A 72,089-nucleotide genomic window follows, 5' to 3' on the forward strand; every position below is an offset into this window, starting at 1 on the left:
CCAATTGTTAAAATAGGAAATATTTTTATCTTTAAAATGACACCAAAATAACAAAAATCAAATTTAGAGAAATTGAGATCTGAATTTTTAAAGATTAAACACTTTCTAGCACTTAGAAACCTATAGCACCACTCTGGGACATCTGGTTGCACTTGACTGGGACAAAGTCAAACTTTCAGGCCTACCGCAATGGAGCCCTGCTCGGATACACTCAACAGGAGACATTTCTGGAGCTTTTTCTTCTGAGGTCCCTCGCTGTTCTTCACCTGTCCGGATTCGGTGAGGGTTCGTCAGCTTGGCTTTCAGGAAGCTCCTGGTGAAACTCCGGAAGTTGGACCTCTGGAGCTCTTCAGCGGCACAAACCTGGACTCCGGTTTGCAGTTGAATGTGGCTGTCTTGGTTCTCGCAGTCGAGTCGGTCACCTCATGGAGCTTTTTTCCAAAGTTGCTCCAAACTTCAAGAACTTCTTCCTGAAGTTCCTTTTGAGGGTCCAATAGGTTCAACACACTGTCCAAGGGTCTAGAAGCTCCAAGATGGTCCTTGAAAGTTTGGGACCACAATTCCCACAATACACCTGGACCAAACCCTTAAAAGTCCTCTGGACACACTCCAGGGAATGGACTCTTGGTGGTGCTGTTGCTTGCAGGAAGTCCACTCTTTAATCCTTTAGAAGCAAGGTACATCCACAGGGCTGTAGTTCCAGATAGTGCAGCAGGCGCAGTCAGTCAGAATGCAGGGCCTGGTGTGCAAATCAAGTTTCCAGCATGGCAATCCTTCTTCTTCTCTTAAAGTTCAAGCAGCAGGTCTGAGAGGCTTTGCACCTCTCACATATTTATTCAGTGTTCTTTGGGGTCAAGAAAGAGAGCACCCCTGTCCAATGAGGTGCAAGGCAACACACCAGAGTATGACCACTTACTCCAAAGTGTGACAAAATCTTCTCCAAGAAAGCACTATTCCTCAAAACTTCATCATGGCAGAAATCTCAGCAGAGCAAAAAGAGCGAACAAAACCAACTCTCAGTACGGCTCATTTCCATAGCTTTCCACCCCCTAACATCTGTAGATTCCTTCCTTTGGCCTCCTCTCTGGTTGGGTCAAAGGGGGTAAGGGTAGGCAGACCTGGCCTTTCCTGCCTGTCCAGTTCCTCCCTTGAAGTCTCATGCTTTACAACCCTTCCCCTGTGCTCTGGCATTCCTATGTAGCAGAGCTCTCTCCAGCACATAGCCTCTCCCGGGGTAAGCCACTTATCACTTCATGAAAGCAGCCTGGCTAATGCTGTTAACTCTGACCAATCAGGGAAGACTGCAGGAAGGCTGAATGTTGCCTTACAGACAAGAAAGTCTTATAATTTATTTTCTGTACAAGTTAGGATACATTCAACTATAGCAAATTGTTGGATTTATTAATGCCCTTCACCTATGATATGGGTGCCTGCAAACATTTCCCCTGCGGGCTGCACAGTACTGTTTGTGGCATGCCCAAGGGCCGCACCAATGCCAGCAATGCGAGGATCGGGGTGATGAAAGTTGGGCATAAGGGGAAGCGAAGCAGATGTATGATGTGAATAACAAACCGAGCCTTCACATAACTTCTGTCTGCCACCGACGCTGTTTTCTCACGCACCAAGAATTAAAGTCAAAGCATTAACTTCTAATGTAAAACGTGAGAGGGTAAGAGATACTCATCTGTTGGCGGAATTGCAAAATTGCAAAATGTGAAACCAGAAAACCTGGCATCAGTCCTGACGAAATTGGGTAATCCTTGGCAGATGTTTAATTTCACTTTGCCTCCTATTTCTTCATTACCACATATGAGAGCGCCTTAAAATATACAAGTTCAGAAGGTGTGCTTTGCAAAACCGTCTCTTGTTTTTTATTAAATAAACTATAATGTTGTTTCAATTATATAACAACCGAGGCTACACACAAGGTGCACCTGACAAATGACTCGCCTCTTGGTTCACTATTGGCGTTGTTTTCAGAATGGGGGCAGCATTAATGTTTCTAAGATCATATTTGAAAATTGCTAATAAATGCTTCTCGATGTAGTAATATAATCTAATCTAAACGCTCATGCATGTTAATAAAATACACCTTTTTGAAGTTTCAAGAGAGTTTATTATGTTTTCCCATGTTTAGTGCAAGATATCTTTAAAACTAAAGGTGTTCCTAAACATAAGTTGTCTAGAACACCTTCTGTTCTTCTATACCGTTAATTTAGTTAACGTGTAAATAAATGATGCCCCGTTTATTTCACAGCTTTCTGAATGTTCCTTCTCTGTCAAGTGAGCAGCAACCCAGTGCTGCTGTTCACCAGGGGGCAGCAATTAAAGGTTAGGAGGGCTGCATGTGGCGCCCAAACTGTACTTTGAGTATATACACACTGTGGAAGCTACCCCAATGTTGTAGTCACTTATGTGACGAAACCGTCTGCCTACAAGCAGTATATAGATGGAGTGCTGGGCATCTCAAAAATTGTGAAAGACTGTCCTCACACACCGCCAGGTGTCATGCTTCAGCATAGGCAGTCCTCACTCTCTAAAAACAGGGATTGATAGAGAGGGGCCTGCACCTGAAGATAAGGAGGCACTTCTAATCATTTAAGTGGGGGCCCGTGCAAAAATGGATTTAAAAACCAATGTACTACCCCAAATCACATTTAATCATAGGGTATTATTTGGTATTAAAAGCTGGAATGTGGGGATTAGGGGAACTATTACCCCATCACCACTATTGTCGTCAACCTGTTTTTGCCATTTACTCGAATAAGACGGCGTCATTCTTCAGAATGAGAATTGGGCTCCTGTCTTGCCAATATGACTTTAGATATCGCCACTATGTTAGGGTGACATTTGCCAACCTCTAACCTAATGCTGGTGTTCTAACGTACCCCGACATAGGGTCTTTAATGTTCCATAGGAGGAGGGGGTTCAGGGACCCCTGTATTCACACTTGCCTCAAGATGCGTCCCTCTCCGTACACCTAGGAACACCCACAGGGACACCAGCGTTATGTTAGAGGTTAACATAGGTCGCCCTAACATAGTGACAATATAACATAACTTGAAGCCTAGTAACAAAGGATCTGCTTCTTAAACAAAAGTCATAAATCTACACCTGAAGAGCTAAGCATTATATGGGTACAGATTTACAACATCCTGGAGGGGTAAAAACAAACTTTTCTGAACCTTATTTTGATCTCACCAGATATACAAGTGAATATTTGCTCACATGAAAAACTATCACTTAAATGTAAATGTGTGTGCAAACTGTGTATTTTATCTTTCCTTGTAACTTATTTTTTCCTTTGGCTTAATTACTTTCCCTGTGCCATCGACATGTTGGACCCATTTCTTTAAAGCTAGCCAGCTATCCTGGTTATAAATTGGCGAAAAATGTACAAAAGTTGCAGATCAAAATTACCCAACATATTAAACAATCAAATGTAAAAGCAATGGATTTTGTGCCTCTATTCCATGACTAAAAATATTTTCAGTTTCAATCTCCTATTTGATGCTAGACATGTTCGTCTTGTCAGCCACATCATTCCAGTGGATTAAGGAAGGGAAAGCATAAAGGCTGGATTCGGATTAAAAATCGGCCCGGGCACGCAAAAAAAGTGTCCCACATAACATTATGCCAACGTTTCACCCTCGTTGTCAAACCATTAATGGGATATCTCCTAAATTCCCAATTCAGATGAATACTATGTCCTTGTCACCATGCAATCTAAGATCTGAATACCTAAACCTTACTGCTAGTCCTAAACCTCCATGCACTGCCTCACACTTTCTCTCTTTTAATCTACTTTTGTCACCATCACTGGAACCAGCTTCTAGGTTTTCTCAATTTCTTCTCTGTCTGATTTTAAATATTACACCTGTTTCATTTACTCAATGGTGCAACAAAAAGCAATTAACTTCTTGTGTCTTAACTCCCTGAACCCTTAGAAACATTTTAATTATCCACTGACGTAATTCCCAATTAGGAAGAAATGGCAAAAAACCTTGACAGTCTTGAAGTTCTTGGTTGAAGATGAACACTACTGAAGAAATTCATAGGAATTTGCCAATCTCTCTGTCATATTGGGGAATAGGAAATAGTCAAGCAAAGACATCCAGCAGGTGATCTAAAGGAAAATCCAAAAAGGAAAGGAAAAAAATCTTGGACTAAATCTGTAGCAAAGCGGTGATGAATACACTGAAAAATAAGGAAACTAATGCTTCCATCTCATCTATCACTCATAAATGCCTCCCTCTATATGATTAAAAAAATGAATTGATGCCACAGGAAAAACAACAAGTTTGTCTTAGATTCGGAATCCCAGGCACATTTTCGGAATTGACCATTGTCTCAGTAAGTGCAGCTCATAAGCCTTGTTCGAGCCCTTTCCTGTTGGCTTGCAAATTCCAATATCACCATCTGTAGCCCAGTACAGCAGTCGGCAGCACCCTTCACCACCCTTTGAGGTGGACATGTTGTACTCATTAAGGAACACTCGTAGGGATGTTGTCGACCACTGCAACACCTGTGCACCATCCCACAACAAGCTGCTGACTACGAGGCACAGATGTAACACTCTTCATTTTCTTGCCAAACAGTATTTGGATATTTTGTACAGTGTTCCCGCTTTTTGTGTATAAATGCAACTTGTTAGTAGAATAAATAAATAGACAGACTATGTAGTCCATGATGTAGAAATAACAAAATATCTTTGATAATGTCCCTGCTTATAGTTACATTGAGCCCTACCCCTGGCGCACCTAGAGAAGACCTTTGGGGTGACTTATATGGAAACCTAAGGTAGATTACTACTTTGGAAGTACCTTTGGTTCTGAAGTCGAGTTCACACATAATTGCAATCTAAAAGTAGCCTGCTAAGCAGGGCTGGCTTTTAAATTGACAGCCGGCACCACAGTAGTGCACACTCTAGTGTAGGAAATCAATTGGGCTGCTACACCTCCCGGCCCTATTTTATACTAGGGACCTATAGGTAGCTTGAATCCCCCTTGCCTTTTTATATACGAGGGACTTACAGGGGTCTCTCATTGCCAATTATAATTATACCTAACCATGTACATTTAAACAGAGCTCAGGCCCTGGGTCAGGTCAGCAGAGCCCAAGGCACAATCGAGTCAGAAAACCAGCACCTAGTAGTCAAAATGGGAGCAAAAAGTAAGGAGACACTGCAAACAGGTCCTGATTTCTCACAAGCACTACAACCCATACCGGGACTTCTCCCAGCTCTAGGCGTTCTCCGAATGTCACATTAATGCGTAGATCACTTTGACAGTTTGTGCCGCTACGAGATTACGCAGGCAATGTCCATGGTTCTTAACGTCAGAGTTGCCTTTGTGTGTTCTGTCTCTCTGTCTTCTTGCTAGACCTTGTTTTACCAGCTTGGTGAACATGTAGCTCTTGTGGTGTTGGCGAATGCATTCTGCGACACTGCACCTCTGTGGGTCAGTGATTTTAATATTGTAATTTTGTGGGGCACATTCGTTGTTATTTGCCACAAGGGTCTCTCTGGTCCACCACGGTCTTGTTCATGACCGATTGAGTGGAGAGAGGAAACCCATGGCTAGAGGGGCACTAAGCGGGCGCCATTTTGGGAGGTTAGCGCTCTAGTGATCCACCGCTGAGTCATTTAAAGTCACGTTACTCGCGGGCGCGCCACTGGCGCGCCAACGGCATGCCTAAGGCAAGCCCGTCTGCGTCCGTCCGCGCCAGAACACCGCCAGCTGACAGAAAACTCTGCTATACCTCGCGCCCACAACAATGTCGCCTCTAACCTATTCAAGGGAGGAGCTGTTGGAGCTGGGGACAAATAGGTTTTGCCTGGAATGCGAGGGTAGGTTTTGCCTGGATACTGGAGCCTTTAAAAACTTTCGCCCTTGTTGCAAATGGCCAGTTAGTCAGCCCCAGAAAGCAGCTGGTCGTTGGAATAAAAATTGGCCCCCAGGGCTGCAACAATTACTAATACGACCCCTAAGGAAGACTTAAATAAAGATAAGAGGCCAGTCGTCATTTTCCAAGCGCTACACATTAATGCCAGGTCTATATCCAAGCATGCCACGGAAATCTGGGATCTTTTAGATGATCAAAAACCTGACATATGTTTTTTTACTGAGACATGGCTACACACACATTCCTCTCCCTCTCTAGCTATCGCCTTTCCCTCCGACTACACGGTATTAAGGCTGGATAGAACTGGAAAAAGGGGTGGAGGGCTGGCCATTGCGACCTGTTCCACCCTAAATTCAAAAGTGCTGGATACAATATCATCTCCTAAGATGGAGCTGATGATTATATCTATTGAACCGGTCAATGGCCACAAAGTAATAGGAGCAGTTGTGTATCACCCTCCAGGGGAAAATAAGAAGGCCTTTTGCGCCTCCCTATTAGAAATACTCCCCCATACGTTCTGCAAATGAAGGATTTTTTTCTTTTTGGAGATTTTAATTTTCATTTTGACATGGATTCTAATACTGACACTGCGGATCTGCTAGCAGCTATGGAATCGTTAGACCTGTTGCCTAAAGTAGTTTTTCCAACTCATGTAGCAGGCTATACGCTAGATAATATTTTTACCAATATCCCCAGCTTGAGCACAGAACCACCTCAAGTAGTTAGTTGTTCGGACCATATGGCCCTCAGTTTCTCTTTTTTGGCTCCTAAAGGTCTGGAAAAACCGCAAGGGCGGAAAGTCATACGTAGACGATGGAGGAAAATAACACCTAAGACGTTTTGTAAAGTATTTTCACCTTCTATGTTCAATGAATGTCAGGACATCAACGTAGCTTTATGTAAATTGGAGTCAGAGGTCATGAGGGCTTTCGACAAGATCGCCCGAGCAAAACAGCTACAATCTATGACAGAAAAAGTCCGGCTCCCTGGTATTCTGATAGTTTAAAGACAGAGAAGGCTGCCTACAGGGTAAAGGAACGAAAATGGAGGAAAACAAAATCTGAGGTAGATAGACTGGCCTACAATATAGTACATAGGATGTATCTCATGAACTGCAATACAGCAAGACGAACATTCTTGGCCATTCGTATAGAGGTGGCAAAAGGTTCATCAAAAGAACTTTTTAGGATTCTTAAGGGATTTACTGCTCCTAGAGTAGCCAATTCTACCTGCCCCCGTACACAGGAACTCTGCGATAAGCTCGCTATGCATTTTAAAAACAAGATAGATAACATTTATGACTCTTTCGAGCAGGTATCAGATAACAGGGAAAGAATCCTAATCACAGATAACCCCTCCCTGGTGAGATTGGAGACTTTTGCAACCATCACTAGGGAGCAGGTGCTACTACTTCTGAAAGGCATCAAGTCAGGCTCCTCGTCTGATATAGCCCCCCTTATATGTTGTCGGATTTAGCAATGGAGCTAGTAAACCCCATCACGGAAATATGTAACTTATCTTTAGCAACCTCCTCTTTTCCGGCTAGATGGAAAAGGGCCTTTATTAAACCCCTGCCCAAGAAACCATCTACAGACTGTGCCAATTTACAGAACTATAGACCTATTTCTCTCCTCCCGGGCTGCTCTAAAGTAATGGAAACTCTGATCAATCACCAACTTTCAAATCATTTGGAACAGCACGGCCTTCTGGATTCCTCGCAGTCGGGCTTCCGCGCTGGTTACAGCACGGAGTCCGCTCTGGTAGAGGTAACAGACACTATCAGGCTGCTATTGGATGAAGGGAATCCGGCGGCGCTGGTCCTTCTTGATCTTTCAGCGACCTTTGACACCATCTCTCACAGAATTCTGCTGGATAGACTGCGAGAGATTGGTGTCACTGGAATGGTATTAGAGTGGCTGCAGAGTTTTTTATCGGACGGATCTCAATGTGTTCAGTTAGACACATTTGTCTCTCAGACCACAGTCATGGATAAGGGGGTTCCTCAGGGCTCCATTTTAAGCCCCATCCTGTTCAACATCTATGTGGCATCTCTGGCCACCATTGTAAAATCCTGTGGATTCCAAATCTTCTCCTATGCGGATGACACTCAGGTGATAATCCCCATAGAGAAGGACCACACGGCGACCAGAGACAGATTTAAGAGCTGTATAATGAAAATATCCACATGGATGAAAAACAACTATTTCCAACTTAATTCCAACAAGACGGAGATCTCATTGTTTGGTAAAGCGGAGGATTTGTGGACAGACGAGTGGTGGCCGGGGGAACTAGGATCACCCGCCTCCCCCAAAAAATGGGTAAAAAATCTGGGCATCTTAATGGATAACAATTTATCCATGGAAGAACATGTTAAAACCCTTATCGGGTAAATGTTTTTGACTGATACGCACTTTAAAGAAAGTCTTCCAGTGGATTCCTCTCTCCGTTAGAAGGGTTTTGATCCAGGCACTGCTAGTCAGCAGACTGGATTACGGGAATGCTCTCCTAGTGGGGTTGAGGGAGAACCTGCTCTCTAGGCTACAAGTCGTGCAAAACACGGCTGCCCGTCTAGCCTTAAATAAACCCCCGCTTACGCCAGCTTTACCGCTACTAAGAGAGCTACATTGGCTGCCGATAAGAAAGAGGGCACTTTTCAAACTTTTGTACCTAGTTTTTAAAGCACTTTTCGGACAAGGACCTATATACCTTACAAAGAAGTTGGTATGGTATACTCCGGCACGACTGTTAAGATCCGGTAGCCAAAAGCTTCTCCAAATGCCGAGAATTAAAAAAGTTAAGATGGGGGGCCGTGCCTTTTCCTATCTGGCTCCCAAATACTGGAATACGCTGCCCCTAGATCTGCATTCATGCCCCACCCTGACCATTTTTAAGAAGCACCTAAAAACCTGGTTATTCAACTGATTCGCTCTGCTCCTAGAAACCTGCCTCCCAAGGCGCCGAGAGATCCCTTCGGGGATGATTTGTGCGCCATATAAATAATAATAATAATAATAATAATAATAATAATAATAATAAAAAGATAACAAGTATAGGAGATGTTGGATGAAATTTAATTTCACAACTTAAAAATTGTTGTGATGTTCCCCATTTATCCTGCTAGATTTAACTGTGGGTATTTTAATTATTTTATATTTCATGTTTTTAAGTGTTTTGTTACTGCATGATTATACATTTTTAAGTTATTGTGTTTGATTTTATGGCAATTGCTAAAATAAAGCTTTATTATGGAAATAACGGCTTTTAGACACAGGGAGCTAACTTTACATCTGCTCCCTTGTCTAAAAGCAATGCCTGCTCCCGCAGGATGCGGGGAGCCGGCACAGACCGCGGAGGCCTTGAGGCTCCCCCTGAAGGCCTCAAAAGATGCGAGTGGGTGCCCTGGGTCGGACCAGGGTACACACAGTAGAAGCCGGGCCCCAGGGATGGGGTCCTTGGGGCCGAAATTGGCCTGGAAGAGGGGCCGCTCGTTTTCCCTCCCACATTTAAAAAAATGCCTGGCCACAGTGGATGAGGTCATGGGGTCCCCGGGGACCAAATCGGCCCAGGAAAGGGAAGCCACAAACTCCCCTCCCCTAATGAAAGAAAGAAATGGTTGCTGGCAAGTCGCAGGTGACCCACCCCTTTCACCAGCACTCTGCAAACGTGCCTCCTGGCACGCTACTAGTTGGGCGATGAAGTCTCCTTGGCTACTGAGAGCCCTTGGCCAACTACCCCTCTTGTTACCTCCAGTAAGTTCTACACAGCGGAAATGCTGAGAGGTTGTGGGAGGACAAGCCCCCTTCCTCCACCACTCTGCAAACACCCCTCCTGGTTCACAACTGGTTGGGGTTATTGGGAGCCAACAACCACCACCTCCCGGGGCTAAAATAAACATTAAAAAGGGGGGCTGTGTGGCCCCTCTGAAGGGCCATATATGGCCCAAGAGACCACCACCTCCTCGGGCCGACCCGTGCAGTAGATAGGAGGGGGCCATGCAGCCCCCATCCTGGAGCCATATACGACCCTGGGAACTGCCACCCCCAGGGCTGGCTCCAGCTTTTCTCCTGAGGTACCCACCCTAAGGAGATAACTGTTTGCTTATGCTTGGTGGGAGCTATGACATCGGTGTATATTTGACTTCCGGGGTAAGGCAGATACACACCCTAAATTAACCTATGCTTTACCTCCAGTAGCTTGGCACAGAGCAGTTACGTTTAACGTAATAGGCAAGGTGTAGAGTATTTGTGAAACACAAATACAGTAACTCAATGTAAACACCACAGAAAGACTCCACACAGGTTTAGAAATAGAGAATATTTATATGATTAAAACAAGACCAGGAAGACAAACATCAAACCAGTAGAAGTCGAGATATGCATTTTTAAATATTAAATGTGAAAAAGGTGCTTAGAAGTCACTGTCAGTCAAGAGGTTACTTAAGGTCGCAAGGAACCAGTGCAAAGTCAAAATTCAAGCCGACCGCAATCGACAGCAGACCGGCTGTAGGACCCAGGCAGGTCCTGTGAAGAAATACCTTGGATGGAGCTTTGGTCAATGTTGAAGACTCGAGGTGAGGTGTCGAGGAGGAGTTGCGTTGTCATTGATCCAAAGATAGAGGGCGACGGTTGGCGCTGATGCACGCTTTCAATGGCAGCTACAGTGTTCAACCCAATTGTGATACAGGCGCTGCGTTGATGTCGAGCCGCATGGTCCATCAGCATCAAGCCGCATCGGCTGTAGAATTACTGCCATTCAGCATCCGCTGCTTCGTTGTTGGAAGCGATGCGTAAATGTCGAGGTAGAAAAAAAAGGGGGCACCTCAGGCAGGTAAGGGTGTGACTATCAGATGGCAGAGGCCAGCAGCACTAGCAGGATTAAGTTGTTTGTGTCCCTGAGACTCCAGACTACTGGAGGCAAGCCAACAAGCCCTTGGCGTTCAAGTGTGATGGGTTCAGTCCTTGTCCTCAGCAGGTCAGAGATCAGCAGGCAGCAGAACAGCACAGGAACGCAGAGAAGCAGTTCCTCAGAAAAGTCAGCCACAGCAAAGGGGCAATCCTTACAGCATAGCAGTGTTTACTCCAGCAGAGCTTTTCCCAGGTCCAGTAGTATATTGATTTGATAGGGCCACAGCCCTGGTACTTATACTCAAAAGTGCCTTTGATGTAGGGTGTGACTTCAAAGGAACTCTCTGAAGTGCACAGGAATCCCTTTCAGCCCAACCATGGCTCCAGACTACCAATAGGGGAGAAATCACTGCTTGGTGTGAGGGCAGGACACAACCTATTTAGATGTAAGCGTGAGCCACCATTTCCCCTTCTTGCCCAGGAAGGCTATCAGTATGCAGATGAATACAGATGAATCTCCTGTCACACCCAGCCCTTCTTGTATTGTGCCTGTCTAGAGGGAATGCTGTATTGTAGACAGACTGCAAGGCACACAGAGCAGTGAGAGCAGAGAAATGTCCACTTTCTAAAAGTGGCTTTTCTCAAATGGTACTGTTAAATCCAGCTTTACCATTAAAGAGGATTTATCATCACCATTCCAAACATATTAAACATGAAGAAGATACTCCTTTCCAATCATGAATTACAGCTTAAAAGGTGTTTTAAGGAACTCCAATTCTAGCCTATGGAAGGAGTAGGCCTCACTGCAGTGAAAAACAAATTTAGCTGCGTGGTGTATGTTTAGAGTATGTGGTGTATTTCTCATGAGAATGTCACTGTTTGCAAACAGTGTGGTGTAGAGTGAACTCTCTCCATAGAGTAAACACTGTTTACCATACCTCGTTATCAGCTTCATTTCTTACTTTAGGCTTGGTGTGTGTCAGGGGTTTGATACAGATGAAAGCTGTACGTAGTAGGGCATTTGCCTTGGAATTTGCATTCACTATTTTGGCTTCCTCTGAACAGTTGTATACAGATTGAACACCGTACTCAATGAGAGTTTCCCATATGTCTGTGGTTGATTGCTAATGTGAACTATGCAACCTGTAAAGTACAGGCTATAGAGTCAATGTTGCACATAATGCTTGTTTTCAACACCTAAGGTAGTTGTTTCTGTGTTGGTAGCAATGATGCCTGATCTTCTCTTTTGTACTTACTGTCAGAACTTTAATGCCATAGTAATTTACATGTGGGAAAATGAAGCTTGCGTGATGTCATCAGTGATGTCCCAAAACGCAAAATCCCCATACAGTTTCTATTGACATCTTTTAGAAGGGCTACAGCAAAAATTGCTCAACAGAATTACACAAAATTTGGAAGGTAGTTAGATCTTGGTACGCTCCGCTCGCCCCCATCGTCAGAACTTACGGACTCAACATTGTGTCATACGCAGACGACAGTCAACTCATCCTCTCCCTATCCAACGAACCCAACACCGCCAGACACAACTTTCGAGAAGGCATGGAAGCCGTCGCCAAATGGATGAAAAACAGCTGCCTACAACTAAATACCAACAAAACGGAAGTACTCATCATGGGCCCAAACCCTGAAGCCTGGAAAGACACCTGGTGGCCCCCCACCCTCGGAAGCCCGCCCACCCCCACGGGCCACGCACTCAACCTGGCAATCCTCCTGGACTCAGAGCTCAAAATTGACCGCTAGATCAACTCTGTCTCGTCCTCCTGCTTCCACACCCTCCGCCTCCTATGTAAGACCTTCAAATGGATCCCCCTCAAACACAGAAAGACCGTCACTTATGCCCTGGTCACCAGCAGGCTCAACTACGGCAACGCACTCTATGCCTGAATAAACAAAAACCTTACCCGTAAGCTACAGAACATCCAAAACGCTGCTGCAAGACTGGTCCTCAACCTGCCAAGACACTGCCACATCTCCCAGCACCTGCGCACACTCCACTGGCTCCCCATCAAAGCTAGAGTCACCTTCAGGATGATAACCCACGCTCACAAGGCCCTCCACGACACCGGACCAGCATACCTAAATAGCCGACTCAAATTCCACGCACCCCAAAGGACCCTACGATCAGCCCAACTCTCGTACGCCATGGTCCCCCGCACAAGAAAGACCAGATCGTGAGACCGCTCCTTCTCCTTCAGCGCGGCCAGAGCCTGGAACTACCTTCCGCTCCACCTCAGACAGATAACATTGCTCCCCATCTTCGCAAAAAACCTCAAAACCTGGCTCTTCGACAGACCCCCTCCTTGATGGACTGGAACTTGCGAACCCCCCCCCCCCCACAAACCCTAGCGCCTTGAGACCCTTCCGGGTGAGTAGTCGCGCTTAACAAACACCTGATGGTACGCAGATTGCGCTTTTTGTGATTTGGTGTAAATCCGTTTGGTAGGTTTTTATTAAAAATTAAGGGTAAAAAATAATTGTATATCTGGACTGTTGGGTCTGTGAGAAGCTCGAGATACTCTTGCTGGAGCGCCAATTTAAAAACAGAGCATTCCAATTGACCCAGGGAGATTTATTTCCTTTGGGCCTATTCGCTCTCGCAGCAGTCATACTGATTGACTGCCAGCCACATCATAAAAATATTGCTTGCAACCGTCACACAACTCGGGGACTTTGTCTCATGCTCTGCAGTAGGAAATTAAATACAATATAAGGGGGCAAGGTAGGGATACTCTGCCCCCCTAGGCCTCATGGGGGGACCCAGAGTGACCTCCCCCCCAGGCCAAAATCCCCAAAACATCCGTAGTTTCTGCTGCGATCTCGTAGGACTCCCTCAGGATCAAAACACAATTGGCAGCTGGGGCCTTAATCTTTAATTAAAGGCCACAGGGAGCCCAACCCCGAGGCTTTAATGTTTATTTAAGGGGAGGGAGGGCACGCTGCTCCCCTCCCCGAGCCATTAAAGGCCCTAGGATGACCACTGCCGAGGCCGAACTTTGTGTTTGAGATATCATTAGTTATCATAAATGATGTGATCGAACATGTCATGATTGATGTAATATGTAAGGTCATAAGCAGGGCATGGCGGAGCTTTGCTAACTATAACTGGTGATTTCCTGTTCTTTTTAGTTCAAACATCAATGTTGTCACTGACATATTCACCTAACTATAACGTTACTTTAATCTTTGCACCCGCAGCTCAGTTTTATCCATGGTCCTGTATATGCATCCCTAAATATCACTTTAAGAAACGCCACTGTTTAAGAGCACTGCTGTCACATGTCCTCCTTTTCTGAGCATATGTTCTTCAAACGCTTTGTCTATCACTAAATTCAGTACCAATTTTGATTCAGTGCATTCTAACTTCCATACATTTGAGTCATATGACATTTCTCAATAGATAAAAAGCTAAATTGGGGAAATGTCAGAAAATACACCCTTTTATCTTGCATTCAGAAATAGTTTATTGAATTAAAATGTCACAGAATGAAAGATTAGCATCTTGTGGTAAAGAAAGGCAAAGAGGAAGAGATTTAAGGTCAAAGGAGGAGCCTTGATACAGTGAATAGCCACACTTCCCAGCTGGTACCCCTGCCGAGGTGTCGATTTGTGAGGTCTTCAGAAGTAGATTTACAACCAGTATGGCGTTTAAAATGCTCTCAGTTGGCCTAAGTTTTAGAATGCTGTTTACCGATGATTCATTTAGTGTCCAAACAAGAACACTCTTCCTTGGTCAATACCAAGCCACGTGGTGAACATCTTGGACGCCCTCTCATTTTCTTAGGTGTTCGCTCACTCATTTTTAGTGTCTTCTTTAGTGCCTGTATGCACGGGGACTGCTGTTGTGGCGCTCAGTGCATTCAATTGTCCAGAAGATTCTGCGGTTATGTTCGAAGAGTTGAAAACCCCCTAGGAGAAGCAGAAGAGCGGCGGGGTAGGATTGTGGAAGGGGTTCCTCCTCCCGGGTTGTGCATCCTGTTGTCGGTTTACCGGTAGATCAGCGGTTCCATAAGCAGAGACCCAGCTTCTGTCTATATTTTCTGTTCACTTTGTTTCTCCTCTTGCGAAACCACTTTGCCATCAATCACTTCCTGGACGATGGTCTTCACAACTCGGCTTCTAACTGGCTCCGGGGCTGAAACAAGAAATGAAGAGGTGAACAAAAGAATGTAGGCAGGATATATTGAGAGAACAGATGATGTGCTTAATGACAGAGAAGCTCGTGGACATGTTGGATAAAGTTTGGGATTCTGCGTTCACTTTATGAATCAGGAATTGGATGTTACCCTCTCCAATTAATTAATTATTTTGTTACCTAAATTAAACTCAGGTAGGCAAATAGCTTTCCAAATGGGGCCCATTTTGGAGCATGTATTTTGTGAATAGTTTAACAATGCACATGTACCTCATTTAAACATTCTAATGACAGAACTTCAATCTCCTTTTCCCATCTCTGTTATTTGAACCATTCATTCTAGACACACGCCCCTAACTTGAACATTCACAGATGTCTCCAATGCGAGCACTTTTAGAATAGTGCATGGTTCTTATGTGATCATGTACAAATTGGCGTTTGCTCACGTTTCAGCATTCCAATGTTGTGCTTGTTCACTATTGCTGTTATTATGCGGCTGCATTTCTCTTATTCACGGTGACGTCAGCGCCTCCGGTGAATGGTTCATTGTATGTTTTTAACCCTTGTGTAAACTTGCTAACGTTAGTGCAGTGACCTGAGGTGAACATTCTTCATAGTGTATGTACATGCCTCTCGTGAACATTCAAAGTCGTATACATCTGCCTCGTGTGAACATTGTAACTGCTGCATCTACCTCAAGTGAGCACTAGTGCATGTGCTTCATTGGAATGTTTGCTGTGCTGAGGCGGCGCCTCGTCGGATCATTCGAATATTCTAATATTCATTCTAATATTGTCACTAGCCACTCATTTGGACATGCTGATATTAGCGCATGTTCCTCATGCAAATAACATTGATGCATGCGCCTCATGAGAATAGACTAGTTAGTGCAAGTGCCTCATGTGAAGAGTCTGCGTGGTGCACGCGCCTCATCACAATAGACTAGTTAGTGCAAGTGCCTCATGTGAAGAGTCTGCGTGGTGCACACGCCTCATGAGAATAGACTAGTTAGTGCAAGTGCCTCATGTGAAGAGTCTGCGTGGTGCACGCGCCTCATCAGAATAGACTAGTTAGTGCAAGTGCCTCATGTGAAGAGTCTGCGTGGTGCATGTGTCTCATGAGAATAGACTAGTTAGTGCAAGTGCCTCATGTGAAAAGTCTGTGTGGTGCATGTGCCTCATGAGAATAGACTAGTTAGTGCAGGTGCCTCATGTGAAGAGTCTACGTGGTGCATGCGCCTCATGAGAATAGACTAGCTAGTGCAAGTGCCTCATGTGAAGAGTCTGCGTGGTGCATGCGCCTCATGAGACTAGACTAGTTAGTGCAGGTGCCTCATGTGAAGAGTCTGCGTGGTGCATGCGCCTCATGAGAATAGACTAGCTAGTGCAAGTGCCTCATGTGAAGAGTCTGCGTGGTGCATGTACCTCATGAGAATAGACTAGTTAGGGCATGGTTGCCATGTGACCATTGTCGCTGGTGCATGTGCATCACGTTAAGACTAAGGGCCTGATTTAGATATCGACGGATGGGTTACTCCGTCACAACTTCGAGGGATATCCCGTCCACTGAAATATAAATCCTAATATATCCTATGGGATATTCAGTAGGCGGATATCGGTCACCGCTGTGACGGAGTCCCTCGACCGTCAAGATCTAAATAAGGCCCTAAATTTGGTGTATGTGTCTCATGGAAGTATTCTGATTGGTGACTTATGTTAATGTTCTAGTTGGTGCAAGCACCATGTGGGAATGTTCTACTTATAATGAGAGCCCCTCATCTTAACATGTTAATAATGGTGCAGGAGAATACGTTAACAGTGGTGCAAGTGACTTGTGAGAAGGTTCTCCTGATGGGCCATCCTGACCTCTCTGGCTCTAACATGCCTAGACTTAGATGACCGTCTTTACATAACCCAGTCAACGTAGGAGTCGTAGGTAGCCTAAATGTCATCTCCACATTCATCCCACAGCGAAGCCACTCAGTGGCATAAGGAGTGAGTGTGTGCTTGAGGGAGGATGTACCTTGTATATGACAAATGAAGTTGAGATAGCGTGGGGCCCCCACCACATCAGATGTATGGAGTCCAGTGCTCCGGATAACTAGGTGTGCTTCATTCCAAACATATGGAAGTTGAGACTAATTAAATAATTTATGTCGAAAAAAGCAATTATCATTGCTAAAAGGGTTATTTTTAATCAGGCAGAAATATAATGCAAATCCTGCTTTAAGTGTCACTTATGGTTCATGTAAAAGAAATGTTCATGCTTTAAAGAAGAAATGAACCTGACATATTTATGGGGCATTGAATGGCACATAAAACAAAATCCCAGTGTAATTACAGTCATTGTATTACTTTCATCCTTCTCCATCCTTGGTGTTCACTTTCACATCTCAAGTACAGGTGAAGCACATTTAATCTGATACTTAATATGGAGCACTCACACCCACACACACACCTCGTTAGCGCCATCAGAGCAAAGGAAAGAGAGAACAAGATGGCTGCCACCAATGATAACTTTAGCTTTTAAAGTTGGAAAAAGGTGCCAGAAGTTACACTGGAAAAAATAAAACTAAAAAGATGTTTCTAGTGTTTTGTTTTGTTTTGTGGGGCATGTAATGCCCCAGAAATGTGATGGACCTGCTTGAGCAAAGTCATCTCTGTTCTTAATAATCCACACAGAGAAGTTTAGCAGTGTAGCTTAGAATCTTTCAAAGGCCAGCACTCCCCTTATCTGGTGGCATGACATGCACTACTGTTACCAACTTGAAACGATATGTCCCATAGGAACCACTTGGTGTCTAGAGTTTATTATACTAGACAGGACTTCAAACAGACACATGGGAGAAGGGCTCAAGAACCCACCACTGTGATTTCCGAGCATTATAACAAAGCTAACAGAAAGAGGGACGCTTACCTCTTGATGACTGAGTGCCATGACTCTTGGCCTTTTGGTCGACTTTGAAACTGAAAGGAAATGACATGCATATTACATACACATGACTAAGAGTGTCGTTTAATTCTATACGCAATGCTTGATGTCTGCTGACAAGATAGGTTTCAAGTGAGGGTTTACCAAAGGGTTACCAATGTTACTTCTTTGGGTAATTTAGGGCTCCTTTCTTCACTGCAGTGGTACCCCAGGTGAAGAACTTGGCTCGGAACCTAAGTATTGCTAAAGTGTAGGTGTTCAGGATTTGCCATCGTCTTACCTGCCCTGACCGTCCAGCAGGCGCCGGTAGGTCTCGATCTCCCTCTCCAGCCGGCTCTTGATGTCCAGGAGTTGCTCATACTCTGCCATGTTGTTCTCCATCTCGTCCTTGATTCCTTCAAGTTCCTCCTCTATATGGCTGATCTTCTCTTGAAGGTGTGCCAGCTGGGCGCAGTAGGTCCCTTCTGTTTCTGCCAAGTTGGCTTCAAGGGATTTTTTCTGTGTTTAATAAAGACAAGAGGTACACCTGAAACAACGTGATGGAATGTGTTCTAGCTTTTAATGGGCCAAAAGTGATGAAAAATGGCTCTAGCCTACATCCCTTCCCCCAAGTCCAGAATAATATACTGCAGTCAAGTCCATTTACGTGTGACATTTTACCAAGCCTTTCTTTGCATTTTTATCAGAAAATAGGCATTTGCCAACTAAGCACATGCAGGAGTTGTTAGCAGTGTCAGAGCATTCTCTCTCATTCATGCCAAGAGGGGTCCAGTATGCCTTTAAGGCTGCATGGGGGCATTATTAGAGGGGAGATGCTGGGACGACGCCCACATGCTTCATGCTTTCTTTTCGTTCCCATTGTGACTGCAGCCTTGGAATAGTCTTCATGCTTGTTAGAACCGGCGGTCTCTAGTTGGCAGAGGTATACACTTCTGACAAATAGGGACCCACCAACTCTAGTCAGGGCAAGGGGATTACACACTCAGATAACCCCTGCTCACCCCCTTGGTAGCTTGGCAGAGCAGTCAGGCCTATCTCAGAGGCAGTGTGTCAAGCCCCCAGCAAACAGCACTCTGGCAGAAGGGGGAGGCAAGTCCTTAGATCAGCAGGCTTCTTGTCCTTGGTAGAGGTTTCCTTGTCAGAAGTGATCTGAGTTCTTGGGTTCAGGGGTCCTTCTTTTATACCCCTTTTCTCCTTTCTTCCCTTTGTCCAAGCAGGGAAATTCCCCCATTCCAGGTTTGTTGTGGGTGTTGCCAGGCAGAGGCACCTGGCCTATTCACTGAGCAGGGCAGGGTCCTCAGCCGCCCAGCAGGAGGCGGAGCCAGTATTGTCACTGGCAGGAGCAGGGCTATCAGTCGCCTGGCAGGAGGTGGAGCCAGCATTGTGTCAGGCAGGGCAGGCTACTTGTGGTATCTTGTATTCGTTGCCATGCATCTTTCCTGCTTCTCTGCCTTGCTGCTCAGCCAGAGTGCATGTGTTCTGTGTGGATGTGTTGTAGAATGCTGGTGCATGTGATGTAATGGAATGTTGGGGATGCCTGGTGGATGAGTGTCAGTTGGAAGGATGGGCTGAGCAGCAAGGGAGCTGCTCCTGGTGGGGTTCATATATGCTGATCTTACCATCTACAATCTTAATCAATAAACCATCTTCATTTGATTTACATCTCGGCATGAATGGACTTATTTATATTATAACATTTGGCGACGATCTGGGATCACCTACATGTACCTGATGGATTACAAAAATTGAATTCTGAAGAAGTTACAAGGCAAATTCAAGAACCTTTTGAAATTTCAAGCCAACTGCAAGTATCCCTTGAAACTAAAAAAAACGATTTCCAAGACAAGGTAAAGAACATTTCAAAATTTCCTGAAACATTTATTATAGCATACTGGCACCCCTGAGAGCCCCACCAGTGACCTCTTCACCGGTCGCCCATTTCCTAAGAGTGCCAGTCCCTGCTGTAATTTCATTCTCCTGCTGCCTGCTTTTACGCTGCTGCCAACTACCTGCAATTAAGCTTGCCTCTCTTGCCGTGATTATCTACTTCTAAGTTCCGTGGCACACCGAGAGCCCACTTCCCTGGTGTGCCAGTCCCTGCTATAATTAACTTTCTTGCTGTTTAGCTGCTGCCTCCCTGTTTCAGCTATCTAACTGCAATTAATCTTGCCTCTCCTGCTGCGTTAAAAGATGCCGCTGCTGTTGACTTTGAGATCTCTGTGTTCCTCTCAGCTGCGATTTTCTATGTCAAGTGCCACAGCGCATAGAGAGTTTCTTTAATCTTATCGTCCTTGTGGTGGACTGAAGACATTTTTGTGTTATTAAGAGGAACGAGTGCGAGGCATAGTAGCCTGGGAGAAGTAGGATTTAGACGGCATGGATCTACTGTGATCTTCTTGTACGATCAGCATTTGGAGCACCGTAAAATTATCCATTTGTTTTTCGATGTTACACACCTTTTGTCAATTTTTAATGTTCTTATGTTGGTTAGCCCATTCATCGTTACGCCATTCATTTAAAACTAAACCGTCACTTACCTACATCGTTTTATGGAGCCAGCGCGAGCTTTCTACTTCTCGCGCAATCTTCTTCAGTTCGTGAGGCCTCCTGTGACGCTCCCAGTTTGCTTACGTCTAAGGCATGCTTTTCAGCTTTGGCGTGCCGAGAGCCTCTCGGCACTGCGGAAGATACGTGCCGCCATTTTGAGGTTGCTCTGCATTCATCTTCAAGCTGAGCCGGTGCCACTGATCAAGTTTTTACATCTTCGTGGAGCATGCTGACGGTTCTTGGTGTCATTCGGAACAGTGCCACTGGTCGGACAACCAATTTAAAAGGCAGTACTGTGCTTTTCCTTTTATGTGCTTTAAAGCTATCGAGCTTTTGTTATCAAGTTTTTTTTAAAGGCAGCAATGTATTTTGGGACTTTACAATTTTCAGTTCTTCTTGAGACTTTGTTGGCGTCTCACACAAGCTTTTCATTGGAACTTGTTTGTCCCGATTTACAGTACTTTGTGTTTCCTTCACCACTTCTTCCTGCCACTGTCCTGGACTTCGGGTGAGAAATCGCTCACCGGAGTGAATCATCATTTATTTTAAATGTTTTGCTAATGTTTAATTCCTTTCTCTATTGTACAATGCCTTACTGTGTTTTTACTTATCATTCTTATTGATCTTTCTACTTTATTATTTTTATAATGATTAGTCATTATGTGACTTTCCATTTTCTGCTTAAATATTTTGTGGATTAGTCACCTACTACATGTTAATTTATGTTTTACTAGCCTTTTATGGTTATGTTTGGGAATTCTTCCCTTTAAAGTGTTAATGATAGTCGTTTGACTATGTGACTATGTGACTTCATATGTCACCTACTTTCACATGAATGTTATTTGCATTAATGTACTTTGTGTTTATTAAGTGATTTCTTTGCTGTTTGAAGTGTGATTTATGATAGTCTATTCGACTATGTGACTCTCAGTGTCACCACGATACGTTATGTTACAGCATGTTTTCACAAGCTTAGTTACATGAATTTTTGCTTTTTGAGGTACGCTTTATATAGCCCTGGCTATTTGACTTTCCACCTGTTGCAATTTATTTTTGCGTGGAATTATTACTTAGGTTACCTACATGATGCTTGTATTGAATTTTAAACTTTGTTTTGCTAGCAAATTTTTCTTTAGGGGTTCCCCTTTTCTATGTGTTTTGTTTGTGATTATAGCATTTGCTATGTGACTTTGCTTTCTCTTCAAATGATTTTTGATGCATTAGTCACCTATTTCTAGTTTTCTTTGTTGGGAATTTACCTCTGGCAGAGGTATGTGATGCGATAGCTCTGTAGCTATGTGACTTTTGTCGCATTTTTCCTTGTGCGCATTTTTCCTTGTTTAGTGCATCTTATTCTTCTTTATAGTATTTGATGGATTTGTCTTAGTTTTGGGATTTTTTCCAAGGTTTGGTACATTCTCGATTATTTTAGGCACTTTTGAGGTGTGTGTATTTTTTCACTATTAATTTTTGCTGTGTGTTCAGCAGTGTCCTTTTTGGTTTCTGTTCTTGGAAGTACTTTTTTTTGCCTTGTTGGATACTGCACTTTATTTTTCATTTGTTGGCGTTCGTTCATTATTCCCTTACTTACTGGTCTGGCCAACTGGTATGTACTGGTGTATTCTGGACGTTTTGTCCTTTGTTATCTCTTTGTGTGTTTACTTTACTGTGTTGGTCAGAATTTTGCTGCATTATCAGTCTCTGTTTTTAGTGTTCTCTCCAGCTTTCAATTTTATTATTTGTATTCACTCATTGTAACCAGGGTTTACATCCTGTATTTTCTTATTGTTGTTTCCGTTAAAGGGGAAGAGATGTGTTATGTCTTTATTGATTCATTATTGATTTATTGTTTCACTCTTTTATCTTTCTTTATTGTGATCTGTTATACAACTTCATTCCATTGTTTAATTGATTCTTCCCTTTACATGCTCTTTGCTGTTCTGCTTATGATATTGTTGAACAGCATGTATTTCTTGTTGTGATTTGTAAAGAGGGAAGATGTGTGGTATCTTGTATTCGTTGCCATGCATCTTTCCTGCTTCTCTGCCTTGCTGCTCAGCCAGAGTGCATGTGTTCTGTGTGGATGTGTTGTAGAATGCTGGTGCATGTGATGTAATGGAATGTTGGGGATGCCTGGTGGATGAGTGTCAGTTGGAAGGATGGGCTGAGCAGCAAGGGAGCTGCTCCTGGTGGGGTTCATATATGCTGATCTTACCATCTACAATCTTAATCAATAAACCATCTTCATTTGATTTACATCTCGGCATGAATGGACTTATTTATATTATAACACTACTCTTCCCTTACTCTAAGTGTAAATGGCTCATTCACCCCACACTGACTCCTTCAGACCCCTGGAGCCACCCAGCCCCTGACACACACACCAAACCAGCAGAGACCGGTGGATAGTTGGACAAGAAAATAGCCACTTTCTAAAAGGGCTATTTTCAAACATAGAATTTAAAAACCATCCATCCTAAAGGATGTGTTATTAAATTCTGAGTTCAGGGATACTAAACTTGACCTGCTACCATGCTCCCTGAGTCAGATAGATTATAATGGAGTTAATAATCCGTCTGCCCATTCTGGCCTATGGGAGGCAGGTAGCCCGTCAATAGTGAAAAACGAAAATGGCTGTAATTCACTACTAGGTCATGCCACACACATCAGGGCATGACCTATCTTTTACCAACAATGCACCCAGCCCTAGGGCCTACCATAGAGGTGTCTGAAATGTGGCAAAGTGAAGGTTTGGAGACTGGCAAGTAGGTTTCCTTGCCAAGTCGACATGGCAGTCAGGGACTGCACGCAGGCTCTGCGGTGGCAGGCCTGGGACTCATTTTACAAGCTGCTTCTGTGGGTGGCACAACCAGTGCTGCAAGCCCACCAGCAGCAGTTAACTTACATGCCCTTGGCACACGCAGTGCACTGGACTAGGGTCTGAACAGTAAGTCAACCAAGCCAATCATGGTAACACCAATCAATGTAACAATTTAACATAGGGAGCACTTGCACTGTGGCACCGATCAGCAGTGGCACAGTGCCCAAAGCAATATTCCAGCAAAAACATCGTAAACAGAGGAGGCAAACAGAAAAAAATGGAGGAGAGACTCATGCCAATGATGCCAGGTCTAACAATGCTGGTTCATGGTATGTACGCAGTGCACTTACTACTACCACTCCAAGCTGCTGATGCAACTGTGTGTATGTTAAAGCCACCCCACTGAATGTGCAACCCTTCTCCAGCTCCACTCTCTCTGCCTTAGCAAGGGCCCTCAACACTGCCAACGCCTCCTGCCCACCCAGATGGTATATGTATTAATCCGTGACATTTCTGAGATTAAGTAAAAATATATGAGTATTGCCCATGGTAGTTTATAGATGAACTTGACTTCCATAAACAAGGAATGTGGCAAAGATAACTTCCAAGCAATGCATTAGAAACCAAAGTGCCTCTTGGCGCTGCTAAAGAGAAGACTCAATAGTAAGCGACTATGAGTAACATTCAGATTGAAGGGTCAACACACACTTCAAAAGTCACATTTATATTCCTTCTTTCTGAGATTACCAACATTAGAATTCAAGCCCATTCAGCTACAGAGACTGACTAATATAAATAAATGCCGCTCTTACAAGTTTCGCGAGTCCATGCCTGACCGGCTGCTCGAGTCCAGATTTAGTCTTTGCATTCCGGGGCTTTAGGTATATTTTATCCCATTGTAAAACCAATACTACGAGTTCTAGAAAACGAAGAAATAAACTGGACTGGGACAGATACCCACGCGTGGACCTAGGAATCTTGGCAGTTATATAAGTGTATTCACACTAAGGAGAGAGACCTATGTGCTGTATAAGTGGTGGTTCCAGCATGGTCGTGGGTTCTTCAAGACCTTCCCCAGGGAATGGAGGATCTAACATGCTTGGAAAGATTTCTCACCAGCGAGGTCCATGTAGAAAGAACTGGAGTCATTGAGACAACTCACCATTATGAGAGATGCCTGCAGATCAATTTCCAAGGCTTGTAGGGAGCGCTTCAAGTCATAGATCTCTCTCTTGCTCGTCTGGACCTCCTCAGCCCCGGCGGAGATCTCTTGTTTGAGGGCAGTGCTCTAAGAGACAGCATGGGAATGAGTAAAGTCACATATTTAGACACTACAAAAAGTGATGGACTTCTTGAATTTATCCCAGCCACAGGAAATTACTCGGGCATATTCCATTCCTGTCTTTTTAAATGGTCTATGTCGTTACAGTCAGGAGAAACATATATGCAAATTGCACATTTAAAACGCACTTCCTCCGAGACTGATCTGTGGGGACTCTGTGTGGGCGATAAGCCATAGTCAGTGACATATTATGTAGGGTCTGGGATGAGACTGACTTCGGAACAGCCTTATGGGTATTTCAGGGGGCAATAGTTTCTTTGAAAATATCTAGGTTTTCCATAGTTCAGTCCTTCTTATCCCACAGCCCACAGGACATTCATTCCTTCCTCACCGCTTCCAGGAACTTTGCTTCGGCATCCCGGCGATTCTTGTCTGCCATCTCCTCGTACTGGCCTCGCATGTCGCCGAGGAGCTTCAGCAGGTTGATGCCTGGCACGGCATTCATCTCTACGCTGAGGTGCCCTTCAGCTCCCAGGAGTCCCTTCATTTCCTGCAGGAAGAGTAGCAGTATGTCATGGGCATTATTAAGGGTTCACCATAGGCAAGAATCCAAGGGTGCCTTTTTCTGCTCTTTTTATCATTGCTTTTGTATAAGTCAGTTCACCAAAATGCCAGAGCAGAGGCGGCAGAAGTGACATCATGCATCATGTGATCCCAGTACCAGCTCAGGTTTCACCAGTGGCCCTGCCTTGGCCCCTCAAGCGCTTCTGATTGGCTTGTGAGGTGGGAGACAAGGATCAATGATTGTACATTACAAGCAGAAGTATGGCTCTTTGAACTATATTTACTGTATTCCTCCCAGTCTCCTGTGATCCCTGACAGTGATGCCAGGAGCAGTGCCAGAGGTACCAAAGGTTATGTTAGTGGTTGCAGCTGCTATTCCTCCTGCCACTACTAATTCACATGCTTGGTAACTTTCACTAAACAAATCATAACCTCGTTGGCTGCTGCGGATCATCACACATCAAACACCACTATCAGCAAAGCCCTGTTGATGGATTTTATAGTTGCATCTACGTCTCCAAAGGGGATATCAGTAGATACACTTGTAAATTATAACACCGCTTTTGTTATTTTAAGTGCCACCTTGGGCATTATCCTAAGTGCATATTTGTAGTTCTTTGACAGCAGCAGATGAATTGTTGTGTCTGATTTAATAGACACAATTGCAGGCAGGTTGTAGTCTAGAAATGGGAAGTGGTGTTGCTTGGCGAGAAGGTTTTGAGTTGTGCTGGTGAGGAGACCCAGGCTAGTCGCAGGCAGATGGCTTGGGTTAATTGATTGCTGCTGAGATCTGGCACAGCTTGAGAGTCACAGGTTCTAAATCCTTCACAGTCCCAACTCTGTGTTTCACTCTTTTGAAGTTACTAAATTGAGTATCATTAAATTGAGAAATGGTATCTACTAGTAATAGCACCACCGTGTTTGAAGTGCTTTAAAGACTGGTTATAATGGGAGCATATATGAATGTGTGGTCTGAGAGAAGGCTACACAGTGTAAGTGAAAAACTGATGCTGTAATAGAAAACAGTATAGTCGTGAATAAAAAGACCTGTCACAGGCCGGAAAGATGTGTGGCCTAGTATGAGGGGTTATGATCTAGCAGGAATGTATATCTATCACATAGAGATTTCATCTATCCGTAGGAAATGTGAACAAACGGAATGTAGGAGATGTGGTCTATCATTGGGAGAGAGAGCTGTGGTCTGGAAAACAGAGATATGGTATAGGAAGGAGATCTATCCTAACATGAAGAAGAATAGCTCAACGGAGATGTATCCAGACAAAATGAAGCAGATGTGGCTTAGGAGGAAAGGTTTAACAGGAAAATGTGATGTTGTCTAGCAGAAGGAAAGATCCTACTAGGAAGGCAATGTGGTCTACCAAGAAGAACACACTGTGGTATCGCAAAAATGGAAATCTAGACTAGCTAAAATAAAGAGTTGTTGTCTCGTGTGAAAGATATATGGTCCAGCAGAAAAAAGGCAATGTGGATTACTCAACACATACTTGGCAGGGGATGAGCTCAATTATAAGGATACATAGCTGACAGAAAGAAGACATCGCCTAAGAAGAAGAATGACACGTGCCCTCGCAAACAGTCGTGGTTCAGTAACCACGGCTCTGAGTTCAAATGAATGAGTTTCCACTCCATTGCTGAGCACTCCCATCTGAAGAGCCCAAATCACTCAGTCCTGAGTCCCCATGCTGTTGACACCTGAATCATATATATTAATGTTTTCCAATGTAATGCATTTACACTTCCTTGTTTGTCCGTCTGATTCTTTCCCAGGCTTCTAAAAAATATTGGAATATTCGGGTCAATGTTAGTCCACCCTCTAAAGATATCCTCTCTCCACCATCAACTAACATTAAACACCTGAAACCTGTCTAGGAATGCAACAGGTCAAGAAACAACAGTGCTGCCACGGCTAATTTTCTGGAGAGCACCACAATATATATTCTTCTTAGAGCAAGACTAGGAGAAAAGATGGGATGCTTTCCACTGCTTAGGTGTTTCTGACGTGCCATGCAAACCGTAGACGATAAGCTGCATGTCAGTGCAATGGCCGTAGGTAGATTGTCTGACACAACTCTAAGACAACTTTAATAAGTCAGAAAGCGCATTTCAAAGGCGTGTAACACGTTATAGGAGTCCATCTATGTCAATCCCAGCACCTTCATGCCACAATGCTCTTACTTCTTCGTGGTTCCTCTTGAGGCAAGACAGCTCCTCCGTCAGGTTCTCCACCTCTCCCTCAAGGTCACACTTGGCCCTGGTCAACTCATCGAGCACCTTGCGCAACCCGTTGGTGTCCGCCTCCACGCTCTGGCGCAGGGACAGCTCATTCTCATACCTGGAAAAGAAAGTAACGAGAGGTGAATAACAGCCAAGGAAAAACACATCTGAAGCAGCAAGTTCTAACATCTGAGGGTCCAAGCGCGTTAATGAAAGTTTGCGACAGCACATTGCCAGAAGCCCTGTGACACTTAAAGGTGCAACTAAGTCTGCGTGCTTTTATAAAAGATGTACAAGTACAATATTGTGGAAGACATCTATAACAAAGAAATGTCTTCATTGAAGAAATATGTAATTTCTCTTTAAATATCCTTCAGTTTGTTTTGGACTTTGAATGCGAGATTAGTGTCTTACAGACCTCCCACCACCCTAGTCAAATATGACCATTGCTGCAGCAAATACAAGAACACGGTTTAGACAGATCGTATGGTTTTTGCACTTCTGATATTTTCTGTTAGCTAAGAAAAGACCAAATAGGAAAGAAACCATTCCCATTGCATTGCTTACTAGCTAGCGCCTGCTGATATCTCCTAGAAGGATGGAGTTTGTAGTGGGCGCTATGTGGCCTGAATTCCAAATATGCAGGGAAAAGTCTGAGCATTTAGGATTCTTCCGATCGTTATTCTAAAGGGTTAAGGGTCTGAATGCTGTGCTACTCATCTGACAGTAAAAGGGACATCCTTAATGCGAAAGAATCAAGGTAACTGAGTTGTGATATTCTTCAAATCTTAACCACGAGGAAACTCTTTCCCGTTCAGAAGACCTCCCTACAGCAAAGAATTGTGCAGCACAGCATAGCTATTCACGGAAGTCGGTGCAATGCATTCCATCCATACTCTCCACATGAGTATATAATTGGGCAGCACAGCATAGCTAACCACGGCAGTCGGTGCAATGCATTCCATCCACACTCTCCACATGAGTATATAATTGTGCAGCACAGCATAGCTAACCACGGCAGTCGGTGCAATGCATTCCATCCACACTCTCCACATGAGTATATAATTGTGCAGCACAGCATAGCTAACCACGGCAGTCGGTGCAATGCATTCCATCCACACTCTCCACATGAGTATATAATTGTGCAGCACAGCATAGCTATCCACGGAAGTCGGTGCAATGCATTCCATCCACACTCTCCACATGAGTATATAATTGTGCAGCACAGCATAGCTATCCACGGAAGTCGGTGCAATGCATTCCATCCACACTCTCCACATGAGTATATAATTGTGCAGCACAGCATAGCTATCCAGTGAAGCCGGTGCAATGCATTCCATCTACACTCTCCACATGAGTATATAATTGTGCAGCACAGCATAGCTATTCACGGAAGTCGGTGCAATGCATTCCATCCCTACTCTCCACATGAGTATATAATTGGGCAGCACAGCATAGCTAACCACGGCAGTCGGTGCAATGCATTCCATCCACACTCTCCACATGAGTATATAATTGTGCAGCACAGCATAGCTATCCACGGAAGTCGGTGCAATGCATTCCATCCATACTCTCCACATGAGTATATAATTGTGCAGCACAGCATAGCTAACCACGGCAGTCGGTGCAATGCATTCCATCCACACTCTCCACATGAGTATATAATTGTGCAGCACAGCATAGCTATCCGGTGAAGTCGGTGCAATGCATTCCATCTACACTCTCCACATGAGTATATAATTGTGCAGCACAGCATAGCTATTCACGGAAGTCGGTGCAATGCATTCCATCCATACTCTCCACATGAGTATATAATTGGGCAGCACAGCATAGCTAACCACGGCAGTCGGTGCAATGCATTCCATCCACACTCTCCACATGAGTATATAATTGTGCAGCACAGCATAGCTATCCGGTGAAGTCGGTGCAATGCATTCCATCCACACTCTCCACATGAGTATATAATTGTGCAGCACTGCATAGCTATCCAGTGAAGTCGGTGCAATGCATTCCATCCACACTCTCCACATGAGTATATAATTGTGCAGCACAGCATAGCTATCCAGTGAAGCCGGTGCAATGCATTCCATCCACACTCTCCACATGAGTATATAATTGTGCAGCACAGCATAGCTATTCACGGAAGTCGGTGCAATGCATTCCATCCATACTCTCCACATGAGTATATAATTGTACAGCACAGCATAGCTAACCACGGCAGTCGGTGCAATGCATTCCATCCACACTCTCCACATGAGTATATAATTGTGCAGCACAGCATAGCTATCCGGTGAAGTCGGTGCAATGCATTCCATCCACACTCTCCACATGAGTATATAATTGTGCAGCACAGCATAGCTATTCACGGAAGTCGGTGCAATGCATTCCATCCATACTCTCCACATGAGTATATAATTGTGCAGCACAGCATTGCTAACCACGGCAGTCGGTGCAATGCATTCCATCCACACTCTCCACATGAGTATATAATTGTGCAGCACAGCATAGCTATCCGGTGAAGTCGGTGCAATGCATTCCATCCACACTCTCCACATGAGTATATAATTGTGCAGCACAGCATAGCTATCCATGGCAGTCGGTGCAATGCATTCCATCCACACTCTCCACATGAGTATATAATTGTGCAGCACAGCATAGCTATCCAGTGAAGCCGGTGCAATGCATTCCATCCACACTCTCCACATGAGTATATAATTGTGCAGCACAGCATAGCTATCCAGTGAAGTCGGTGCAATGCATTCCTTCCACACTATCCACATGAGTATATAATTGTGCAGCACAGCATAGCTATCCACGGCAGTCGGTGCAATGCATTCCATCCACACTCTCCACATGAGTATATAATTGTGCAGCACAGCATAGCTATCCACGGCAGTCGGTGCAATGCATTCCATCCACACTCTCCACATGAGTATATAATTGTGCAGCACAGCATAGCTATCCACGGTAGTCAGTGCAATGCATTCCATCCACACTCTCCACATGAGTATATAATTGTGCAGCACAGCATAGCTAACCACGGCAGTCGGTGCAATGCATTCCATCCACACTCTCCACATGAGTATATACTTGTGCAGCACAGCATAGCTAACCACGGCAGTCGGTGCAATGCATTCCATCCACACTCTCCACATGAGTATATACTTGTGCAGCACAGCATAGCTAACCACGTACATCAGTGCAATACATTCCATCCACACTCTCCACATGAGTATATAATTGTGCAGCACAGCATAGCTAACCACGGCAGTCGGTGCAATGCATTCCATCCACACTCTCCACATGAGTAGATAATTGTGCAGCACAGCATAGCTAACCACGGCAGTCGGTGCAATGCATTCCATCCACACTCTCCACATGAGTATATAATTGTGCAGCACAGCATAGCTATCCGGTGAAGTCGGTGCAATGCATTCCATCCACACTCTCCACATGAGTATATAATTGTGCAGCACAGCATAGCTAACCACGGCAGTCGGTGCAATGCATTCCATCCACACTCTCCACATGAGTATATAATTGTGCAGCACAGCATAGCTAACCACGGCAGTCGGTGCAATGCATTCCATCCACACTCTCCACATGAGTATATAATTGTGCAGCACAGCATAGCTATCCGGTGAAGTCGGTGCAATGCATTCCATCCACACTCTCCACATGAGTATATAATTGTGCAGCACAGCATAGCTAACCACGGCAGTCGGTGCAATGCATTCCATCCACACTCTGCACATGAGTATATAATTGTGCAGCACAGCATAGCTATCCGGTGAAGTCGGTGCAATGCATTCCATCCACACTCTCCACATGAGTATATAATTGTGCAGCACAGCATAGCTAACCACAGCAGTCGGTGCAATGCATTCCATCCACACTCTCCACATGAGTATATAATTGTGCAGCACAGCATAGCTAACCACGGCAGTCGGTGCAATGCATTCCATCCACACTCTCCACATGAGTATATAATTGTGCAGCACAGCATAGCTATCCGGTGAAGTCGGTGCAATGCATTCCATCCACACTCTCCACATGAGTATATAATTGTGCAGCACAGCATAGCTAACCAAGGTAGTCGGTGCAATGCATTCCATCCACACTCTCCACATGAGTATATAATTGTGCAGCACAGCATAGCTATCCAGTGAAGTCGGTGCAATGCATTCCATCCACACTCTCCACATGAGTATATAATTGTGCAGCACAGCATAGCTATTCACGGAAGTCGGTGCAATGCATTCCATCCATACTCTCCACATGAGTATATAATTGTGCAGCACAGCATTGCTAACCACGGCAGTCGGTGCAATGCATTCCATCCACACTCTCCACATGAGTATATAATTTTGCAGCACAGCATAGCTATCCGGTGAAGTCGGTGCAATGCATTCCATCCACACTCTCCACATGAGTATAAAATTGTGCAGCACAGCATAGCTATCCGGTGAAGTCGGTGCAATGCATTCCATCCACACTCTCCACATGAGTATATAATTGTGCAGCACAGCATAGCTAACCACGGCAGTCGGTGCAATGCATTCCATCCACACTCTGCACATGAGTATATAATTGTGCAGCACAGCATAGCTATCCGGTGAAGTCGGTGCAATGCATTCCATCCACACTCTCCACATGAGTATATAATTGTGCAGCACAGCATAGCTAACCACAGCAGTCGGTGCAATGCATTCCATCCACACTCTCCACATGAGTATATAATTGTGCAGCACAGCATAGCTAACCACGGCAGTCGGTGCAATGCATTCCATCCACACTCTCCACATGAGTATATAATTGTGCAGCACAGCATAGCTATCCGGTGAAGTCGGTGCAATGCATTCCATCCACACTCTCCACATGAGTATATAATTGTGCAGCACAGCATAGCTAACCAAGGCAGTCGGTGCAATGCATTCCATCCACACTCTCCACATGAGTATATAATTGTGCAGCACAGCATAGCTATCCAGTGAAGTCAGTGCAATGCATTCCATCCACACTCTCCACATGAGTATATAATTGTGCAGCACAGCATAGCTATTCACGGAAGTCGGTGCAATGCATTCCATCCATACTCTCCACATGAGTATATAATTGTGCAGCACAGCATTGCTAACCACGGCAGTCGGTGCAATGCATTCCATCCACACTCTCCACATGAGTATATAATTGTGCAGCACAGCATAGCTATCCAGTGAAGTCGGTGCAATGCATTCCATCCACACTCTCCACATGAGTATATAATTGTGCAGCACAGCATAGCTATCCATGGCAGTCGGTGCAATGCATTCCATCCACACTCTCCACATGAGTATATAATTGTGCAGCACAGCATAGCTATCCAGTGAAGCCGGTGCAATGCATTCCATCCACACTCTCCACATGAGTATATAATTGTGCAGCACAGCATAGCTATCCAGTGAAGTCGGTGCAATGCATTCCTTCCACACTATCCACATGAGTATATAATTGTGCAGCACAGCATAGCTATCCACGGCAGTCGGTGCAATGCATTCCATCCACACTCTCCACATGAGTATATAATTGTGCAGCATAGCATAGCTATCCACGGCAGTCGGTGCAATGCATTCCATCCACACTCTCCACATGAGTATATAATTGTGCAGCACAGCATAGCTATCCACGGTAGTCAGTGCAATGCATTCCATCCACACTCTCCACATGAGTATATAATTGTGCAGCACAGCATAGCTAACCACGGCAGTCGGTGCAATGCATTCCATCCACACTCTCCACATGAGTTTTTAATTGGGCAGCACAGCATAGCTAACCACGTACGTCAGTGCAATACATTCCATCCACGCTCTCCACATGAGTATATACTTGTGCAGCACAGCATAGCTAACCACGTACGTCAGTGCAATACATTCCATCCACACTCTCCACATGAGTATATAATTGTGCAGCACAGCATAGCTAACCACGGCAGTCGGTGCAATGCATTCCATCCACACTCTCCACATGAGTATATAATTGTGCAGCACAGCATAGCTAACCACGGCAGTCGGTGCAATGCATTCCATCCACACTCTCCACATGAGTATATAATTGTGCAGCACAGCATAGCTATCCGGTGAAGTCGGTGCAATGCATTCCATCCACACTCTCCACATGAGTATATAATTGTGCAGCACAGCATAGCTAACCACGGCAGTCGGTGCAATGCATTCCATCCACACTCTCCACATGAGTATATAATTGTGCAGCACAGCATAGCTAACCACGGCAGTCGGTGCAATGCATTCCATCCACATTCTCCACATGAGTATATAATTGTGCAGCACAGCATAGCTATCCGGTGAAGTCGGTGCAATGCATTCCATCCACACTCTCCACATGAGTATATAATTGTGCAGCACAGCATAGCTAACCACGGCAGTCGGTGCAATGCATTCCATCCACACTCTGCACATGAGTATATAATTGTGCAGCACAGCATAGCTATCCGGTGAAGTCGGTGCAATGCATTCCATCCACACTCTCCACATGAGTATATAATTGTGCAGCACAGCATAGCTAACCACAGCAGTCGGTGCAATGCATTCCATCCACACTCTCCACATGAGTATATAATTGTGCAGCACAGCATAGCTAACCACGGCAGTCGGTGCAATGCATTCCATCCACACTCTCCACATGAGTATATAATTGTGCAGCACAGCATAGCTATCCGGTGAAGTCGGTGCAATGCATTCCATCCACACTCTCCACATGAGTATATAATTGTGCAGCACAGCATAGCTAACCAAGGCAGTCGGTGCAATGCATTCCATCCACACTCTCCACATGAGTATATAATTGTGCAGCACAGCATAGCTATCCAGTGAAGTCGGTGCAACGCATTCGATCCACACTCTCCACATGAGTATATAATTGTGCAGCACAGCATAGCTATCCAGTGAAGCCGGTGCAATGCATTCCATCCACACTCTCCACATGAGTATATAATTGTGCAGCACAGCATAGCTATCCACAGAAGTCGGTGCAATGCATTCCATCCACACTCTCCACATGAGTATATAATTGTGCAGCACAGCATAGCTAACCACGGCAGTCGGTGCAATGCATTCCACACACACTTTCCAAATGAGTATATAATTGTGCAGCACAGCATAGCTATCCGGTGAAGTCGGTGCAATGCATTCCATCCATACTCTCCACATGAGTATATAATTGTGCAGCACAGCATAGCTAACCACGGCAGTCGGTCCAATGCATTCCATCCACACTCTCCACATGAGTATATAATTGTGCAGCACAGCATAGCTATCCGGTGAAGTCGGTGCAATGCATTCCATCCACACTCTCCACATGAGTATATAATTGTGCAGCACAGCATAGCTAACCACGGCAGTCGGTGCAATGCATTCCATCCACACTCTCCACATGAGTATATAATTGTGGAGCACAGCATAGCTATCCGGTGAAGTCGGTGCAATGCATTCCATCCACACTCTCCACATGAGTATATAATTGTGCAGCACTGCATAGCTATCCGGTGAAGTCGGTGCAATGCACTCCATCCACACTCTCCACATGAGTATATAATTGTGCAGCACAGCATAGCTATCCACGGAAGTCGGTGCAATGCATTCCATCCACACTCTCCACATGAGTATATAATTGGGCAGCACAGCATAGCTATCCATGGCAGTCGGTGCAATGCATTCCTTCCACACTCTCCACATGAGTATATAATTGGGCAGCACAGCATAGCTATCCATGGCAGTCGGTGCAATGCATTCCATCCACACTCTCCACATGAGTATATAATTGTGCAGCACAGCATAGCTATCCGGTGAAGTCGGTGCAATGCATTCCATCCACACTCTCCACATGAGTATATAATTGTGCAGCACTGCATAGCTATCCGGTGAAGTCGGTGCAATGCATTCCATCCACACTCTCCACATGAGTATATAATTGTGCAGCACAGCATAGCTATCCACGGAAGTCGGTGCAATGCATTCCATCCACACTCTCCACATGAGTATATAATTGGGCAGCACAGCATAGCTAACCACGGCAGTCGGTGCAATGCATTCCTTTCACACTCTCCACATGAGTATATAATTGGGCAGCACAGCATAGCTATCCATGGCAGTCGGTGCAATGCATTCCATCCACACTCTCCACATGAGTATATAATTGTGCAGCACAGCATAGCTATCCGGTGAAGTCGGTGCAATGCATTCCATCCACACTCTCCACATGAGTATATAATTGTGCAGCACTGCATAGCTTTCCGGTGAAGTCGGTGCAATGCATTCCATCCACACTCTCCACATGAGTATATAATTGTGCAGCACAGCATAGCTATCCACGGAAATCGGTGCAATGCATTCCATCCACACTCTCCACATGAGTATATAATTGGGCAGCACAGCATAGCTATCCATGGCAGTCGGTGCAATGCATTCCATCCACACTCTCCACATGAGTATATAATTGGGCAGCACAGCATAGCTAACCACGGCAGTCGGTGCAATGCATTCCATCCACACTCTCCACATGAGTATATAATTGGGCAGCACAGCATAGCTATCCAGTGCAGTCGGTGCAATGCATTCCATCCACACTATCCACATAGGAGTCATCGGTATATATTTTGAAGTGATCGCAGTTATTGAGAATAATTCAAGCATGTAATCCACCTGTGTGTAGTTTCAGTGAGCGAACCCTAATCTTGTACTTATCTCTTGAAGAAGGATTATTTCACAAGTGGAAAGACAAGAAAATGTAATTTAAAGACAATTCATTTTAAAGAAAATATATAGGTTCAAAGTAAACATAATTGCTCTATTTATTGTTCTGAAATGTATTTGAATGGGTATTAGGTGGGGATATAATGAAGAAGGTGGGTGAGGTGGAAAGTAGTCACTGAGATAAGAAGACATGCAGAAATTAAGTGACCTTTGTGAGGCAAAAGGGTGAGGTAAAGAGTGGAAAAAGAGAGGTACATTTGAATGTTTGAGAGACCTTGTCTGACGAGCCAAATTCTCTGTGACTCACAAGGTCATGGTCAAGGGGGTGGAGGAGATGTCCCCACCCACCCTGATGGAATGTGGTCCATCAGTGAGGGTCTAAATCAGGCCCTAAGATTTCAAGATTTAAGAGGTATTTATGAGAGGGATCAGTGCTTCTTGGATACTTGTTTATCCTTTTATTGACAAGCGGTGGTCCTGGTGTGCCCGGCAATGTTAGAAAGAGTCCATGTGGTAATGGTGATATCCTTATGAAGGGGCGAGCAAGTATTGCAACACCGAATGAAAGTGATCCAGTGATCTAGTCGACTCTAGGCAAGGCTGTGCGGATGAATTGGCGGTGAGGAAAGGAAGGTGAAGACAGTCAAGGGTATTTTAGCATTTGGATGACTCTGTCTCGTTGCTAAGTCATTGCCCCTGATGGGGGAAATGGCAGACTTACTTAAGTTTGAAGTCTTCAGCAGCCAGTCTGGCATTGTCGATTTGCAGGACGATCCTGGCATTATCAATAGATGCGGCAATGATCTGGAAGACAACAGATGGTCACAGTGGAAGGTCATGGTGCAGCGGGTGGAGCGTCATTTCCAAAAGGGGAAATATTCTGACCTTCAAAAACAAAAGTCAATAATTCTTCTAAAAAAATAATGATTGACATTTACACTTTTGATTGAGCATTTCTGGCGGTTCAGTGAGTATCTGCACAGACATCTGGTGCATGCACATAGTATCCAGTTCCCCCGTTCCCTCTTGTAATTAATATTCCAGGCACCATCTTGCACTATCCATAGAGACACCCTGTGGCTTCATAACTTAGAAAACCATCTTTCAGCTATTGTTGCAGTTTTATATTGCTCGAGGACGCAAGCTCGACCCGAATGTATGCGAGCGCTTTAAATGAGCACCAGTTACATTGCACAAGATCACATGCATCGTTTAGGCTCCGGGAGATGACATTATTGGCCCAGATATCTATCATAGGATGTTGAGCTAATGCTGGGACTCGAACCTGGTTTTCATTTCCAAAGTCGGCCGCTCTGGTCGCAATGCGACATTGTCTCCTCTGATCCCTTTACACAACCAATATCATTGAAATGACCGTATTTAATAAAACTAAGGGGCATATCAACAAGGGCTTTATCTCTGCTTTTTTGGCTTTAAAAGACAAAAAAGCAGAGATAAAACTAGCACCCTATCAACAACAGGGTGCTAACATGCAAATTCGCATGTTAGCACCCTTTTACTCTACGCTTCCCCTTGAATCTCTAATGAGATGCAAAGGGGGCGTTCCAGAGTAAAATAATAGGAGAAATGTCGATAAGCGACATTTCTCTTATTATCTAGAATATCGCTAACCCTGTTAGAGACAAAAAAAGCAGCGCTAACCTAGGTTAACGCTGCTTTTTTACGTCTGGTATTTTTCTGACTAAGCCATGATATCCTATGTAAGGTGGATATCATGGCTAAGTTTGTCTGTCCCTATCAACAAGCTAACGTGAGATTATCGTTGGGTTTCCAGCGATAATCTCACGTTAGCCACTTAGCGTGAGGATTTTTATCGCTATTGAGATAAGCGTTGCTAATAGCACGCTATCTCAGCGATAAAAATCAACGCTATCTGGCGATAATTATCCTAGCGCTAAGTGCGCTTAGCGATAATTATCGCCGGTTCCAATTTCAAGTGTGCATTAAATCAACATGTGCTAAAATAAAGCCTCAGACAGCATGGAATCACGTGGTACCCACAAAACATGGCTGAACGGCCCAATCGATGACCTAACAGCCACCTCGAGAACGGATTTGCCTGTAATTTATCTCTGATGATCACGAAAGGAACTACAGATATTTACAGCAGGGAAGCAGTCTTTCAGACAGCATGGGAACTTTTAATAATCCGGTGTTTACTAGAGATTGGTCACAGTTTCATTCAAGGACGTTGTGGGTTCATAAATAGGGCGTGTTGGCAAGTAACTGCAGTGATGAAATACGGACAAAGAGCGCCCTTCTTTACACATCAAGAGAAGAAAGAGTCCTGTTCTCTGTGTAAACCCTACCCGAGACTATGAGAGACAAACCCTCCGCTCCATACACTTAGAAAGTAACAGTCAATTTCTGCATTACACATACCAGCACTAGCAAGGAATGACATAATCATGTACATCCTGAGGCCAAGTTTATAATGGTTGATCATTTTCCTACCTTTTTTTCCAGCTCTGCGATTATGGCATAATATTTGCTGTAGTCGCGAGCCACTGGCGCGGGGTGCTTTGCATACCAGTCCTTGATTTTGTTCTCAAGCTCCAGGTTGGCACATTCCAGTTGTTTGACTTTCTCCAGGTAGCTAGCAAGACGGTCATTGAGGTTTTGCATGGTCTGCTTCTCCCCAGCAGATAGGAGGCCCTCGTTGCTGGGTTGGCTCCCGATAACTTCATTCTTAAAGACCCCTTGGAAACTTACGCCTCCTCCAACACTGCCTTGGAAGCCTCCAAAGCTGGCCCCACCACCAGCTGTTGAAGCCCGGCTGGAACCAGCACTATGATGGAGGTAAGACATGCTGCTCCAGAAGGACTGCTCACCCTGTAGAGAGGCACTGAGGAGGAGAGTGGAGGGTGGAGGGGGCTGGTGCCATGGCTGTATGTTTGAGCCTTTATACAAACCCTAGTGGGTGTTTCATTTCTAAGAGTAAACTGCTAAATATGCGGTTTTGTTTGAAGGTCAGACTCTCCCTCTAATTAATATAGGTGTGATTAATTAATATTCAGGCCTTGTTCAGCATATCCAGTTCTCATCAAATTATGAATCAAGATAAAGCGGGCAGGGAATGCTAAGCATTTACTTTAATTGTTTTATTTCTGTGATCTTATTTCATTAAAGCACTGCCCTCTCTTCTTATCGATTCATTTGCATGCAAGGAGCATTAATAGACCGTTTACTGCAACCACTTTGAAGTGCACGCGGTGCGACACATTCATTGGAAAAGATGAACACACAGAGGATACGCCTGGAACATGTGTCCTACACTGAGGTATCCCGAGGGACCGAAGGATTCTTGCAGTTTGGAAGCAATGGCAGATGACAATATAGTGCTTTAAAGTAACTGAAAGCACGATTGTGACACTTTTAAGAGCAATTTATACATAAATCGAAGAATTTACAATTAGTGTGTACCACTCTTTTCCCTTTAAGACCCTGCTAACAAAGGCCTCTCAAAAATCACAGATACTAAAGGGGGCGAAGTTTTATCTGAAGGTCTTGAGATGTCTAGTGCTCAGAAGCCAAGCCAAGTTGCTGACCTTGAAGTCAGGTGATTTTTCACACAAGTCATAGGGTGAGCACACAGGAGGCCTGAGTTTCGGGAAATCACTTTATTTCGATGCCTTTCCAGTTGTATAAAAATAGTCACGTAAAAATAAAATTACTGCCCCAATTACATGTTAACCACATCATATAGGTCCATTTTCCAAATGGTTTTGGATGGAAACAGGATTTTCTGCCCAATCGTTTGTATACAGGATGTTGTAATACCACACACCATAACAACTCACGTGGTATTCCTGCAGTTGATCCTGGGGACAATTCTATCCGGTCAAACTTAAATATTCCTCAACTCTGGAATATCATGCGGAAATCGGCGAAGTAACATCGATTTCTGAATTCAATTACCCATTTCAGATGGGACCTTTTGTAGATCATGTGTGGCCCTAGTATAATGCTGCATTCAAGAATTACTCATATCTGTTCTATGAGTATTACTGGGTATATTACCAAATAATGCAATTGTGTTGATCAGGGCCATTCTAGTTTCCTGCTATCTGGTCTCAAACAGACTCCACTTACAGATAAGAGGATTCTGTGCCTCAAATGTCAGATGTCACTGTGAGAATATGAGATCCTTTTGAAAGAGCTCTGCTACTCTTTGAAGCTAGGTCTAGTTTGACTGGAACACACACTAAGGAAAGGAGCAAATACATATGTAGGAAAGTAGGATCTGCTTCTTATGGTTACCCCTGTTTTTTCTTCATGTGACACTGTTTCTGACTATCAATAAACATAATGATCCACCCACAAATATATGTGTATGCCAGAATCTCCCAGAAAAAGGTATAAGTCCCCACAGTGGTGGAGAATACACACTAGTTGTTAAAATACCCCTCACACACCAAAAGGGCCCTTGGTGTCATGCTTCATCATAGGGGTCTTCCCGCCCCTCGACGGGACGGGGCGTGCTACGACCTACGTATGCGTGGGAGCACTGTTGTTATGAGACAACTATGTGTTATGCAGGGGTGTGAGAGGAAGGGTCTGGAGTGAATGGAAAAGGTGGGATAAAAAATACCTGGCTCGTTGGTCTAAAAAACTTTAATATACCTTTGAGCTGGTATTCGTAAAAAGTGGGGGGGGAGAGAGGTGTATATGCCTCAATGACCTGTGCCACCTATGTCTGCCGACGGATGTATGATGTTACAACGCACACTTTTACAACGCATGCACTTACAACGCATTTTTTACAACGCATAATCCATTACAACGCATGACATTACAACGCATGACACTACAACGCATTTTTAAAAAATACCTTTACAACGCATTTCCATTACAACGCATACTACCTTTCCAACGCATACCATTACAACGCATAATATTAAATTACATTTAAGGTAAGTATTAGATAGTATAGGGGTAAAAGTTACTTTTCTAACTCCAGGGGGTGCAACAGTAGGGTAAGTGTTGGATAGTATAGGGGTAAAAATTACTATTCTAACTCCAGGGGGTGCAACAGTGGGGTAAGTGTTGGATAGTATAGGGGTAAAAATTACTATTCTAACTCCAGGGGGTGCAACAGTAGGGTAAGTGTTGGATAGTGTAGGGGTAAAAATTACTATTCTAACTCCAGGGGGTGCAACAGTAGGGTAAGTGTTGGATAGTGTAGGGGTAAAAATTACTATTCTAACTCCAGGGGGTGCAACAGTAGGGGAAGTGTTGGATAGTATAGGGGTAAAAATTACTATTCTAACTCCAGGGGGTGCAACAGTAGGGTAAGTGTTGGATAGTGTAGGGGTAAAAATTACTATTCTAACTCCAGGGGGTGCAACAGTAGGGTAAGTGTTGGATAGTGTAGAGGTAAAAATTACTATTCTAACTCCAGGGGGTGCAACAGTAGGGTAAGTGTTGGATAGTATAGGGGTAAAAATTACTATTCTAACTCCAGGGGGTGCAACAGTAGGGTAAGTGTTGGATAGTATAGGGGTAAAAATTACTATTCTAACTCCAGGGGGTGCAACAGTAGGGTAAGTGTTGGATAGTATAGGGGTAAAAATTACTATTCTAACTCCAGGGGGTGCAACAGTAGGGTAAGTGTTGGATAGTATAGGGGTAAAAATTACTATTCTAACTCCAGGGGGTGCAACAGTAGGGTAAGTGTTGGATAGTATAGGGGTAAAAATTACTATTCTAACTCCAGGGGGTGCATCAGTAGGGTAAGTGTTGGATAGTATAGGGGTAAAAATTACTATTCTAACTCCAGGGGGTGCAACAGTAGGGTAAGTGTTGGATAGTATAGGGGTAAAAATTACTATTCTAACTCCAGGGGGTGCAACAGTAGGGTAAGTGTTGGATAGTATAGGGGTAAAAATTACTATTCTAACTCCAGGGGGTGCATCAGTAGGGTAAGTGTTGGATAGTATAGGGGTAAAAATTACTATTCTAACTCCAGGGGGTGCAACAGTAGGGTAAGTGTTGGATAGTGTAGTGTAATATTATGCGTTGTAATGGTATGCGTTGTAATGGTAGTATGCGTTGTAATGGAATGCGTTGTAAAGGTAGTTTTTAAAAATGCGTTGTAGTGTCATGCGTTGTAATGTCATGCGTTGTAATGGATTATGCGTTGTAAAAAATGGGTTGTAAAGGTAGTGCGTTGTAAAAGTTGCGTTGTAAAGGTTGTTCCCCTCTGCCGACATGTTTCGAAGCTCCCCAGGCTTCTTCTTCAGGACCTTAAGGATCCCTCCCTATACTCACAGTGGCGTGTGATAACGTGAAAAACTAGTTATAAGCAAAAGAAAATGTGTGTGACAGGAAAAATACCTTCATGAAAATATATGGTGCCTCAATAGGTCTTTATGGCCAATATACCTGCAAAAAAACACAAAAGGGGAGATAAAAACATGTATTCGTTGCTAGATGTTCAATTCATCGTGAGCATTCAGTGGCCTGCAAAGAAGTGAGATAATAATCTTCTTTTATCATTAATTAGATATTGTAACGTGTCTTAGCGTGACGTAAGACAAGTGAAAAGACAATGACATTCAACAAAACACACATAAAACATAAAGCACACACTCTATGCAAATGAGACACCAATCCCTAGGTCCATACTATCCAAAGTCTATATTGTGGCCATTTTTTTGTGATAGGAAATCAAAGGTAAACATACTTGAACTTCGCAAAATAAAATGCGTCATGAGCCTGTTGAACGGGTGGTTGGAGTGCCTGATAGGCTATCTAGAAAAAGGAAAAAACAAGTATTTCCAGCGGTGGTTGGTCAAAAAATTCACGAAGTCTGCCTGTTTGAAAAGAGAGCATTCCCTATTGACTATGCCGTACTTACGACTCCCGGGTACACTGCCCTGCTGAATACAACCTCCCCAATCGGCTCCGTTGGTTTAACTGAGTTGGGTGTGAGGTACGGTTTAAATACTGGATTCAATTGGAGCTTCCGTTTTCAATGACGGTGGCGCGAAGGCTGAGTGGATGCACCTGTGTGTGGCGTTAGCCGAAGTCCCTGCTAGCTCTGCCGTTAGAGACCCGGAACCGGAAGTGTCTGGATCTAGGTCAAGGGAGGGCATAAAGACCTATTGAGGCACCATATATTTTCAGGAAGGCATTTTTCCTGTCACACACATTTTCTTTTGCTTATAACTAGTTTTTCACGTTATCACACGCCACTGTGAGTATAGGGAGGGATCCTTAAGGTCCTAAAGAAGAAGCCTGGGGAGGTTCGAAATATGTCGGCAGACATAGGAGGCACAGCTCATTGAGGCATATACACCTCTTCCCCACCCACTTTTTACGAATACCAGCTCAAAGGTATATTAAAGTTTTTTAGACCAACGAGCCAGGTATTTTTTATCCCACCTTTTCCATTCACTCCAGACCCTTCCTCTCACACCCCTACATAGCACATAGTTGTCTCATAACAACAGTGCTCCCACGCATACGTAGGTCGTAGCACGCCCCGTCCCGTAGAGGGGCGGGAAGACCCCTATGATGAAGCATGACACCAAGGGCCCTTTTGGTGTGTGAGGGTTATTTTAACAACTCGTGTGTATTCTCCACCACTGTGGGGACTTATACCTTTTTCTGGGAGATTCTGGCATACACATATATTTGTGGGTGGATCATTATGTTTATTGATTAAAGCTTGGGAGGACGTATCCACCTCCACCACTCATGCTGAGTGGTACCTCTCTACTCCCCATTTTGTTCTTTTCGAATTATAGACAGCGCGCAGCAGTGGGAGTTTCTTTTCCCCCCTTTTTCCAGGATTTCTGGTCCCAGTACTTTATTCAGAGTATTGTGTATGTATTTTGATAGGGATCATTTACCCTCGACTATTCTTTTTCTAAAATACACTCCTAAAGCACACACATCATTTCAGCAAGACTACACCAACATTACAACCACGTATAATGGCAGAAAACATTGGCCTGACCTTTGCAGAGGATGAAGTGGAGAGGATCTTGGCAGCTATCAACCCCTTTGAGGGTTTAAGTAACACCGACCCTGGTCCAAACAATGCAGACTGGGATGAATTAGCCAATCTAAGAAAGACTCAAATAAAAACTGCTCTCCATGGACTACTTATGACAGAATATTTACGGGCCAATGCGGCCCCCAAGGTTTGATAGTCTGAAATGAACCTTACATTTTCCAACAGGACAAGGTTTTCAAACGTGACTGGTCACTAATGTCATGGCATTGCACTCTGGACTGGTTGGTCCTCATCATAAAAACAGCCACTAGAGTCACACAAGACCTGAAAATTAACATCCAGAACTTGGAAGTACGACTCAAAGCCTATATTTACCCCAGTGTCCTCAAAAAACGCCTGGAGGAACTGAATCAAGAAATCACGGAGTTTGAGATGACTCTCAAACAGAGTAAGTACAACAAGCTAAAAAAGGATACGGCACGCTTTAGTCATGAACGTGTATATCCTTATACGCGGGATGACTATGTTACAAAGAATCAGGATTACAACTCTGACGGGGACACCTCAGATACCGGCTCTGATAATTCCAATTCCAGTAGGGGAAGTGGCAGACGTTACAACAGGGGAAGGGACAATCAGAGTCAGCGTCCTTTCTACCCAAGAGGGAGGGGATGGAATGGCTATCAAGGACCACCATCGTACCCCCCCTACCTGTACGGCCCACCGCCCATGGGGGGACCTTTCCCACATTGGGTACCACCCCCACAAGAGTATGATTACAACTACCAGCCCCCACCGCCTTTTTTAGGGGCACGCCAGGGACCACGAAGGGGTCGGAACAGAGGGGCCTACAACGTCCATTGGTCCACACCGGAAGTCGAAATCCCTCGAGTTTCAACCAGGAACATGACCAGCAGCACGCCCTCCCTACCAACAACCAGCCGGAAGTGAATTTGGTGGTGAATCTAACCAACCAGACACTGACATCCACACAGAATAAGGTCCTTGAGAAAGGATTGGGTTTCGTACCTACGAACCGTTTTGATAAATTCAAAACATGTACAGAAATGACCGAGTTCATTCGCAAACTGAAACTGAAGGTATTTTTCAAAGACCAACCAATAGAAATGGACAATAAGGATACAGACCTACGTAATAAATCTACCTTCGTCCCTCCTGATTCCACACTCCCTGTGGAACTATTGGCCTTTGAGAAGGCAGTGATGGAAGAAATACAGGGGTTTTCAGTACAAAATGACGCGACCTTCCAGAATACATCTAGGGAAGAAAAAGAGGCAATACGCCAACTGTCTAGGAACCAAGACATCGTAATAAAACCCGCGGATAAGGGTGGAGCAATTGTACTACAAACAGCAGAGAACTATGACAGTGAGTGCAGAAAACTCCTGGAAGATCGTAGAAACTATGGTATTCTTCACGATGACCCCACAGAATCAATCAGGGTCAGAATTACCTCAATGGTGGAAGAGGCGATAGCCCACGATTGGATCTCTAAAAAAGAGGCCGAGTTCCTTTTTAATAGGTGTCCCAGGGTCCTCTATTTTTACACCATACCTAAGATCCATAAAAATCTTGATCATCCCCCTGGACGACCAATAGTTTCTGGGGTAAACTCTATCCTGGAACCATTATCCAAATTCGCGGATGCATTCCTCCGCCCGTTGGTGCAAGCTACAAGTACTTACTTACGGGACACCAAGGCAGTTTTACAACTACTAAAGGATATTGAGTTTGACCCCACCAAGAACCTCCTCATGGGACTCGATGTGGAGAGTCTGTACACCAGCCTCCCTCATGATGAAACCATGGCCATTATTGAGGAAGTACTGTTCTCCATGCGTTGGGATTACCAAACACCTCGCAATGTAGTGATGGAGTGCATTTCACTGGGACTTACCAAGAACTTTTTCATGTACGCTGATAAATTTTATGAACAAAGACACGGGACCAGCAAGGGAAGCACCTTTGCTCCTAGTCTGGCTGGCCTCTATGTGCACCATCTGGAAGAAAACAGCATTCTGAATGAGATCAACCCTTTCCTTCAACATATCAAAGTCTGGAAGAGGTACATCGATGATGTCCTGGTAATATGGGAAGGTGATACTGATTCAACAGAATCCTTCATGTCATGGCTCAACCAACAGAATGAGTTTCTCAAATTTACACACACAACATCACGTGAGAATTTGGTATTTTTGGATCTCAATCTCTACCCTGAAGAAGGTACATTGAAGACCACGACACATTTCAAGGCAACTGCAAAGAACGGTCTTCTCCTGTTTAATAGTTTTCACCCTCGCCATTTGAGAGAGAACCTACCCTACGGACAATTCCTCCGCCTCCGAAGGAACTGTACCGAGCTGCGAGAATTTAAGAAACAGGCTATTGATTTACGTACCAAACTGGTAAAACAAAACTACCCAGAGAAGATAATTGACAAGGCCTTGAAGAGGGAGAGAAATAACAATAGGGAAGCCCTATTAGAAGATAGAGTGGACACACGAATTGAAGAGAGGCCCATATGTGTTACTACATATAACACACATTCCAATCAGATCACAAAAATTGTGAACGAACACTGGCGCCTCTTGAACAGTTGCAACCTTAACATCGCGAAACCAATGTTCGCGCACAGGAGGGGTAGAAATTTGAAAGACATGCTCGTCCGGACCAGACCAAGGAAAATACCAAGAAATATACCAGAAGGTATACTACCACCGGTACAGGGACATTACCCATGCGGGAATTGTAGCACATGTCATCTTACAAGCAGAAGTACACATATCAAATTCAGGAATGGCAATGAATGGGACCAGAGAAGATTTACCAACTGTAACAGCAAGAATGTAGTGTACCTGATCACTTGCCCCTGTGGCTTGGAGTATGTAGGCATGACCACTAGACCAGTTAAAATACGTATTGGGGAACACAGAAGCAATATCAGATGTGGGAGGAGCACCACGAAGATGTCCAACCACTACTTAACCAAAACACATGGAGTGGAGGACCTACAGTGGACAGTAATTGAACGACTGGAAGGAGAAAATGGCCTTTTCGAGAAAGAACAACGGGGGGTGTTCCGTCTGGGAACGCACATCCAGGGACTCAATGATGAGATACCATGGAGTCAGTTCCACTTATGAATCGGAAATGTACCTGTGAATCTAGAATGATACTAGGTCATTCTGATTACTTTTGAGGTTGTATGGATGGAAGACCTGTTGTGTGGATGATGATGACACGAGTTCGCACACTCCGATAGATCCCTCCAATATTGAATTAACCAGTAATCTACAAACCATACCATAAGGAATATGTGCACCTATCACTAGAGAAGAGCTACCCATACGATCAGGAATGGCGTACTTGAAAACCCGCTAAAACCTAAGACAATAGACAATTGTGTATCATATGTGACAACCTCCCAGACAGGATTTAGGGCCAGATGTACTAACGTTTTTTGCGGGCGCAAATGGGTCTTAGACCCGTTTGCGACCACGTAAAACGTGTGGCCCATGTACTAATCCCATTTTGCGACTCACAAAATAGGATTACCGACTCGCTTTTAGGATGGGGCGTTCCAAGGTTGTCCCTTCCTAATAGCGACTCCTAAAGCTATGTATTCCAGTCGCAAAATAGTCACAGTTTACAACCCTTCACAGAATGGTGGTAAACCACTCACAAACCGGAAGGGGCCCCAGGATACCTCATCCCCTTTGTGAGTCAGGGACCACTGCCTGCCCTTAAAAAATTAAACTAAAAAGTTGAATTTTTATTTTTTAAATGCATCCCGTTTTTAAATGAAAACGGGCTGCATTAAAAAAAAAACTACTTTATTTAAAAGCAGTCCCAGACATGGTGGTCTGCTTACCCTAGCAGGCCACCATCCCTAGGAGTGCCAGCCATTCCCAATGTGATCCCAAATTGAGACAGCCTCATTAATATGCATGAGGCATGCAATATGCGACCCCATTGGGAATTGCAAACAGAGTCTCAGACACTGGTGTGCATCACAATTTGTGAGTCGCAAATTGCAAATTACAAATGCGACGCAATTTGCGACTTGCAAATTGGTGAGTCGTTTATCTGGCCCATAGTGTATTGGGGCTGGGTGGGTGTGCTTGCCAGCTTCTGAAAGTCTGCATGAGGCGCACATTTGGTGTCCCTGTGCATAGTCCAGTTCAAACCACGCAATGGTGCGAAACTGGATAAAGGACATGGGAGTAACCTCCCCCCTGTTCAGACTCTACCCTGGGAGGGTCCCCATAATCTTTCCAACCCGCTCCTTAGGGTACTTAAGGGCTTACCTGGGTGTAGGTCCCTAGATTCGTCGTGGACAATATTCAGAAAGGAAACCACAGCACTTCTGCCGTCTTGGCACTCTGGACTTCGCTGGACTTTGTTTGGGCCTGACTTTGTCTCCCTTTTAGTCTGCTGTCTCGTCTGCCTGTGCACCATACAGGATCCATGTCGGGCCTGTGGAGCATCCAAGACACCTGAAAATAATCTCCCTTGGAGTGAAGAAGGCACTCTCCTGCATTCGCAGGCACCTCAACACTGCTGACCGGTCTGCTGATCCCGAGCTCCTGCCAACTCCAAAGGGTTTAACAACACAGGTGGTGGCTATCTACATCTCCAGAGGCCCGAGCTGCCCTCTCACCGAGTTTGAGGTCCGAATCCCTCGTGGTGGCTGCATTAACCGAACCCCTGTGCACCACATACTTTTGCAATTGCATATGCTTGTTGGCAATTTAGTGACAAGTGCATTGGGCTCCAAGTAGCCCTCACCTCTGGCAAATTCTCCTGCAAAGATCTTCACATCACACGGGATGCTCCGTGGTCTGCTGTTATGTAAACCTGTCCACGGTCCTCCTGCAACTCCAGTGCCTCCAGCCTGTGGGTTCTGTGGAGGGTCAACTACATCTTCTTTGGGCTCCCCTGATTGCTATGGACTTGCCCTAATTCCGCTGCTTGTGGTCAGTCCCCTGAACCTTGCTGCTCCTCTACCTGCAACTTCCTGACTTCCTGCGAGGGTTGCTTTTGCCAAGGCTTGTTGGTGCTCCCACCAGACACCGACGCCTCAGCACTCAACATCCTTCGTGGGACAGCTCGAATTTGGCTCCTGGTCATCCTCAGCGTCACCTGGTCCCCACAGCTGCCGAGTCAAGGTTGTTGCCATCTATCCTGAAGCATCCGACATCGGTGGGCATTCATCTACCGGGCCCCTGGTCACTGCCAAGTGATCCACACTCTGTCCCCTCTGCTTTCAGGTACTCTTCATCAGTAATCCACGTTTGATTTCCCTTGGACACTTTCTCCTCTTCCAGCAGCAGCACTTTCCTGAAGTACTCCATTGGGTTCGACGGCGGCTTCCGACGCCACTTCCCACCTATGCACCCAGCTTCTCTGGGGTAGGTAACTTGGGTACCACAGTATCCATCGGTGGGCTGGCTCTCCAACCTTCTGTCTACCACGGGGTTTCTTCAGGGTCCACTGGGAAGGGTCCTTAATCTTTAAAAATCCAACCGCAACTCACTTGTTTGTATGGAGCCAGTGGTCGTGTTCTCACACTGCCTCCGTCTTCTGTGGGGTCCCTATCTACTCATCTTGGGTGGTTCCTTGGGGTCCCTGTTATTCTACATCCTCTCGACATCATCCTGACTCGAGTCGTGGTTCTTATACCACCTTCTTAGTATATGGTTTGGTTTCCCCCCTCCCCCCCCGGGCCCACTGTGTATTAATGCTATTTACTGTGATTTATTTGATATAGTATTGTGGGCTTTGTTAATATCTCCGTGTAGGAGCTACTAGAACATACTAGAGAGTATTATATAAAAAATACATATTTTTATAAATACCTTTTGTGGTTCTTTTTCATTTAATCTAGACTATAAGATTGCATTCTGATAAAACAAACTGCTTTACACTCCTTCAAGAATAAGCCTGATGGCTACTTTCCACAGCTATCACTTGGATAGCTTTCTAAGGTTGTCGGAGACCTCTTAAATCATCATAAGGGTCATCTGGGCTTCTGCAAGGTGCCCACTTACATTAATGGACATCATATACCAGATTGGTGGCAGCAGTGGGATTGACATCATTGGTCCCATGAACCCTCCTACAGCATCTGGGCACAGCTATATTCTAGTAGTGGTGGACCATGCCACTAGGTACCCAGAGGCAATTCCCCTTAGGACCACTACAGCTCCTGTGGTGGCCAGGACCACCTCAGGAATTTTTTCCAAAGTGGGTTTCCCTAAGGAGGTCTTAACTGACTTAGGTACAAACTTTATGGCAAGTTATATTACTGCAATGTGGAAGGAGTGTGGTGTCAACTACAAGTTCACCACACCCTATCACACACAATGCAAAGGGTTAGTTGAGAGATTCAACAAACCCTCAAGGGCATGATCATGGGCCTCCCAGAAAAGCTCAGGCAGAAATGGGATGTTCTTTTGCCCTGCCTTCTCTTTGCCTACAGAGAGGTCCCTCAGAAGGGGGTTGGCTACAGCCCTTTTGAACTTTTGTTTGGGCATCAAGTTAGAGGTCCCTTGTGTTTGGTGAAGGGGGGATGAGAGTTACCACTCAAACCTCCCAAACAAGACATAGTGGACTATGTGCTTGGTCTCCCCTCAGGGATGGCTGAGTACATGAAGAAGGCCTGTAAGAACCTGGAGGCCAGCCAAGAATTGCAAAAAGCTTGGCATGACCAAAATGCTTCCCTGACTGTTTACCAGCCAAGCCAGAAGGTGTGGGTGTTGTAGCCTGTGGCCCCAGCAGCTCTCCAAGATAAATGGAGTGGACCCCACACTATAATTGAGCAAAAAGATGAGGTCACCTATCTGGTGGTCCTTGGCACTCCCAGGAGCCCCCACAGGGTGCTCCATGTGAACAGGCTCAAACCTTTTGTATACAGGGCTGACATGGGCTTGCTCATGGCAACTGATGAGGGATAGGAGGAAGAGAGGGACCCTCTCCCTGATCTCTTCTCACAAAACCCTGATGGTGGGTCAGTTGATGGTGTAGCCTTGACAGGCAGTCTCAATGATCAACAGCAGATTGATTGCAGGAAGGTCCTCAATCAATACAGGCAAATGTTTTTTTTGGCACCCAGTCAAACCACCTGGTGTACCCATGAAGTGGACACAGGTGGGAGTCTACCTGTTAAGAATAAAACCTACAGGCAGCCTGACCGTGCCAGAGATTGCATCAGGACAAAGGTCCAAAAGATGCTAGAGTCTGGAGTAATTGAGCCCTCAGATAGCCCTTGGGCGGGTCCAGTGGTCTTGGTACCAAAACCTTACACCCAGGGTGGTAAGAGAGAGATGAGGTTTTGTGCTGACTACAGGGGACTCAATGCAGTCACTAGGATTGATGGTCACCCAATTCCCAAGGCAAATAAGCTCATTGACACTTAGGCCTCAGCCAAGTTCTTAAGCACATTCGATCTGACTGCTGGATATTGGCAAATCAGACTAGTTGAGGATGCCAAACCAAAAACAGCATTTTCAACCTCTAGTGGGCATTGGGCATTACCAATTTGCGGTGATGGTAATGCCCTTTGGTTTGGAAAATTAACCTGCCACAATCCAAAGGCTGGTGAAAAAAAGTTCTCACAGGTCTCGAAGCCTATAGTGCAGCATATCTTGATGATATAGCTGTCTTTAGCTCGACCTGGGAGGATCACCTGGTCCACCTGAAGAATGTTTTGGAGGCTCTGCAGAAAGCTAGCCTCACTATCAAGGCTACTAAGTGCCAGAGTGGGCAGAGTCAGGTTGTGTACCTGGGCCACCTTGTGGGTAGAGGCCAGGTTCAACCATTTCAGAGCAACATCCAGACCATAATGGACTGGGTAGCTCCAACTACCCAGACTCAGGTCAGAGCTTTCTTGGGCCTGACTGGGTATTACAGGAGATTTGTAAAAGGATATGGGTCTATAGTGACTCCCTTGAATGATCTCACCTCCGAGAAAATGCCAAAGAAAGTTCAGAGGAAAGTTAGCTGTCAGAAGGCATTTGATGATCTCAAGCAGGCCATGTGCACTGCTCCCATTCTGCAGAGTCATGACTACTCTAAACAATTTATTGTCCAAATAGATGCATCTGAGTTGGGGGTAGAGGCTGTGCTGTCTCAACTAAATGCAGAGGGCCAGGATCAACCAGTAGCTTTTATCAGCAGAAGGTTGACCCCCAGAGAGAAACTTTGGTCAGCTATAGAGAGGGAAGTCTTTGCTGTGGTCTGGGCCCTGAAGAAGGTTGAAGCCATACTTGATTGGCACTCACTTCATTGTTCAGACAGACCATGAGCCCCTCTTATGGCTAAAACAGATGAATGGTGAAAGCCCCAAACTTTTGAGGTGGTCTATTTCCCCACAGGGGGTGGACTATACAGTGGAACAGAGACCTGGAAGTAACCATGCCAATGCAGATGGACTCTCGGGATATTTCCACTTAGAAAATGAAGATTCAACTGGGCAAGGTTAATATCATCTCCTTATGTTTGGAGAGGTTGTGTAGGAAGGTAGGATCTGCTTCTTATGGCTAAACCCACTTTTTGCTTGATGTGACACTCTTTTTGACTAGTCTGACTGGGAATCCTGCTAATCAGGACCCCAGTCTATCTGCTTTCTCCTTCAACTGTTGTGGTATGTAGTTAGGTACACCCCAGATTGGATACTGGGGTACCCTTGTCAGTCCCTAATATATGATACCCATGTACCCAGGGCATAGGTATCCCAGAGGTCTCCCATTGGCTGCAGCATTCCACCCATAAGAGACCATTTAAAATGGAACTATAGGCCTGCCATTGCAGCCTGTGTAAGTTGGGGCATGCACCACTTACTAAAAATATAGGTTTACTATATATTTTAGGGCCACTGCACTTTAAACCTATTAGTCACCCCTTTAGCAGGCCTTAACAATCCTGAATGATTCAACAAAAAACAAGGGGACCCTACTCATACAGAGCCTGGGTATTGATTATTGGACAGAAACAATGGCTCGTATGGCTTAATAACCAAAAATATAATACACAAAGCCCAATGGCAATAACAACAAAGGGTTAACGTGACGTCAGAAAGGAAAGCTGCCCACACACATTAGAAATTTGATATAAAAACATTGTTCTTTATATTTACAATGAAAAAGTCTTAGGTAAAAACAATTTCACAATATACATTCCAAACAAAATGACAGTTTCTTTGAACAATTCTGAAAAGTGTCCCAGTGAAAAACAGTGAACAAACCTACAAAACAAAATTATAACAACAAAGTGTAACATAAAACGGTTTCAATTATTCATTGTATGGGCGACCAAAAAAGAAATTAATGGGATACAATTCATCAACACTTATTTGTCATAAGTATTGAATAGTAGTTCGCCTCATAAATCTCGTCAACGACGTTTCAACCCTATTTGCAATAGAGGGTCTCTTCAGGACAATTTAATATAGAGACACCTAGAAATTAAATAAAAATACCGTCAGTATGCGATATTATTTAGAGAAGAAGATTTTGTGTTATATTTAGTTGGAGTAAACTGTCCTTTCTACCTGAATAGTGGTAATGCTGACTAACACATCAAAAAGAGTGTCACCGTGCTAATAGTGAACCAAAATAACTCACAGAGTACCCAGCCAGGTGCTGTGGATGTAAAATATAAACAAATTAGTAATCGCAAAACAACGGGTGCTTGCAAAGGTGTGGAGGTGCAAAATGTTGTCACTTACCCCTGCGAGGGTTAGGAGGAAACAACTCCACAGTCGGTGTTTTGTTTCTCAATTGCCCAACGAATATTTGTAAGCACAAGCGAATGAGTATAATAAGGGAGAGGCTAAGGGTCGAAACGTCGTTGACGAGATTTATGAGGCGAACCACTATTCAATACTTATGACAAATAAGTGTTGATGAATTGTATCCCATTAATTTCTTTTTTGGTCGCCCATACAATGAATAATTGAAACCGTTTTATGTTACACTTTGTTGTTATAATTTTGTTTTGTGGGTTTGTTCACTGTTTTTCACTGGGACACTTTTCAGAATTGTTTAAAGAAACTGTCATTTTGTTTGGAATGTATATTGTGAAATTGTTTTCACCTAAGACTTTTTCATTGTAAATATAAAGAACAATGTTTTTTTATCAAATTTCTAATGTGTGTGGGCAGCTTTCCTTTCTGACGTCACGTTAACCCTTTGTTGTTATTGCCATTGGGCTTTGTGTATTATATTTTTGGTTATTAAGCCATACGAGCCATTGTTTCTGTCCAATTAACAATCCTGAAGGCAGGGTGCTTGGTTCTAAGTGAGACGGTGCCCCTGCATGAGCGGGACACCCCTCCAGGGTCCATTCTCACGGGTTTCCAGTGAAGCAGCCATATACTAATATAGAGGGGCATTATGCGACTGCGTGATGACCTTCTCGAAAACGGCTGCAAATTGTTTGGTGTCAAACATGTTGGAATCATACTCCCACACTGGTAACCATTCCGGAGGTATGATTCCACCCACCGGGAGAGCCCTCCGTTAAGCTCTCAGTGTTCCCGGTACCAGCCTTCTTGTCCAGGACAGCACAAAATGGTTGCTACCGACCAGAGACACATTTCTGCCCTCCTGCTGCTGAGCCAAGCTCAAGCAGGGGAAGGCAGAACAATAGGCATCCTGACACAGAGAGGTGTGACCACCTCCCAGACAGGATTTTGTATATTGGGGCTGGGTGGGTGCACTTGCCAGCGCCTAAAAGTCTGCATGATGGGGGGACTGGCTTGGCACCAGCCAAGATGGCAGTGTAGTCTGAGTGCTCTGCCCGAGCCCGAACAAAAAGCCTGCAAGATCCGTCCTTTATCCTGTGGCTGGAGCTTCAAAACGGCTCACGCAGACCCCATAGCACTGTCCCGTAGTTGGAGTGCCTGGGCCCAGTGCGCACAGCCTGGGGAGTGCAAAACGGAGAACTGGAGTGCTGGGCTCAGCGCCGGCCTATATATATGACCCTTTGGCCTCCCACTGGGGGGGCAGAGACTTCCGCGGCCTGCCACCGGATCGTTCCCAAGTGCCCAGGGAGGATGCACGTGATCGACGAGACTGCTGCAAGGAGGTGAGACGCATCAGCGCAACCCCCGGAAGGAAAGGCTGGAGCAAGAGCGGCGGATGGCATCGGCAGAGCGGGAGAAAGCTGCCAGCTGAGACGGCCCGAGGAGGCGTGATTGCTGAGCCTTGGGTTGCCATTTAAAGTGCTGCTGGCCCTATACCGCTGAGTTGCATGGTTACTGCAGAAGTGCAGTGCTGGTTCTAGTGGAGGCCTGCACCAGCGTCAACAGGTGGCTGGGAGCTGTGCACCAGGAGGGAAAAGCGTGGCGCTTCCCTAGGCCTGCAATATTATGACACTAGTAACGTGCTGGCCCAGTCAGAGGCCAACACCCTTGACATCCTATGGCAGGGACGTTCTATCTTCGGAATAAATGGTGCGCCAAGCAGGAATATCACGTTGATATCCTCTGCATGACCCTCAGTGGGGGACAGTCTTGAGCTTGAGGTGACCGGTTCTCCAGAAGGGTCGTGTGTTGGTGTGACCTGGGGACGTTGTCACGGAACTAGCAAGCAGTAAGTGTGATCCTCGCCCTGGGGTTCCCCCTGGGAGCTGAAGACGAGAGAGGCCCCATTGTTCGCTGAAGCTCTTGTGGTCTGGGAGGGTCCTTGCCCCAGCCATAATCTGCCACGGACTGAGACGATCTCGTCGTGTTGCGCCCAGCTGTGAGACTCTAGCGCGCGGGCGATCCCTCAATAGTCCCCAGGGAGCTGGTTGGAACTTTTGGAGTCAAACTGGACAACGGTATCGACCACCAGCGTAACTGCAGCCATGACGAAGCCAAAAGCTGCCCCTCCCTTGGTGCAATCCAACAAACTAGACAAATATGCGATCCCACGCCAATTGACGACCGAAGGGGCGACCGGCGATAAAGAGGGGGCGACTGAGCCATCCCTTGGAGCAATCATGTCGGCCATCCAAACTCTAGGTACAACCCTGGAGATGAAGATAGACAAGGCCACCATTGCAATAAATCGGATGAGAGAAAACATGCACAAGAACTTGGGGCGCGTCACCACAGCGGAAACAAACATAGGAGAACTTCAATCTAAAACGTGTACATCGGAAGAACGCGTACCAAAATTGACTAACCTACATAATCAAAGGCCCTTAAGCTGGAAGACCACGAAGGGAGGGCCCAACACAACAAGATCATGGTCGTTGGGGTACCGGAAAGGGGAGGACGGTCCGAGCATGGATCTCTTCATAGATGATATTATTCTGAATCATCTTAAGCCTAAGAGGTTATCAACCTTCTTTACGGTAGAAAGAGAGCACAGGGCAGCGATCCCCATGCCAAAGTCCGGGGATCCTCCCCGCACAATTATATTTCGGATTCTGAAGGGACCGGGACGCAATCCTACAAGCGGCTAGAGTGCGAGGTGATCTTCCCTACAAGAATTCAGTCATACAATTCTTTCCAGACTTCACCCTGAAGGTGCAACAGGAGAGACGTACATTCGATGGTGTGAAACGCGTCCTCAGGGAGAAAGGACTAAAATGTATAATGCTTTTTCCATCCAAGCTCAAGGTTATAAACAATAACAAAGCCTGCGGAGGTTCATCAATGGTTGGAGGGAGGGGCACCCCTGGCCACACAGTCACCGCAGAGAAACAAAGTGGAGGTGCAGTAGATACCACAATCTAGAATCACCGACCTGGCATGCATGGGATGAGAGGTCAGAGTCATGATCCAGGAGCTCTTGTTCCAGGAGCCCCGCTAATGACGAGACGAATCCCGGAAAGTAAGTAAGGGGTACTGTTGTTCCTACAAGGCAGCATTGACCAAATCTACTGAGGGGTGGGTGGGTGATTAGGTGAGACCGGCTTCACTGGACATCTAAGGGTGAACATTGTTCGAGGAGATGTAGATTCGAGTGCTTCAGCTATGATACCTACTTTGGCATGGGTTTGTGGGCTTGTGGGGAGGGTTTTCTGAGTGGTGGTGCAAGTCAGCCCTTCATCAGTTGTCTATTTTTGGGCAACAGGCTCTCTGCTATTTGGGATGTGGGTAACAGGGGGGCGGGGTTGATATTGGGATTTGTATTTACTATGTTTCAAGTTTGATTGTTCACGCTTCACAACATGCGCTCCGTCAAAAGTGGTCTGTGTCTTGAGACCATAGGCCTGGCTCTGCTGCGCGCAGGGAGGTGGGCCCCGATTGGTGGGTGGGGGTGGATCGAGGGACAGAGACTTGTAGGTTTGTCAGATGGCCACACAACACGCTAGAAAGTTGAAGATCCTCTCCTGGAACGTCTGGGGGACAAAATAAAACATGCTATAGTATTACAATATTTGTAGAGTCACTCGCCAGACAAAGTACTCTTGCAAGAGATGCACCTTATGGGCAAAAACTACTTAGCACTGAATCGATATGCAGGGGAGGTGCGTCCATTAGGGCGCTGGGGCGTTGCCCCACAAGCCGCCCGCGCCCTCAGCTCCCTCGGCGTCTCTGAACTTAAGTAAACTAGTCTGAAGGGGGTGGGCGGTCCAACGTCATGTTGACTGACATGATTGTCAGACCAGGGGCAGAAGGCAGCACCAGAAGTGCGCATGACTGGGGAAGGTCGGCGAATTTTTCCGCCATGCCTAATCATGCGAACTAGTGTCTGCACAGGCTGGCGGATGCCCATTAGGAGAGCGAGGGTTGAGCAAAGGCTCAAACCTTGGTCTCCTAATGGGCAGGCGGGCGGAGAGTAACCGTGCACTAAGTCAATCCTGGCGCTGCTGGCAGCGCCAGGATTGGCTGAGTGGGGTTGCCACCCATTTGCCAGCAGTGATGCGGCTGTTCCGTTGCTGTAGGCGCCAACGGACCCGAGGCGGTGCAGACCTACTCAGGTAGGATTTTTTTATTTATTTTAAAACTCCCCCTCCCCCAGCCTCCACCCCGCACAACCCCCCCCCCCCCCCCCCCCCAGCGAGCCGCGACTACTGTTAGTGCTTGCCACAATCGCAGGGTTGCCATTATCTTCCTAGCCATTACCTCGCTCCGGCAGACATACTTCTTCCTCACGTGCTAGCCCGTTGAAGCTATAGACGCCCCGCGGTAACGCAAAGTAGCACTGAAGGTAAATGTGCATTTTCTTTCTCCGAAAAACCAAGTGCTTTCTAATTTACTACAGTCTATGCAAATTAATATTGGCCCTTACTCTAAAAGCGCAATGTAGCTCGGCCTGCTAGGTGACACGCCTGCTGTAGGAAACGCGAACAGTCCATAATTTATATCGGTTTAAATAATCGCCTGAGGCTCAAAAAGTATACTAAGCTATCAGATAAATAGGTGAGGCTGCAGGGGCGGAAGAGGGAGAAGCAAAGTAGATATAATTAAAAAGGAGACACAAGAAGAGAGGGGACGACACAAGGAGAAGGAAAGGTAGAGAGGACCAGCGGAGAGAGGCAGACGGATCGGGAGGAAGAGCTTGAAGAAAGTGAAAGGCAACGATGGGTTGATAAGGGCAGCAAAAGAGACTGGGAAAAGCTGAGAGGAGGGCGAAGGAGAGAAACTGAAAATGAGAGAAGGTACGAGGAAAATAAGAGGTGGAAGGGAGGGGGCAGAGGAATAGGCGGAAGAAAGAGAAAGAAAGGACAAGGAAAGAGAAGGAAGGCAGAGAGGGCAGCGAGGAGGAAAGATTAAAGAGGGGAGGAGAAAAAAGTATGGGAGTGGGCGAAGAAGAGAGGGAAAGTAAAGCTAAAGAGAGAGAGAGAGAGAGAGAGAGAGTACAGTGAGGAAACAGAGGACTGGAAAGTCAGACAGAAGACCCAGCTAATGTGGCCGCTATTCCTGGACGCTGCTAACATTCCGGACAGTTGGGAGATTAATAGCTAAAACCCGCAGGTCACGCACAGCCGGACAGAGCTGCAAGGGGACGTGAGGAACTGCTGCAGGTCAAGGCTGAGGTGCACCGGCAGAGCCGCGAGAGGGTCCGAGTATAGGAAGAGCAGGCTCACTATAGGTCAGGCTCGGGCGAGTCATCAGAGCCTTGGACCCCTCGTGCCGGAAATGCAAGATGGCTGCAGACTGGTGCTGACGTGCATCAGCTGAGCCGCAAGAGGGTCCGAGTATAGGAGGAGCAGGCTCACGATAGGTCGGGCTCGAGGCGAGTCATCAGAGCCTTGTTCGGACCCCTCGTGCCGGAAATGCAAGATGGCTGCAGACTGGTGCTGACGTGCATCAGCTGAGCTGCAAGAGGGTCCGAGTATAGGAAGAGCAGGCTCACTATAGGTCGGGCTCGAGGCGAGTCAACAGAGCCTTGGACCCCTCGTGCCAGAAATGCAAGATGGCTGCAGACTGGTGCTGACGTGTATCAGCTGAGCCGCGAAAGGGTCCGAGTATAGGAAGAGCAGACTCACGATAGGTCAGGCTCGGGGTGAGTCATCAGAGCCTTGGACCCCTCGTGCCAGAAATGCAAGATGGCTGCAGACTAGTGCTGACGTGCATCAGCTGAGCCGCGAGAAGGTCCGAGTATAGGAAGATCAGGCTCACGATAGGTCGGGCTCGAGGCGAGTCATCAGAGCCTTGTTCGGACCCCTCGTGCCAGAAATGCAAGATGGCTGCAGACTGGTGCTGACGTGCATCCGCTGAGCTGCAAGAGTGTCCGAGTATAGGATGCGCAGGCTCACTATAGGTCGGGCTCGAGACGAGTCATCAGAGCCTTGGACCCCTCGTGCCAGAAATGCAAGATGGCCGGAGACTGGTGCTGACGTGCATCAGCTGAGCCGCAAGAGGGTCCGAGTATAGGAAGAGCAGGCTCACGATAGGTCGGGCTCGAGGTGAGTCATCAGAGCCTTGGACCCCTCGTGCCAGAAATGCCGCTGACCGCGGCCCCCGCAGGGGGCCACTAGAGCAGTCGACGCCCTAGTGTCGCCTGGGCACCGGTCACCCCTCCCTGCCCCCCCTCCTGTGGGGGTAAGGACTCCGGCCGGTGTCCCCTTCCTCTTTCGTGCCCGGAAGTGACGCGAGGGGCGTCACTTCCGGGGCTCTTCTGGGCGTGGGGGGAGGCTATATAGCCCTCCCCCACCATGCCAGCGACCTACCTAGCTAGCGGACTGCTGTCCCATAGGGGGGCATGCAGGTTCAGGCACACCCATTGCTAGGAGAATGTCAGCTAGGTGCGACCAGCACATAAACGGGGCCTCGCGAGCCTGGGCGCCGGCGGTCACCCCGCCCTGAGCTGGCTCAGGCCGAGGCAAGTGAAGCAGTTGGAACTTCACACATTGGGGGAATTGCTCTTGGCACAACTCCTCAGGCCTGACGGGCCTCTGGTTTCAGCAGACACCATCTGACCCAGGATAGCGGCAAGGGCTTGGGATACAGATGGGGCCATCTAGAACCAGCAGGGATGGTTCTCTTTCATCTGGATTGCAGGAAGCTCCAGACAGGAGAGGTGGCAGGTAAGACTATAGCTGCTTTGGTGCGGGGCTCTGGCGGCTACGGTGGCCGCCTCCAGAGCTGTGGCGGAGTTACAGGGCGATCTGGAAGCAGGCCGGTACCAAGGGTACCTCTGCGCGGCACCATAGGGGGTGCCAGAGCCAAACTTGAGGAGCCTCATGGGAGGGTCCCGGAAGTCGTGTTGGCGCCCCGCTAGTCCTTCAGGCGGTTGTGGGCCTGAACAACCGGGGGTTTGCTATGCTACGCTCCGCCCCGGGAAGGGGCGTGAGTAGAAGTTACCAACGGTCACGAGATCCTGGAAGAGAATCACTTGGACGGCAGCAAAGGCGGGGTTCGCCCCAGTGCTGCCCGGCTCATCAGGCGGGCAGGCGGCCCAGTTGGTTGCCTGCCCTTGGATCGCCCGTAAGATAACCCACATATTACATAACGGTGTATGCAATAAACCTGCAGCATTTTGTACCCAATCAAACAGTCTGAGTGTGTGTTATTATTGGGTAATGTATTTTGTTGGAGGGGGGACTGAGGGGTGCCAATGGCGATAGTATGCCGCTGACCGTGGCCCACGCAGGGGAGCACTAGAGCGGTCGGCGCCCTAGTGTCGCCTGGGCACCGGTCACCCCCCCCTCCTGGAGGGGTAGGGACTCCGGCCGGTGTCCCCCTCCTCTTTCCTGCCCAGAAGTGACGTGACGGGCGTCACTTCCGGGGCTCCTCTGGGTGTGGGGGGAGGCTATATTGCCATCCCCCACCATGCCAGCGACCTCTTGTCGCCTCGCACGTCTCATCCCTCCCTACCGCTTACCCGGCGTGGTTGGCAAGGTGGGGGTGAGAATATTCTAATATTTCCTTTTTTCGTTGCAGGCGGAGTTACAGGGCGATCTGGAAGCAGGCCGGTACCAAGGGTACCTCTGCGCGGCACCATAGGGGGTGCCAGAGCCAAATACGAGGAGCCTCATGGGAGGGTCCCGGAAGCCGTGTCGGAGCCCCGCTAGTCCTTCGGGCGGTTGTGGGCCTGAACAACCGGGGGTTTGCTATGCTACGCTCCGCCCCGGGAAGGGGCGTGAGTAGAAGTTACCAACGGTCACGTGATCCTGGAAGAGAATCACTTGGATGGCAGCAAAGGCGGGGTTCGCCGCAGTGCTGCCCGGCTCATCAGGCGGTCAGGCGGCCCAGTTGGTTGCCTGCCCTTGGATCGCCCGTAAGATAACCCACATATTACATAACGGTGTATGTAATAAACCTGCAGCATTTTGTACCCAATCAAACAGTCTGAGTGTGGTTTATTATTGGGTAATGTATTTTGTTGGAGGGGGGACTGAGGGGTGCCAATGGCGATACTATGCAAGATGGCTGCATACTGGTGCTGACGTGCATCAGCTGAGCCGCAAGAGGGTCCGAGTATAAGAAGAGCAGGCTCACGAAAGGTCGGGCTAGAGGGGAGTCATCAGAGCCTTGGACCCCTCGTGCCAGAAATGCAAGATGGCTGCAGACTGGTGCTGACGTGAACCAGCAGAGCAGCGAGAGGGTCCGATTATTGGAGGCTCACGATAGGTCGGGCTCGAGGCGAGTCATCAGAGCCTTGGACCCCTCGTGCCAGAAATGCAAAGAGGCTATGTCTCTGAAGCTTATTTTCTCTGTTTCTTCTTTTGTTCAATAAAAAGATTTTTTTTTAAAAGACTGCATGAAGGGCACATTTGGTGTCCCTGTGCATAGTCCAGTTCAAACCAGTCCTGGGAGGCGTTGGCTCCCACTCTGGCGCGAAAATGGACAAAGAACATGGGAGTAATGTCCCCTCTGTCCAGACTCTCCCCTGGGAGGGTCCATTGAATCTTCCCAACCCTTTCCTTAGGGTACTTAAGGGCTTACCCAGGTGTAGGTCCCTAGATTCATCGTGGACAATATTCAAAACTGAAACCACTGCACTTCTACTGTCTGGGCACTCTGGACTTCGCTGGACTTCATTTGGGCCTGACTTCATCCCCCTTTCAGTCTGCTGCCTCGTCTGTGTCTGTGCACCATACAGGATCTGTGTAAGGCCTGTGGAGCATCCAAGACACCTGAAGATAATCTCCCTTGGAGTGAAGGAGTCACACCCCTGCATTCTCAGACACGGAAACATTGCTGACTGGCCTGCTGATCCAGAGCTCCTGCAGACTCCGAAGAGTTCAACAACACAGGTGGTGGCTATCTATGTCTCCCAAGGCCCGAACTGTCCTCTCACTGAGTTTGAGGTCAGAATCCCACGTAGGGGCTGCATTCGCCAAACCCCTGTGCACCATATACTTTTGCAAGTGCATATGCTTGTTGGCAAATTAGTGACAAGTACATTGGGCTCCAAGTAGTCCCAACCTCTGGCAACATCTCCTGCAAAGATCTTCAGCCATATTACACAGTGTGCTACGTGGCCTGCTGTTTTATAAAGCTGCCAGAGGTCCTCCAGCGACTCCAGTGCCTCCGTGCTGGGGGTCCTGTGGAGGGTCAACTATGCCTTCTTTGGGCTCCCATGATTGCTCTGGACTTTCCCTGACTCCCCTCCTTGTGGTGAGTCCCCTGGCCCTTGCTGGTCCTCTTCTTGCAACTTCCTGACTTCCTGCGTGGGTTGCTTTTGCCAAAGCTTGTTGGTGCTCCCGCAGCACATGACCCCTCAGGACTCAAAATCCTTCGAGGGAGAGCTCGTATCTGGCTCCTGGTCATCCTCAGCATCGCTTGGTCCTCACTGCTGCAGAGTCAAGGTCGTTGAAATCTATCCTGAAGCATCTGACATCGGTGGGCATTCATCTACAGAGCCCCTGGTCACTGCCAAGTGACCCACACTCTGTCCCCTCTGCTTTCAGGTACCCTTCATCAAGAATCCACATTTGGATTCCCCCAGACACTTTCTCCTCTTCCAGCAGCGGCACTTTCCAGAAGTCCTCCATTAGGTTCGACAGCGGTTTCCGGCGCCACCTCAACCTTCTGTGTCCCAGCGATTTTACATCCTCTCAACATCGTCCTGACTCGAATCCTGTTTCTTATACCACTTTCTTAGTATATGGTTTGGTCCCCTCCTGGGGCCCACTGTGTATAAGTGCTATTTACTGTGATGTCTTTGCTATAGTATTGTGTGCTTTGTGTAAATCTCCGTATACGGGATACTGGACCGTACTAGAGAGTATTATATAATAAATACATATTTTTATAAATACCTTGTGTGGTTCGTTATCTGGGGCATCTTTGCTTTCTGCGCTGCCGTTTCCCCTGGAGGGGCTGCATCTGGCTGTGAGCTGCCACTGAGACCGAGGAGGGGTGCTGGTCAGGACTCCAGCTCCCAGGAGCGTGTGCGGAGTCACAGCTGTGTCGTGGCCCGCCCACCCGCCCACAAACACTCAAAAACCTCGCGGAACCCGCTGGTGCGGGTCCCGCTTCGTTATCTGGGGCATCTTTGCTTTCTGCGCTGCCGTTTCCCCTGGAGGGGCTGCATCTGGCTGTGAGCTGCCACTGAGACCGAGGAGGGGTGCTGGTCAGGACTCCAGCTCCCAGGAGCGTGTGCGGAGTCACAGCTGTGTCGTGGCCCGCCCACCCGCCCACAAACACTCAAAAACCTCGCGGAACCCGCTGGCGCGGGTCCCGCTTCATTATCTGGGGCATCTTTGCTTTCTGCGCTGCCGTTTCCCCTGGAGGGGCTGCATCTGCCCGTGAGCTGCCACTGAGACCGAGGAGGGGTGCTGGTCAGGACTCCAGCTCCCAGGAGCGCGTGCGGAGTCACAGCTGTGTCGTGGCCCGCCCCACCCGCCTATTGGTCTTTGAACCATTTATATTTTGTTTCGCTAGCCGCTGCGCGGGACGCCCGGGACGAAGCCCGGACAAAGGGCGGACAGTCTGTGACAGTCCGGGACAGGCTGGGACCGTGCTGGGCCAGGAATTACGACCATTGTTCTTATCGTACTTTCGTGAGTCCCTAATAAGGAGTGTTGTATATCTTATGTGGTCTTGTTATCTATTGAGTCTTTTGTCCTCTCAAACTACATCTGTCACATATTGGTTGATACAAACAGCGTAGAGCAATAGTGTGGGATTAGCAAGTTAACTTGCGGGGTATGTCTAAACAAAAGGTTCCCCCTGTGTCTAACACCATGGACAATTATTTGGTGCAGGTTGTAAGTACAATTAATAGCGAGAGAAGGGCGTCATTGGGGTTGAGTGGTCGCTCCATTTCCCCCACGATGAGATCTGTGTCAGAATCCTCGCTAGAATCTTCGTTGCAGGTTAATGGTAGTGTCGTTGCTGACGCTGAGGTTCTAGCTAGTGATATCTTTGAACAATCTGCGTCTTCTATCGCCAACTTGCAAACCATCCTCGATGTAGACGTAGTTTCACACATCGAAGCAGACCTAGTAGTAGAAAAATCCCTGGCTCACATCCCCCTGCCCGCACCTAGAGCAGTTAGAGCTTGCAGAAAAGCCTCGGGTAAAAGTGGTGGGCCACGTTCTGGTAGGAAAAAGGCAACCACTGCACCCAAAAGCTTGGACAAGGTTGAGGTAATCGGGTCAGAAGGTGATAAAGTGAAAGAGGATGAGCAAAACAAAAACATAGCTAGCATAATCGACTCAAAGATTAAGTGTATTATAAAACCGTTGGTTGCCAAAATTGATCAACTCATGGCAGAGGTATTTAGACTGAGTGCTCTTCTAAACAGGACAGCAGAGGAGGTGGATAGGGGGGTGGATAGTATATCAACTCGGGTGCCAAGCAGAGCTGCACTAAATGTGGAGCCCCCTAAGTGTGGGGTAGGGGCTGAAGAAATAGTGGTATTAAACCCTCTCCCCATTCAATCCATAGTAGGTAAGGTCGGACAGAATGTAGTCAAGGAAGATCCCCCATTAAGACCTACTGTACTGCATCAAGAGAGAGACTCATTCCAATGCATAGTCGAGGCTTCCCCTCTTGTACTAGTCCTTGCTAATGTACCTACCTTGTCGTCTGGCAAAGTGGAATCTACATCCTCCTTGATCAGTAAATCACTGCATTGGATGCTAAATAATATGAAGATAACTCCTTGGGGTGAACAACAACTAGCAGGGGAAATTATCATGGCAAGAAGAGTAGCATGGCTAGGAAACAGCCCGAAAAAATTTGCGGGAGATTGCATAGTTCTTAATTTCTCAAGTCCGGGTGTACTCCCCAATGTCTTGGCAAATATATTTCCCCCCCAAAGAAGGGGTACTGCTTTAATTCCACTAACACTAGAATATTTTTATGGTACAGGAGGAAGTGAAGTGAATCCGATGCCACTAAGTTCAAAGTGGATTCCTGTCACTAACAAATGGAGTAGGAGCAAACTAAATAGCGATTGGGGTATTAGCCTGGAAAATAGGTTTGGGGTCCTATCTGATTAGAATGAATGCGATTGACTTGAAAGGGATGGTAGACTGGAGAAAAAGAACAAAGCCAAATCTGATAGACTGTGGGCCCCTTTAGTGCAGAGATCTATCTCACTGAATGGTGATATCATCCCCCGACCAGTAATGATGAGAGTACCCAACCACCTAGAGAGTCAGCTTGCGAAAATCGACCCAGTCCAACTGATTTGCTCTAACCCTTTAGATAAATGTGACAGTCTAGGATCCGGGGTATTAACAACAGAGCCACTAGTTAGTTCATTTACTAATGCGGAGTATGAGTCTGAGACGGAGGGTGAGATTCAAAGTGTGCCAATAATTCAAGACCTTCCTTGTCTCCCAGCAGTTGAGACAGGGCTGACTTTTCTTTCTTGGAATCTTGTTGGTATTGGTAACATCTCCTGAATGGTGTAGCTTTATTGACCAGTTCGACATCATTCTTTTTCAGGAATCCTGGTCATTGGTTCCCGTTCATCGTTTGGGGTTCCTTAATTTCCAGGTTCCAGCTATTAAAAAAAACAAAGGTCGTCCATTAGGGGGCTTGATAATTTGGATTCGCCAATCACTATGCTACAAAATTAAGCAACATAGTTTTTCATCAAACGACATCTTGGCAGTGAACATCACATGGGCCCCTGGCCATGGAGTGGCAATTTTTAATATCTATGCTAGAGGGATGGTTGGGGGACATACATCCGACGTAATTACTGCTCTCGATCTCCAGCTTGAAGCACTTCCAACTCAGCTGCCTGTTATTGTGGGAGGTGACGTTAATAACACATTTGAGCCACTTGGGCACGAAGACCAATTTCTTGCTGCTGAGGAGGACAGTAAATGGGGCGTCCCTCAGCTGGAACTTCCTGTAGTCAAAAGATGGTCAGCAGTAGCTATCCAACTCAAAGCTTTATGCTTAGAGAGAGGGCTCAGAGCAGCCAATGGGCGCACTCCGTCTGATCGCCAGGGAGCAAAAACATTTGATAATGGTAGGTCCTCCAGTCGCATAGATTACTTCCTGGTGGATATTAGAGAATGGCATAGGTTGATTGATATGACCATTGAGATTAGGGAGGAAAGTGACCACAACACTCTCTGTATGGAGTTCCAAGCACTTAAGGGGTTTAGAGAACCCAAATTAGGGGGGGGGGGGAACTACCTTGGATATTGTAGCCTCAAATAACATGCGCCACGTTAAATGGGGCAGATTTATCGAGAACCCAGAGAAGTTGGAGGATCTCAAAAAAGTGGTGATAGATGAAGTGGCTAACATAAACATTCATTCTGCCAACCAAAACTTTCCTCAAGTCATGCTTGAAGCTCATAATCACTTCTTTACCAAACTCCAAGGGTTCTTTGTGAAGACCATGAAAGTAGATAAGGCTAATAAAACAAAAATATCTGAGGCAGGATGGTACAATTAAGCTTGTAGAGTAGCCCGCCAGAACCTTAGTGCTGAACTTAGATCTAGAAATATCCCTGGCGTGAGAAAGGCTAGAGAGACATATAGGCACATTCAGAAAGTGGCCAAAAACAGTGGGATGAGGAACAGTGGCGTGATTTGAAAACCCCTTGTGTAGCCAAAGATCAAAAACAATTTTGGGCCATAGTCAAGTGGGCTAGAGGAGGGTCAGCTCAACCGCCCCAAAATAATGTTGCTAAACACCAGTGGGTTGATTTCTTTAGACCACAATACGCCTGTAATCCATCTGAAGGAGAGAGTTCAATTCCCCCCACTATCTCTTATCAAAGTCAGCTATTTACAATCAAAGATGTCAACTCAGCATTTGACTGTGTGACTGGGGGTAGAGCCCCAGGAATGGATGGCATTCCAGCTGATGTGTTTTTAAGTGATAGATTATCTTGGTGTCAATATTTTGAATGGTTAGCTAATTCGGTGGCTAAGGGAACGCCTATCCCCACCTCATGGAAAGGTGCGGAAATTATTCCATTTTTTAAAAAGGGTGACAAATCACTAGCTGGTAATTATAGACCTATCAGTCTTATAGACTCAGCCCAAAAACTTATAGGTCGACTAGTGCAAAATAAATTACAATCTTGGGTAGAAGAAAATGATATTTTGTCCCCATATCAAGCTGGGTTTCGTCCCTGTACTAGCTCAGTTGATCAGGTCTTTTATTTTTTAGCACTTTATTGGAGGAACGTGACCTTGACCAATGGGACACTCTATGCGGTCTTTGTAGACCTAAAATCCGCTTTTGATTTAGTCCCCCGTTCCAAACTTTGGAGGGTTCTCGCTGATGCAGGGATGGCGCCGGAACTCTTAACACTTCTTGTCCGCCTGCACGAGAACAATTACGCAAGAATTAGGTGGGGGGAACAGGGTGAGGTGACCGATCCATTTCCTGTCGAGCGTGGTGTCCGACAGGGGTGTGTATTGGCACCCACGCTGTTTTCTTTATACATCAACGGCATAGTAGACCACCTTAGCTGTTCACCCACGGATGCCCCGGTATTAGCAGGGGCTCGCGTGCCAGTTCTCATGTTTGCTGATGACACGCTGATAGTTTCTCGGACTCCGAGTGGGCTTCAGAAGGCTATAAATGCGTTTGGAGATTTCTGTAAAATACGTGGGCTTGAGATAAATACCTCCAAAACCAAGTTCATGTCCCTGAATCAGCGGAAGACATTTAAAGGTGTAATTAATTTCAATGGTACTCCATTACAACAGGTTGAGGCATTCACGTATCTAGGAATATCTCTCCAGAGTAACATGAGCTGGAAAAGTCACATTGATATGGCTGTTCTAAAATTTCACCAGTTGGCGGGTGTAATTGCTTCTAAACATAAATCTTCTCTAACTAAACCCATTACTCCTGCCCTAGAAATCTACAACATGAAGGTCATAAGTGCTTCCCTTTATGGTTCGGAACTGTGGGGCTTTACCAACTTGAAACAATTAACATTGGCAGAGAACAAGTTTTTACGCTGTCTGGTTGGGGTTCCCCAAAGTACCCCCACTCTTCCGCTTGCATATGATCTTGGCAGGAAATAAATAGAGGATTTAGCACGGTTACGTCCCCTACTGTTCTGGAGACGGATTATGACAACTCCCGAATTAGCCCACTATGCTTCCGCCCTAAAGGATATTACCAGGGCTGATCGTTTTCATTCCATCTTATGGCTTAAAGAAATTAGGGGTTTATTAATTAGGTTGGAACTAGACCATCTATGGGTTGACCCAAATGGTTCAAGCTTCCCATCAAAGTCAACTATTAAAAAAATGTACTGGGATATGATTTTGATGTCTGCCCATAGTTTTGGTACAAATGCAAATCTAACGAATCACTTTCTCGACATTAAACCCCTACTATCCTGTGAGGCTTATTGGGATATCATAGAAAGGCCCCTTGATAGAAAACTGTATTTCCAGTTCAGAATCGGGTCTCACCCTGTAAAAGCGTTCACCCACAAATGGTCATCTACTCGGGACATTAGGTGTCACTGTTGTAAAGATTTGAATGAGGACATAGGTCATCTGCTGTTCGTTTGTCCCCTGTATATTAGCCCCCGTTGTAAATGGCTAAAACCAGTGTGTTTAAACCTGGGGACACGCAGTTCCACAGAGGCTTTAAGAATTCTTGAATCAGATTGCTCACCCTGTATGGCAATTGCGGTCGCAAAATTTTTAGGGTGGGCCTGGATCATACGCACTCGCACTTTAAAGCCTCCATAAGCTAGCCAATGAATTTTATGACATCAAATAATGTAAGACTAATTTTTATAATCATGTTCTTTTTTTAATTGTTTTAATTTACCGTTGCTTAAAATTTTGTAATCCTTGTAACTGACAGCTTCATGGTTTAATGAGTTTTTATAATATAATGAATTTTATCTTGTAGTATTTATAGTGTTATGTTAGGATGTATACTTGCTTTTATGACAGCTGTCGAAAAAAGCTTTTAAATTGAAAAAAAAGTGGTTCTTTGTCATTCAATCTACACTATATGATTGTATTCTAGTAAAACAAGCTGCTTTCCTTCAAGACTAAGCCTGAGGCTGCTCTCCACAGCTAATACTTGGATAGCTTTCTAAGGTTCTCTGAGACCTCTTAAATCACCATAAGGGTCGTCTGTATTGGTGCAAGGTGCCCACTTACATTAGTGTACATCATATACCAGGCCAGCTCCTCACAACATAGTAAACCTCTGTCGACATTTAAAGAATCTTTATTGTTTTGTAGACACATTTCAATCTGTACACACATAACATTGATCCTCACCTAAGCACTCTTCTTATTCCAGTTCTCATTTCACAACCTGACTTTGTCGTACCTGCCTGTTTGTTTTAGATTAGAGCCCACTTCACATAGACGCCTCACTAGAAGCCCAAACCAAGGTACACAAAAAAACACCGTAGAATAGTAGGGGAGAAAACTGCGGATTTCATCTATTTTGGTTTGCAGAAAATACACATTCCCTCCTGAGTAAGCAAGAAGAGTACGTCTATTTTCAGGGTGGGAAAGTCGAACAAATACTCCTTGTGCATAGCAGAAGGGCTATGTGGATGGACAATAATATTTTGCAGGTAAAGAAAAAAAATCATGTGGATACTGTTTTCTGCATAATTTATGTTTACGGAATTTTAACCTCTGGGAAAAAAAGATTTAATAAATTATGCTCTTTTTAGTTCTTTTGTGAAACCTACACATTTTACATCTTTTATGAGGTACTTCTCAGAATCCCAGTGATTTTCAAAAAGTAACCAATGTGCTCCAAATGTAGTAGTAACATATCTGACTTTTACTTTTGTGTGAATCAGGCCTGAGTATTCTACTTAGTGCAATTTGTAAATCGCTTATTTTTCCCAGGGTTGTTCAAAGATAAATGATGTAACCTCTGAATGTTCAGGAAATTCTATATACAATTCTTCTAAACTTTTCAATGCGGCAAAGTTCTTCCTTTAAGTAATTAATCTGCAAAGTAAAAAGAGCTGTTTTGACAAAGGTATTTCTGAGAGGAGTGTGGGAAATTTACATAAATTTATTTTGTGTAATTAGGCTATATTTCAGAAAAATTATGCAAAGTTATACATAATTACATTTGACATGGAGACACATTTAACGTCACAAATAGCACGAAAATCTCAAATACCGCAAACAAAAGCTGCTTGTTTTCTGTATGCTCCGTGTCGGTTGGGGCGGTCCTTGCCGGTCATTTTGTAGCCATCGGGCTGGCGGTGGTAATGTCCGGGCCAGAGATGGGGTTAGTCCAGGATTCTGTGAGGACGGCGATGTCAGGAGAGGTGGTGTCAATGAGGTCCCAGGTTTCTGTGGCGTGTTTGTGGAGGAAGCGCATGTTGAGGAGGATGCAGCTGATCCGGTTGAGTGCACTGTTGAACGGCTGGGCGGCGAGAGGAGCTGGCGTGTGGAGGTGGGCAAGGGTGTAACTGCAGATTCGGCAGGAGAAGGTTCCTTAGGTGTCCTTCAGTGATGCAAGATGGCAAGTGGCGTGGTGGCCTGTGTTGAGGAGGAGGAGGGTGCTGGCATGTATCGGTGGGGGGTCCAAGATTCAGGGTCCATGGCGTGGGGCATGGTCCAGGCGCAGATGGGCGCAGACGGGCACAGACAGGCGTAGACAGGCTTGTCTTTAAATCTGTTTCCCTGCCTGCAGTGATGCAGGCAGGGAAACAGATCAAAAAATTATGTTTGGCCACAGTGAGCAGCATTATTAGCTGCTCCCTGTGGGTGGGAGCAATGCCGGCTCCCACTGAATGAGGGCAGCTGGCTGGAGCCACAAGAGCCCCCTCAGCAGCAAACAACAGTGTGGTGGGTGCCCTGGGTAGCTACCAAGGCACTCACCTTGAATAGGCTCCCCAGGGCCAAAGTTGGCCTGAGGAGGAGGCATTTGTCCCAAAATCAGCCCAAAGTAGGGGGGCTGCGTGCCCCTCCCTCTGTAAAATGCAGTGGGCCCTAGGGGTCCACTCCCCGAGGCTGAAATCGGCACGGGAGTGGTCCGCGGGCCCCTTTCCTCTTCCCACTTATGCCGGGCCCTGTGGGATAGGGCACCCAGGGCCTAAGGTGACCTGGGGAGGGTGCCGATTGCCCACTCTCCTTCACAGTTATGCTGGCCCCTGCAGATGGGGCTGGGCCTGGGAGATGGGTGCCCCAGGGCTGATATCAGGCCAGGGAGGGGAGCGGCTTGTTCCCTTCACCCTAATATTGACGCCAGGCCCCAGGGATGGGATCCCTGGGGCTGA

At 46.0% G+C, this 72,089-nt stretch overlaps 1 protein-coding gene across 1 annotated transcript; it reads right to left on the reverse strand.

Moving 5' to 3' along the window:
• Window positions 1–14,205: 14,205 nt before the first annotated feature.
• On the reverse strand, window positions 14,206–38,932 carry LOC146869522 (keratin, type I cytoskeletal 12-like). Its single transcript, XM_085603595.1, has 8 exons — window positions 38,504–38,932; window positions 36,750–36,832; window positions 27,243–27,399; window positions 24,874–25,032; window positions 24,363–24,488; window positions 18,113–18,330; window positions 17,818–17,867; window positions 14,206–14,901 (listed from the first exon to the last, which is right to left on the reverse strand). Exons 1-8 carry the CDS (start codon window positions 38,855–38,857, stop codon window positions 14,798–14,800), a joined length of 1,251 nt encoding a protein of 416 aa, XP_085459721.1. The 5' UTR covers window positions 38,858–38,932; the 3' UTR covers window positions 14,206–14,797.
• Between the last annotated feature and the right edge of the window lie 33,157 nt (window positions 38,933–72,089).

Source organism: Triturus cristatus, chromosome 1_1 (genome assembly GCF_964204655.1).
Source record: "Triturus cristatus chromosome 1_1, aTriCri1.1, whole genome shotgun sequence".
In the NCBI taxonomy this organism is placed as follows: Eukaryota; Metazoa; Chordata; class Amphibia; order Caudata; family Salamandridae; genus Triturus; species Triturus cristatus.

Excerpts from the sequence above, each read along its gene's own strand:
- LOC146869522 (XM_085603595.1), bottom strand. The coding sequence starts at position 38,857 with ATGTCTTACCTCCATCATAGTGCTGGTTCCAGCCGGGCTTCAACAGCT. Across the intron at positions 27,400-36,749 it reads GCTGAAGACTTCAAACTTAA|GTATGAGAATGAGCTGTCCC; the intron begins GTAAGTCTGCCA and ends TTTCTTTTCCAG. Across the intron at positions 25,033-27,242 it reads TCAAGAGGAACCACGAAGAA|GAAATGAAGGGACTCCTGGG; the intron begins GTAAGAGCATTG and ends CTCTTCCTGCAG.